Here is a 71,179-nt window from a genome sequence, read left to right as displayed (position 1 = left end):
TTCCACATTCATTACATTCAAAAGGTTTCTCTCCTGAGTGAATCCGATGATGTATGGTGAGATATGACATCTGAGAGAAGCATTTTCCACATTCATAACACTCGTAGGCTTTCTCTCCAGTGTGTGTTCTCTGATGCCTGTTGAGGGCTGAATTCTGGCAGAAGGTTTTCCCACACTCACTACATTCATAGGGTTTCTCTCCTGAGTGAATTCTATGATGTATCGTGAGGTATGACATCTGAGAGAAGAACTTCCCACATATGTAACATTCATAGGGCTTCTCACCTCTGTGTATTCTCCGGTGCCTACAAAGGGCTGAATTCTGATAGAAGGTTTTCCCACATTCACTACATTCATAGGGTTTCACTCCTGAATGAGTTCTATGATGTACAGTAAGGTATGACAATTGTGAGAATAACTTTCCACACACATTACATTCATATGGTTTCTCTCCGGTGTGTATTCGCTGGTGTCTCATTAGGGCTGAGTTCAGGTAGAAGGTTTTCCCACATTCTGTGCACACATAGGGTTTTTCTCCTGAATGGGTTCTGTAATGTACAGTGAGGTATGACAACCGAGAGAAGAACTTCCCGCATTCATTGCACTCATAGGGCTTCTCTCCTGTGTGTGTCCTCATGTGGGTTGTGAGAGTAGACTTGCGACAGAAGCATTTCCCACACTCACTGCATTTGTAGAGTTTCACGCCAGTGTGAATTTTCTGGTGATCATTGAGTGCTGACTTCTGGGAGAAGGTCTTTCCACAGTCATGACAAACATAGGGCCTCTCACCTGAATGCGTTCTCTGGTGCTGTGTGAGGTGTGTCTTCTGGCAAAAGGACTTTCCACAGTAACTACATTCATAAGGTTTCTCTCCTGAGTGAGTTCTCTGGTGCTGAATGAGGTGTAACTTCTGATAGAAGTTTTTCCCACATTCATTACATTCATAGGGCTTCTCCCCAGTGTGGGTTCTCTGATGTACAGTGAGGGTCCCCTTCTGGCAGAAGGACTTCCCACACTGGTTACACTTGTAAGGTTTCTCTCCTGTGTGAGTCCTCTGGTGGATAATGAACTTTGACTTTTTACAGAAAGATTTCCCACATTCATGGCATTCATAGGGCTTCATTTCCATGTGAGAACTCTGATGGACATTAAGGTCTGACATTTGGAGAAAGGCTATTTCAGACTCATTCCAGTTATAGGGCTTCTCTTCCAAATGATTAACAAAAGCAGTGTCCTTTGGGAAGGCTTTCTGGTGCTCAATGTACTCAAAAGGTTTCTCCAAAATATGAACTTTCTGGTAAGTGCTTACTTCATTCAGAGGATACATTTCTCTATTTTGACAAAATCCATAAGCATCGTCTCCTGGATGTGTTTTCTCAAGCTTAATGTGGAGGAGTGATTTCCCACATCCAGCACACTGATCAGGCTTCATTCTTGCATAGCTTCCATCACTACTAATAAATTCTGAAACACATGTCAGACTCTTTTCACATGAGTCACATTTAGAGGCTGTTTTTCTTGCAGGAACAAGTCTCGTTTCTACATTAATAGCTTTACTAGAAACATTGCTTCTCTTTTCAACCACACTTTTCCTCTTCAGTTTTGGCCTTGAATGTTTCCCTTCATTTCCCTGGACTCTTTCCATTGAGCCATCTGCTTGACAGATTTCATCTAAAAAGAGGCAAAAAGAACCAACTTTTATACATCTTCTTACACAAGACATGGACTAAGATGGATGGACAGCATCTGTGTGGCAGGTGCTGCTTCTTGGACAAACAGAATGCAAGTGTTTTCCCCCTTACTCTTGTTGGAACACAGACACCTTCACGGGTGTTGGGAAAGAAGGGTAAGCCAATAAAACACAGCACCTTTGATCTTGACTACTTTTAGTATTTTGTTCACAATTGTGCACAGGAGGCAAAATACAGACAGAGCAATGACTGGCAAACCCAGATGTTGGATGAAAGGCTGATAAGGAAGATATGAAAAGAATCACAGCAAATAGGGAGACCCATCAGGGTAGCTAGGAACTCCTGCTTAAGGAAGACAGGACAGCAGAGCAGGGCTCAACACAGCTGTGGTCAAGCACTACTAACTCCACATCATTTATAACCACACTGGAAAAGATGGATTATAATCTAAGGCTATACCAGCTATATTAAGATTTGTGTGGTAGCATTTTCACTGCTCTGCATCCTTTCATACTATTTTGCCTTTTTTCCATCCCACATAGTAGTGATAAGTAATTTTATACCTAAAGTTTCATGTTCAGAACCTTTCACTTTCCCTAGAATGATAGTTCTGGAACATCTGTGTCCAATAGGAGTATTAAATGGTGTACAAAGCACACACTACCCTTTCAAAAGTTTAGACTTCGTAAGTATTCTATGAAGCTGTGACTTAAGACTGAAGTTATTCTGACCATGCAATTGCTACTTCTCCTATTTGGATCTGAGTTGTATGAACTGGGGTGGCAATACAGGGAAAGTTATTGAAGACCTCTGTAACTGGTATCTCTGCCCATTGGCTGGAAATAATGGGATTTACTGCACAAGGTTGCTGTGGGCTTATAAGAGTCAGTGAAATGTTTGGAAGAGCATTTAGCACAAAACACATGTTGAAGTTTAGTTCAAGTTTTTTTTCCTCATTTTCAACCCAGCTGTGCCTAATATGTGGCCGTCACCTAATTCTGAATGTGAGGTTCATTTGCTTTAAGAGTCAGGTTCCTCAGCCTGTTCATGCAATAGAAGCTCTGTGTTTACTTATCTTAGAAATTATGGGATGAGCCTTCCTCATTTCTTGTCACTCCATTTTAAGTGAAACTGTATCCATATTATTCTCCTAAATTTACAGCTTCCCTGAATCCACAGCCATTCCCATAAACCAGGGGATAAAATAAGGATAAACATCCAACCAACAATACTTTTCAGCACCTGGACTCAATGACTCCAAGCCATGATGAGTCATAACTATGAATATTCTGTTCTGGGAAAAACAACTATTTGTTGAATGAGCAGAGTCTCAAGATCCACTCAGCCATTCAAACAGGACTTGTTCTAAGGTGTCCAGCATTTTAGACCACCTCATGGCATATCAGGTTAGCCGAGTCAGATCACAACAGAGGACGCCATCACCTGATGCTAAGATCTCTGAGGTACATGACACACCTAGTGCACTGGCACCACCAACTCTCCACTCTCATCACTTCGCCATTTGACTTCTTTCCTTCATCTACTCAAAGCCTACCTTAGTGGTTAGGGAAGGGCGAGACTGGAGCACTGATGAGTCAGGAAGGAAGAACTTTAGGGGGTAGAAAATGAGACCTCAAGCCAGGTGTGTTGGTGAACACTTTTAATCCCAGCATTGGGAGGCAGACGTAGGAGGACCACCATGAGTTCAAGGTCATCCTGAGACTACAGAGTGAATTCCAGAGCAGGCTTGGCTAGAGTGAGACCCTATGTTGAAGAATCAAAAAAAAAAAGTGACCTCAGACTTAAAGACCATATTATCAAGGGACACAGAGCCCACCTTGAAAGTAAAGTTGCAGGGATGGATAAACACTGAATGAAGTGAAAAGGGCAGGGCTGTATACCACATGAGTTTAGTAATCACTTTAGGAGATTACTTTTTGTAGGCAATGCAGGGCATACTGTAGTGATCCTTAAGGAAAAACAAAGTTCACCTCCCCTGGGAAGTCAGAGAGGATGGAGCAGGCTTATGTCATGAGACTAGAGTAAGATCAACGGGAGACTTCAGATGAACATGCCTTGCAAATCTAATTGGGACTCACAGCGATCCAGCACAGCGCTTGTTCATACAAAATCAAAGGGAACGGAGAATACACCTATGACAGATAGATGAAGACGTATCAAAAGGACAAAAAGCCAGTCACGCTGGAAAGATCCATAACCTGACCCTAACGAGAAGTGGAGATGCTCTGCTATCCAGTGGTGCTGGAGGGGCAGTGATGGGAAAACAGAGTAGTGCAGCTTGGTCATAAAGGAAAGGTGGAAAGGGCTTAGCAATCATAATTTGGAAGTGTTCATGATCCATTTTTGGACGTGATAAGAATGAGGGAATCAAGCACCGTCATTAGAGATAATAGAATGACATTGTGTATGGTGGTGGCAGAGATACCAAAAACAACAAAAGCTGATGGACTTGAGACTTGAGAAATCCACTGAGGAATAAAGCATGGAACCACACAGGTAGAAACAGATCTCCTAGATAATTGTGGAGGAGGAAGGACAAACACACCAAATGGCATTCATGTGTGTCATGCCTATGAGTACCTGCAAAGACAGAACAGTGCTCAAGGCCTTGGGACTAGCACAGTTCATAAGAGGCAAGATAGCTAAGAGTGCTTAGGAGAGGGAGACACAGTTACTGCTGTTCAGCACTGCCAAAGAAAGCATGGTGCTGGTGCCAACAAGGTATAGTGGGGACTTGCTGCTTTGGGTGCAGGATGGGGTCTTATAATCTCACTCAGAGAAGGAGAAATGAAGAGCCCAAAGCATTTCAGTGAGGAAAGGGACACAAAACAAATCAAGCAAGGTGTAAGAACCTCAGAACCAGAGTAAGTTGAATTTTGATAACTGAAAGGAATCTATGGTAATGGGTTAATGAAAATGCTACATGAGTGAGGAAGGAAAAAGGCTAAAAGGAAGAAGTGTGGTTCTGGCCAGTGACTCTGGTAGTGTACAGGAGCATACCATGTTTTCATAGGGAAGGAAGCATTGTTGAGAAGTGACTAACTACCTTCAGCCACCTCTAGTCTGGGAAGAACACTCCCGTTACCATCTATTCTCTCCTTCACTAACACACCTGGATAGCTCTGGGATGGGAATGCTCCTTCTACTATCCATGGCTCTTCTCCTTGCTCCAACTTGATGATAACATCCGGTTTGATAATGGGACACCCTGTTAATGAGAAATGAAAAAGAACTTGAGCCTGGCTGCATGGCTTCAGGGTCTCTGTCAAGTGGGGCAAGTGCCACTGTGCTAGCTGTTCAACATAAGTGCCCTAGCGCTATTTTAAACCAGAGCCTTTTCACAAGGAGATCACGACCAAATGCCCTGCCTGGTGCCCAGAGAAAATTGCTCACCAGCTGTCCTACAGAGTTTGAAGTTAGAGTCATTAAATTTGATAGAAATCCCTCAAATCTGAGCAGCTGAGAAAGCAGTCAGTCCTCACCCACGGAGACGAGGTTGCTGTAGGTCTCCAGCATCACGTCCCTGTATGTTGTCTTCTCCTCAGAGTCCAGCTGCTGCCACTCCTCCTGGGTGAAGGCCACGGCCACATCGTTGAATGACACTGGCCCCTGCAATGGCATGATGGTCATAACAGGGTGTCATGGAAAGGGAACATGGGCATAAAGTCTTTCCAAGCTTGCTGGGTACAGTAAACCATGAACAATATATACCTTATTTTTATATCACAGATTGTGAAAGGAAAACATTCTTATCAAAAATGTATTGTCTTGGGTTGGAGGGATGGCTTAGAGGTTAAGGAGTCTGCCTGCAAAGCCAAAGGACCCAGGTTTGATTACCCAGGACCCATGTTAGCCAGATGCACAAGGGGGTACATGTGTCTGGAGTTCATTTGCAGTGGCTGGAGGCCCTGATATGCCCATTCTTTCTCTCTCTCTTCCCCTCTTTCTCTGTCAAATAAATAAATAAAGTCTTGTCTTGCGAGCCAGGTGTGGTGGCACACGCCTTTAATCCCAGCACTTGGGAGGCAGAGGTAGGAGGATCGCTGTGAGTTCAAGCTCAGCCTGAGACTACATAGTGAATTCCAGGTCAGCTTGGGCTACAGTGAAACCCTCCCTTGGGAAAAAAAAAGTACTGTCTTGGGGCTCATTTTTATACTTTAAGAAAGAAAACACTGGACCTGCACTGCAAGCTAGAAACCATTCTGGATGCTGTGGACACAAAACCGTCAGGTATAGCACCTGCCCCCCAAACTCACATCTGAGGGACACATAGGCAAACCTAGGATGGGCTCTCCTCTTCCTAACACTCTTTATTTTGCCTTCAACACATAAAAAACCCTTGCCTTCCCTTACTTGCCTACCAATTTCTTGGTGTCCTCTCTACTAGCTCTTCTTTCCCCCACATTCCCCAAGTCTTTGGGTTTCTCCTTTGCTATCTACTCTTGTTGCTTAGATTCCAACTGAACTGCTCCTCTATATATCAACTCTACCCACATTTTCATCACTAGTCCAACCCTTTCTCCTCCAGTCTGTATTTATGCCAGTTCATCCCACATTTTTACAAAAGCAGTTTCCCAGTTTCTGTTTATTTCCAAGAAAAGAGAAAGAAAGAGAGTGAGAGAAAATGGGTGCACCAGGGCCTTTAGTCACTGCAAACAAACTCCAGATGCATGTGCCACCTTGTGCATCTGGCTTTACATGATTGGACCTGGGTCATCAGGCTTTGCAGGCAAGCACCTTAACTACTAAGCCATCTCTCCAGCACTCCTACATTTTCACCACTAGTCCAGCCCTCTCACCACCAGTCTCTATATATACCAACCCCTCTGACACTTTCATTACTACTCCAGCCCTCTCTCCTCCAGTCTGGACACATATGTCCCAGATTCTTCAATTCAACATGTCTGAAATTCAACTTCAATTCTTGCCCAAGGCTGTTCCTCTGTTAGCCACTCTGGAATAGTTGCTACAGGCATTCCAGGCAACACCACACTAGTTTTCTGTTTATTGCAGGGCAGGCTGCTTTCATTTACTGCAGTGGTGTCCCTGTTTGATCTGTCCTCCAGATATTGTCAATATTGTAACTATACAATAGGTAAAAATACACACAACCTTTAAACCACTCAGGGGATGAAGAAAAATGTGGAATCATTGATTCAAGAAAGAAATACAGATGATAGAGCATCTTATTAATAAAAATAGAGAAAGGTGGGCTGGAGGGATGATTTAATGGTTAAGGCGCTCACCTGCAAAGCCAAAGGACCCAGGCTCGATTCCCCAGGACCCACGTAAGCCAAATACACAAGGTGGTGTGTGCTTCTATAGTTTGTTTGCAGTGGCTAAAGGCCCTGGCATGCCCATTCTTTCTCTGTATATGCCTCTCTCTCACTCACTCGCTCCCTCTCAAATAAATAAAATAAAAATAAGAAAAATTTTAAAAATAGAGTAAGGTAAATTAAGACCATATAGACTTATGGCTACAGTAAATGTAAGGTGACTAACAAACTTATATGAAAACACCCAGGGACTGATTCTTTACCAAACATACTCAGAATAATTTGTAAATGAATAGATAACTGAATGATAAGGAATGTTAACTGAAGGGAAAAGTTATCTTGAGCTCAAAAAAAGTCAAAAGCATTCCCACTTTCTCTGCCTGTTTCTCTGTTAAATAAATAAAATAAAATTTTAAAGGAGGGGGGTCCTGGAGAGATGGCTTACCAGTTAAGGCACTTGCCTGCAAAGCTTAAGGACCCAGGTTTGATTCCCCATACCCATATAAGATAGATGCACAAGGTAGCACATGCATCTGGAGTTTATCTGCAGTGGGTAGAGGCCTTGGCACACCCATTCTCATTCACTATCAAATAAATAAATAGTTTTTTAAAAAGTCAAATGGAGTGGCTACACTCAGGAGGCAGAGGCAGGAGGATCACCATGAGTTCGAGGGCACCCTGAGACTATATAGTGAATCCCAGGTCAGCCTGATCTAGAGAGAGACCCTACCTCAAAAAACAAAACTAAAAGTCAAATGGGCCAGTCACTTAAAGTCTTGAATAGAACTGGAGAGATGGCTTAGAGGTTAAGGCACTTGCCCGCAAAGCCAAAGGAACCAGGTTCAATTCCCCAGTACTAACGTAAGCCAGATGCATATGGTGGTGCATTCATCTGGAGTTCATTTGCAGTGGCTGGATGTCCTTGCGTACCCATTCTCTATATCTGCTTCTTTCTCCCCTCTCTCAAATAAATAAAATAAATTTAAAACAAACTCTTAAATATTGAAGATCGTCACCAAAGCATGGTAGTACATGCCCTACAACACTTGGGAAGCAGAGACAGAAGGATGGTAAGTTCAAGGGCAGGGGTGGAGAAATGCTGGGGCTTGATGAAGGAAGAGGGAAGAACAGGGTTGAGGGAGAGATATCTGTCTCAAAGTATGTGGACAAGCAATAAAGAAGGGCACACAAACTTCTCTGGCCTCCACACATGCACATGCCACATCATCTGCTGAGCTCTTGCACATTCCAAAAAACAAAGGTTGATAGTTGTGGTAGTTTGAATAGATGGCCCCCAGTATATTCAGTGTTTTATTAGTTTGTAGTGTGCATCTACAGCCTCCTGACAGGAGGCAGTGTCACGAGGCAGATATTAAGGTGTGGTGGTGGGTTTGAAATCCCAATATAAAGGTATGCAAAGTATGCCTAGCTGGAATCCCTGAAGTGTGTTGTGCTATGTGGCTTTTGACTTTTAGGTTTGTGCTTCTCTCTCTCTGTGCTTGGTCCTGTGAAGGCAGGCCAGCTTTTTCTGCAATTATGGAACTTTCCTTGGATCAATATCAATATCCCTTCCTCCATAACTAAGCCTGGTCTGGAAGCTCATCTCAGCAAACCTGAAGCTGTCTGCTACAATAGTATTTCCTGAGGACCACCACCCAAGGTTGTCTTCTGGCCTCCATATTTATGTGCACATACACAACTATGCCAAGGATTTATCACTGCACCATCTGCTATGCAACTAGGATCTACCATTAGACCGGAATAAATCTGGACTCATTTAAGAATGAGAGGGCTCTTCTTCCTTTACATGGTCCAGGTTTGATGTCTCAATTGAGCAGTAAAGAAAACACCATCATGAGGCAGTAACTTTAGACACCAAGAACAACATGTTCCCAAGTTTTTCCAGGCATACACTTTCGGTTTACAAGAAGGACAAAGACATTATCAGTGTCCTCATTTAAGGATTGTCATTAGGAAAGTGAGTCACAATTACATTGAAGAAATCTTTAAAATCCCCACGAAAATGTGTTTCTACTCAAGGTCAAGAAATGGATAGAATATGGGTAGGCCAGGGTCTTATCTTTCTTTCTTTGGTACAAATGCAAAAATGAGGCAAACTTGTATTCTGGCCTTGAGGACTCTAAAGATCACACTACCTACACATATGAACATGACAAAATGCTGCTGCTTTGATCATATCTGTGGTGGTTTGAAAGCAAGATGTCCTCTATGGGCTGTTTGAATACTTGGTCCCCAGCGAGTGGCTTTTTTGGGAAGGCTTGTGGAACCTTAACCAAGTGCAGCCTTGCTGGAGGAAGGCCGTCACTGTGCCGTTCCTTCTCTGCTTCTTGTCTGCGGGCGTGATGATGTGAGGCCAGCAGCTTCCATGTGCCGTGATGGACTCTACCCTCTGAACTGTAAGCTGTTCCTTTCATAAGTTGCTTCCGGTCTGGTATTTGTTTACAGTAATGGGAAAGTAACTGCTACAGTGTCTTTTCTCCAGTTTTTTGGCATGTGTTCACGTGTGTGTGCAAGTGGGAAGTGAGTGTTGGTCCTTGCCTTCCACCTTGTTTGAGGTAGGGTCTCCTGTTGTTCATTGTTCACTGCTATGTCAGGCTAGTTATCCTGGGAAATTCTGCCTCCATCTTCCTTATAGGCATGTTGGGATTACAGATACTCTCCACAGTGTTGGGTTTTTACCTGGGTTCTGAGAATCCAAACTCAGGTACTAATGCTTGCACAGCAAGCATATTAACCACTGAGCCATCGCTCCAACCCCTACTTTTCCATTTTAAAGTTTAAGCTTCCTCCTTTTTAAAAATTTCCTGTTATAGGCTGGGCGTGGTGGCGCACGCCTTTAATCCCAGCACTCGGGAGGCAGAGGAAGGAGGATCACTGTAAATTCAAGGCCACCTTGAGACTACAGAGTGAATTCTAGGTCAGCCTGGGCTACAGTGAGACCCTACCTTGAAAAACAAAACAAAACAAAATTCCTGTTATGGTATATGACAAACCAAAAAACAGAATAGACTGGGCATAGTAGTGTTTGCCTTCAATGCCAACATGTGGGAAGCAGTGGTAGGAGGATCCTTGTGAGTTCAAGGCTATCCTGGGACTATAGAGTGAGTTCCAGATCAACTTGGGCTACATTGAGATACTACCTGGAAAATGACAAAAGAACAAAACTAAAATATAGGCGGGATGGAAAGATGGCTCATCTGTTAAAGGCTTATAAAGCCTGACTGCATTAGTTCAGTTCACCAGTACTCACGTAAGGCTGGCTGCACAAAGTGGTGCACACATCCAGAATTTGTTTGTAGTGCCAAGAGGCCCTGACATATTCTCTCTCTCCCCCTCCCCTTCTCTGCTTGCAAATAAATATTTTTAAAAATTATTTTATTATTGAGAGAGACAGAAGGGAGGGAGGGGAAGAGTGAGAGAAAATGAGAAAATGAGAATATGGGTAGGCCAGGGTCTTTCAGCAGCTGTGAACGAACTCCAGATGTGTGGGCTCCTTTTGTGTGCACTTGTGACACTGCACACTTGTGTCACTTTGCGTCTTGGTACATGGGACCTGGAGATTCAAACATGCATTCTTAGATTTCAGGCAAGCGCCTTAACCACTAAGTCATCTCTCCAGCCCTACAATATTTTTTTAAAAAAATTTTGTTTACTTTTATTTATTTATTTGAGGGCGACAGACAGGAGGAGGCAGAGAAAGAGAGAGAAAATGGGCACACCAGGACTTCCAGCCACTGCAAACGAACTCCAGACTAGTGTGCCCCCTTGTGCATCTGGCTAACGTGGCTCCTGGGTAATCAAGCCTCGAACTGGGGTCCTTAGGCTTCACAGGCAAGCGCTTAACCGCTAAGCCATCTCTCCAGCCCCCTACAATATATTTTTTTAAACTACCGGATAAGCATATGAAGGGAAAAAACTCACCAGAGATATATTCATTTTCTGCCGTTCTTGGCAGATGATGGAAGGAGTCTGAAAGCAGAGACAAGCCTAGGGAGGGAAAAGGGAAGCATTGTCATTGAGTGATCTGGCAACATCCCCAGAAGGAAACCTTACCAGTGGCTGTCATGCTGCCCTCAGAAAGGACTGGAGAATAATCAGAAACAGAAGTTACCAAGTGACTTGTTTCTTTGAAAACCCACACATAGACAGATACATGAATGTATGTAATTCTCGAGGAGAACGCACAGGTTACCTTCCTGATACAGTACACCCCTGTTAAATATAAGATCACACAGCAATCATTTGTTTTTTTTCTTTTACTATTAAACAAATGAAGATCATAAAATCCATAGAATTCACTGGAAAGAACAGTCAGCGCAGTTGGCACATTTGTATCCAGTTCAAAAGGATTTGTTTAAACTGTAATAAACTGTAATACAGTGGAAAGAACAATAGCCTGGGACATTGAGTCTTAACAGTAACAAACCTGCGACCTCGGTAAGACCCCCACCAGCACAGGCCCCAAACCTCCCTCCATCAGCGCATGAGGTAAGAGACTTTCCTGCCAGGCATGCAGGATGCTCCAGGAGGGCCCAGGGCTGAGAGGGGGAGGGGAGGAGGGCGTGTCGGGAGGAGGAGGAAGGAGGGCGTGTCGCGGAGGAGGAGGAGGCGAGCACAGACGCTCCCGCCCCGTTCCCTCCTCGCCGGGGACACCCCCGCGCACACCGCGCCCGCGAGCCCACGGCCTGCCCCGCCGCTCCCGCTCCGGACGGTCTGCGGCCGGCCCCAGGGACCAGCGAGGCCCCGCACCCCTCCCGGGACCCCCGCCAGCCCGCCCGCTTCGGACTCACCGGCCCCGGGGCCTCCGCCGCCGTCCGAGCTCGAGCCTCCCCCGGCCCGCGCGGACCACGGTCGGCTCGGCCGGACGCTCGGGCCTCGACCCGCAGACCCCGACGCTCGCCCGCCGCAGGCCAAAGCCGGGAGCGAGGCTGTGGCGACCCAAGAGCCACCGGAAGCCTGGGTAGTGCGGCGGACGGGCGCATGCGCGAGCACGCACACACGGCGAGGTGCGCAGGCGCGGCCAGTCCGCGTCCCACGGGTGGGCTCCCAGTGCTGGAGTCCTGGGGAGTCTATCTCCCAGAAGTCTAAGCGTGGCTAGGCCTAGGCACCGTCTCAAAAGTGTCTACCTCGCCTTAGGCGTTGCACTGAGAGCAATGGCCGCCCCAAGCCCCGCCCTCACGTTCGCATTTGTCACCATTCCCTTGTAGCATCCAGAAAAGGCCTTCAGTGTTATCCAAGTCTCAGTTGCACTGATTGAGACTCCCTAGGTTAGAAACTAGATTCCCATAAAGGAAGGGGCGGGGTGGGGGTGGGTGTCATGCCAACTTAACCAAAAAATTGGAAATATCCCTCAAATGTGTGATGAAAGAAATGCTCAGAGATGCTGTCCAAGGAAGTGAAACCAAAATGGTAGCTTTTCTACAATACACAACCAACACATGTGAACTCTTAAAAACATGATTAGAAAATACAGAAAGGACAAAACAGATGTCTATAATGGGAGGATGATGCTTTGGTTGAGATGACAGCATCAGTTTTTAAAATGAGACCAAAAATCAATGATTTGTCAGTTGTTTTCCTTTTTGTTTTATTTTAGAGAGAGAGAGTAAGACAATTAGAAAATTGGCGCCCCAGGGCTGCCTCCATAGCAATTGAACTCCAGACACTTGCGCCACCTAGTGAGCATGTGCGACCTTGTGCTTGCCTCACCTTTGTGCCTGGCTTATGTGGGATCTGGAGAGTTGAACATGGATCCTTGGGCTTCACAGGCAAGGACCTTAACTGCTAAGCCATCTCTCCAGCCCTGTTTTTTCCTTTTCTTAAAGCAAGGCAACAGTGTTCTTGCCTTGCTGGTTCTTAAAAGCCTATGGGATCAAAATTAGAAACAAAATCTGCCAACCCAGAAATTCGTCTGTAAAACTGCAGACAAAAAGTTTCATTATTGAAGAAGTATCCAGCTACCTGTGGTACCTGTTACCGGCCAGCCGCTGGAAGAACCTGCAAGAGAGAGAAGCTTCTCTGTCTAATAGCTCTGTAGTCACTACACCAGTGTGAGCATGGTCTCGGAGTAAAGGGTGACTCCCCTTGTAAGGACTGACTGTGCATTCTCACAGGCTCATCCTGAATTCATCTTATAATTGAGGTGGCTGTCTGAGCTGAGACATCCTCTATCCAAAGAAAAAGCAAAGCTTCCCAAGTCTCTGTGACAAGAAGCTGGTAGTTACAGCTCCCAGTAAGGTGTCCCAGGTACCTCCCAGAGCAAGAGGAGTACATGAGTACTCTCTTCCTTAAAGGTCACATTGCATAGAGATAACTTTTGGACCTTACAGGAAAACATTCTTGGCTTGTAACACATGACAAGACTTACATAGTTAAAAAGAAAACAAAACAAAAAACAATTATGTGTATGAAAGGGACAAAACAAGTGTTACCAAATGGCTAAGTTCCTTCTGCTCCATTTAGATAGGATTAGTGACTAGACAAGGGAAAGCTACCTAATGCTGGAAGTCCCAGGTTATTGTGGCCTAGGGGCTTGATTGACACAAAGTCCTTAGCTGTTGCAGTTATCGTTTTATTGTTGAGTAAACATCTGACCAGAAGCAGTTTATGGGAGGAAAGGGTTTATTTTAGCAGAAGCAGGAATCTGGCTCACGTCTTGTCACAGCAGTAGGGGTAAGAGGTAGTCTGCATAAGCTGGCTAACACCCAGTGGACAGGATTAAACCTCAAGGTCCATCCTAGTGACCAGCAAAGCTACACCTCCCAAAGACTCCATCAGCTGAGGATTGAGTATGAGGTTTAATCACAAACACATGAGATTATGGGAAACATCTGCATTCAGACCACCACATGAGCTAAGGGCCTATTGCTCCAGCCAGATAACTTATGGCTATAGATACTCAGGCTGGAGGTTGAGTGCTCTGGGCTTTAACCACCAGTGCCTTGGTACTTGGGAGCTTCTGTAGTCCTCAGCTGCCAGCAGCAGCAACAGGTGGCAATAGAAGCAGGCAGTGTAACTGTCCCACAAAGATCCTCAGGTACTGGGACCCACTGCTACTACAGCTATTCACAGTGTAGTTCTTGATACTATGGTATATTGACACTTCTGGCCTGTAAGGCTTGGCTGCTCCCTAGTTCCCTTCCAGTGTTGTTGTTGTTATTGTTCTTCTTTCTTCTCCTCCTCCTTCTCTCTCTCTCTCTCTCTCTCCCTCCCCCCCTCCTCTCTCTCGGTGTTTAGAGGTAGGGTCTCCCTCTAGCCCAGGCTGACCTGGAATTCACTATGTAGTCTCAGGGTGACCTTTAACTCATGGTGATCCTCCTACCTCTGCCTCCTGAGTGTTGGGATTAAAGGCGTGGGCCACCACACCCGGCTTTTCCTTCCATCTTCGTTCAGTCTCACTGCCTTCTCTACTTCTGCCATCCCTTCTCGTCAGTGCTTCTCCTTTACTCCACTGCATTTCTGCTGTCTCACCATCAGGTCACCAGTACTAATGATCAACAAAGGCAAGCAAAGGCCACTTAAGTGAAGCCTAACACTGTAGCATGTGGGGGTAAGCAGAATACAGAATACAGAATACAGCCTCCCAGCTGACCTGACAAGTGTAAGAACAGCCTGCATTTATAAAGCCAGAAAGGGGGTTGTAAATGAAGGACTGTTTGAACTAACAACAGAAAGGGGGTGCGCACTCAAAGGAGCGTATTTGCGCTAACCCATGTTTGCACTAATCTCAGAAAGGGGGCGTGTACACGAAGGACCATGTTTGCACTAATCTCAGGCCTTCTGTGAGCTCCAAGAGGAAGTGCTTCCCCTTTGGCACAGATGTAAATGACTGCCACAGTTCTCAAGGTTTGTGATGGCACAAGTATCCTGCAGAAAGCCAAGTGTGATGCACTGGAGAGGCTGATGCAGGAGGATTGCGAGTATGAGGCCATCCTAGGCTACATAATGATTGAAACATTGGTGGCCTTCGTAACAGGAGGTGTGCTGAGGCAGTAAACAGCCGAGGTTACTGTGTGGCTTCCTCAAGGGATCCATGGAGGGTTCAGAGCAGCCAGGATGCCTTGAAGACAGCTCTGGTTGCCATGAGGCAGTTCAAGTGTAGCTTCCTGGTGAAGAAGCACCTGCTGTGGGCACAAGAGAAGAGTCTAACAGAGGAAAATTAATGAATCAAACTGCCCCAGTGCCTTAGTTTATTTAAAGGAAAAATAAATATTAAAATGGGTGGTTAATGGGCGGGAGATATGGCTTAGTGGTTAAGGTGCTTGCCTGTGAAGACTAAAGTCCAAGGTTTAATTCCCCAGTACCCACATGAGCCACATGCACAAGGTGGCATCTGTGTCTGGAGTTTGTTTGCAGGGGCTAGATGCCCTGGCACACTCACTCACTCTCTCTATCTGCCTCTCCCTCTCTCTCTCTCTGAAATAAATAAATAATCTGGGTGTGGTGGCACACGTCTTTAATTCCAGCACTCTGGAGGGAGAGATAGGGGGATCACCATGAGTCCAAGGCTGCCCTGAGACTACATAGTGAATTCCAGGTCAGCCTGAGCTAGAGTGAGACCTTACCTCGAAAAAACTAACTAACTAAATAAATATATAAAATACAGAAAATGGGTGCTTAAAAATAAAAGCTTATTATTAACATTCCTAGCATTTTTACAGTATGTAACAGTGTCTTAGTATTTTTTTAAATTTATTTGTTTATTTATGAGAGAGAGAGAAAGAGGAAGATAGAAAGAACAGGTGTATCAGGGCTTAACCACTGCAAACGAACTGCAGATGCATGCACCACCTTGTGCATCTGGCTTACGTGGGCAGTGGGGAATCAAACCTAGTCCTTAGGCTTCGCAGGCAAGCGCCTTAACCGCTAAGCCACCTCTCCAGCTCCCAGTGCTCTATTCTTCATCCACTACCTTTGGAGAAATTTGGGGGACAATCCAAATGTCCAATTACAAATGAGTGGATAAACTCCATAAGACCTAACCATGCTTTCAACTACAATTCTATCACAAAAGAAGGAAATACAAAACCTTGAAGTTTTTTTTCCCCAAAGGAATAAGAGATAGTTTGTTCTGGAGCCAATCAATATGAGTGTCTATGGCCCAGGAACACAGATAGGTCACCTCAAATTCCATGTTCCAATGTGCTAACAGTTTCATGAAGGTTTCATAGTTACAGAACAAAAGAAAGTCATAAATCAAGGCACTTTTCAAACACATTGGCTGACCATCAGAAAGGCCATTACGGCAAGGTAGGGAAATCTCCACCATAGACTTCAGATGCTATCTGATGACGTTCTTAGCCCCTGGGTAGAATTCTGAAATTTATAGACACAGAAAATGGGAGAGAGAGTGTTTAAATTTTCTGTCAGGGTTGGTGACAAACTTTTGGTGATGGATGGAGTGAACATTGCACAGCACTATGCATGTGCTCGATGCTACAGAAACGTAGGCTTGAAAAGATAAATTGGTAAATTTTATGTTAAGCATATTTAACCACACTTTTTTTTTTTTTTAATCAAGATGGAATCTTGTTGTGTTAACCCAGACTGGACTCAAATAATGAAAAAGGAATGCTTCTGCCTCAGTCTCCTAAGTGCAGGATTTCAGGTACATGTCACCATGCATTCCTTGATTTTACCTTATTAATAAAAAAGAATGAAGGGAAAAGCAATGTCCAGGTGACCAGGAGGAAAGCAGAGGCCTGAGTAAGGAGGATCAGAAAAGATCCCTGTTTCCACAGGGAGCTGAGGGATGCCATCTTTCCTGTATCACATTCAAAGCACTTTTCAACAGCACGTAAAAAGCCAGAGATTTCCTCAGAGAACACATCTACCTGTTAGCTATGCATGATTACTTTCAAACTGTTGCCACATTGGAAGGCTGATGACATCACAGGATTCCACCCCTTCTGATTGGAGGGGCCACACTCCATGCTGGTAGTGAGTGTAGCAGATACCAACATCTTCTCAGAGCTGTCCTCCACTTCTTACTTTTCCCTAGGCCATAGAAGGGATATTGGAGATTCAGTTAGAATGCAGGAGGCTGGGAAGATCAAAATCTAGATTCTGTGGAAGTAAAGAAGGAGTTTAAGATAATCATGGTCCCTGGAATGGTCTGAGGACTAGAGTCATCAGCAAACCTCTATGCCCTCTCTTGATAAGGAGTTAGATGAGGAGATGCCAGGACTATCAGGTGATGGGACAAGGGTGTCATGTGAGAGGACATCATTAGGAAGAAGGGCTACAGAAGGACAAAGGAGCAGTCAGAAAGACAGGTTTAGTAGAATGACAGAGATTTGGGATGTGGATGTCACATGGACAGAAAATCCAACGAGCCAGGAAAGAGACAGGAGACATGACCCAAGACAGGAATGAGAAGAGAAGAGCAAGATGTTTTATTCTTCTCTCAGTGGACACACACTGGAGTCTACAAAGAAAGAACTTTGAGAAACAGGGAGAGGAAACGGTAGCAAGAAAAAGGGGTTGAGTGGATAGCAGTACAATGGAACAATGGTAGTGAGAAGACAATAGCTGAAAAGATGATTGAACTGGGGATGGGGTGAGATGAGCAAAGGGTGAATTATAAAGAAACCATCTTCTTTCCTCAGACCTGAGGGTGGAGCCAAGAGCTCATCCTCCCTCTTGTAACCTCAAGAGGGACAGAGACTGGTCATCATCGGGTTCTGAGGACGATGACCTGGTGGAGATGCTGATCTCTGAGCGGAAGCCTGTCTGGGCAGTGGAGAGACTGCACGGGCTCAAGATGAAGTTGAAAAAGAGGCGCGTGTCGTCGGTGCTTCCCGAGCACCATAAGGCCTTCACAAACCTTCTGGGTAGGAGACACCATGCTCGGCCTTCACGTCCATCTCTACAGATAAGGAGGGAATAGCCTCATTCAGCTTCCAGCGACGTGTGACTCCATCTAGAACACTCTGCGGGGACACAGGGACACAGGGATGAGAAAGACTTGACCAAGGGCCACACTGGGGATAGGAAGCCTGGTTGTCACCATTCCTTCTGTACCTTGGCTGAATGTCAGTGCTGTAGCTGACAGAATGATGGCGGCAGAGCCAGGTTAACTCCCTGAGGTGACACCTGACCTGAGAAGTGGTGCCGTGGCTGCAGTGAGGGGACCTCACAGTGTGTTCTAGCATCTTAACCCTGGGCTGGAAATCTGTCTCAATGGCAGAGTGCTTGTGTAGTGCATCACAGACAGTGGTCAATGCCCAGTGCCTCAGAAAAAGCATGTGAATATATTCCTCTGGTAACCCTGACACCACTCAGTCCCTCCTCCTTGGAAGTATCTCAGAAAAGGCCACTGCTCCTATAAGGGGCATCTTCGGTTCTCCTTGGTCTCACCTTAGTCACAGTCACAAACCTTCTTCACAAGACTCAGGGGCCCCTTCTTGCTCTCTCACCCCTAAACTGTACCACTCAGACTCTGCGTTCTGTTCACAGAGAATCCTGTGGTGAAAAGATTCCTGGCCTGGGACAGAGACCTGTTGGTGTCTGACAAGGTGAGGTGTTCTGTGCCGAGTTGGAATCCACTTCTATCCTGCTGGGGAGCGGTCTCCCTAATTCACATTCCTGTCCCTCCAAGGCTCAACCTAAACAACACAGTCTGGGCCACCTTCAAGCCAGGATAACACCTGTGGCTGCTGCCTGCTCGATTTCAGACTCCTCTTCTCTCAGATCCCTTGCTCCCTTGGTTCTAGCTGCTCAAATACCCCCACCCCATGCCTGCTGCCGAAGCCCCCCTTTAGGAGCAGCCTAAAGCCGGCCATGCTGGGACAAGGGCAGCCTCCATTCACTTTGACCTTGCATTCATCCTTCCTCAGCCCCTCCCCCACATCAGCATGCCACCCAACCCCCGGGCGCCTCTCTGGGCCACATCAGACTCCAGCTCCTTCCTGGCCAAGGTGTGACCTCTCCTTTGCTGTGTGCTCTCTCCATCAGTACTTGCTGGCTATGGTCATAGCCTACTTCAGCCGGTCTGGCCTCTCCGCCTTGCAGTACAGGCCCATCCACTTCTTCCTGGCTCTGTGAGTATTTTCCTCCTGCTTGTGCTCAAGGTTCCTCTTTCTTCTTGGGAGGGGGTCCCTTGAAGTGGGCTTCTGACTTGTCTTTCATTTCCAAGACCTCTCTGCATTGTTTGCAGAATATATAAAACTGCCAGGTATTTTACTATAGTGTTCTTATGTGACCCTTGTCAAACACACAAGCCACCAATACAAGAGGAAACAGAGAGCTTTCTTAAGGTCAGAGAGAGAAGGGAGTGACACAATCCCATCCCCATCACTGACAGACATGCAGACATGGTCCTCTCCTGGAACCCCTCTCCCCATCATCAACACACCACGTCATCCTCTTCCGTCCTCTGAATACCACAACAGGAGTCAACGCGGGCTTCCCACCAGACATGAATCAGCTATGAATGCCCCCTGGTGGTGTGGTTCACATGTCTCCAAACCAGCAGCCTCCGTGTGTGCTGCCTGGGATCAGGGCCAACCACGTCCCTGGTGTCCCAAGCCGACCTTCGGGCTCACTTTGCACATGAGGCTGCAGTTGCCAATGTGGACTCGGCCCTCTCCAAGCGCCCTCTAACCAAGCTCACCACCACACAGATCTCTGCCTTCCTTCCTGGGGTCCCTGTCCATGCCCACCCTCTATTTTATCTTGTGTTTTCTGTTCATATGTCCCACCCATGTGTGTGGAGACTCACATAACCTCAGTGATAACTCAAACTCTGATAAGAAGCTGTGCTAGGTGGAGCCCCTTGTAGCCCAGTTCTTCAGGGGGCTGAGGGAGGAGGACTCAGTTACATAGAGGAAGAGGAGGGGATGAAGTCAGCTCGTGCAGAGAGGGACAAGGACAGTCTAGGGCCCTTAACTGGGCTTGTCTAATTAGCACTGAGTGAGATACACCTTCAGTTGTCATGTCCACAAGGCTCTCTCAGGAAGTCCAGTCCCCCACCTCACTGAAGGGGCATTGTAAGGGTCCGAGAATCACTGAAGGAAGACCCTGGACTCAAATAGTATGTAAAAGCAAAGAGCGTTTAATCTGCAGAATCAGCCAGCATGCAGGGTCAACCATTCATACAAAATGGTGACCCAGAGAGGAGCATGCAGGCCTTTTTTAGTACAGCTAGGGGAAATTTAGGAGGGTTAGGTTATCTAATGCGATTTGTTAAGCAAGCAGTGGTTACATTTATACACCTTTGACTGGCTGTGGCCCAGATGTTACCATCTTTGGACATGTTTAGACACGTTTTAGAGACTTCACAAGAAGTGACTCAGACCCCTGGGCGGCTATCTTCCCCAGCCACATGTCAGGGTCGCTGTTGATTAACAGCCCTTTGTTCATGGCTTTGCCATGAACAGAAATCTTGTCTGCCTCTCTGGGAAACTGAAACTTAGGCCTAGCTGTAAACTGGGGCAAACTTGATCTTCTCATTCCCTCCTTTGAGATAGGTTCCATCTCAAATCCTTGAGAGGAGTCTAGGAGTTGATATTGGGACTTTAATAGCATAAGGTGAACAGTAGATGGTAGCAGTTTTGGAGTTCAGCGTAGGTATTCCAATCCCCTTCAGTCAATGTGCACAAGTCAAATGTTATGTCAGGGAACCAAGTTCCAATAGGGGCTGAGTGGGACATCCCTGTAGCCGTGTTAGTAACCACCCATGTGAGGTTATATGGCTCATGAGGGTTAGATCCAGTGAGGGTCAAACCCATAGCAGAGATCAGGATCAGGATTTGTAAAGTCTTAGCTTTAGTGGGTCCAGTGGGTGGGGCTGAGTCTTCCATCCTTCTGGAGTCTAGTCGTCAGGAGGCTTCTCCCGTTGTTGGTGTTGAAACTGTTGAGTGGTCTCTCATCTCGCAGGTGTGACATGGGAGTGATGTATCCATGTTCTGACTCCTTCAACCTTCACGGCTGTGGGCGTGGTCAGGATTACCGTGTGAGGGCCTTCCCAGCATGGCTTGAGAGTCTTGTGATTGTGACTCTTAATCCAGACTTCATCACCTGGTTCAGAGCAGTGGGGGTTATGAGGGAGAGCTGACTCCTAGATTTTGCATATATCCAGCCAAATCTGTTTTTGGACCTTATGGAGCACTTGTAGGGATTCCAGGAACTTCTGATGGTCAAATTCTGCAAGGATCTCAGGTTGAAGGTTAGGCCGAAGGGGAGGGGGCCTCCCATATAGTATCTCAAAGGGAGTTAGGCCTAGGCCCCAGGGGGTGTTTCTAGCCTTGTACAGTAAGGAAGGATGGCTACCCATTCACTGCCAGTTTTTAGGGTTAATTTAGTTAAGGTCTCTTTAAGGTCTGATTTATTCTCTCTACCTGGCCTGAACTCTCGGGATGGTAGGCACAATGAAGTTTCCAATCTGTCCCCACAATCTTAACATGTGACTGTGTTACCTGAGATATGAAGGCAGGTTTGTTATCAGATCCCAACAATGAAGGCAAACCATACCTGGGGATAATTTCTTCTAGCAGCTTCTTAGCCACTATGGCAGTGGTCTCTTTCTTGATGGGTTATGCCTCCACCCAGCCTGCAAAGGTGTCTACAAGAAGTAAAAGGTACTTGTATCCATATAAACCCGGTTTGACTTTAGTATAATCTATTTCCCAGTTTGCGCCTGGTCTCTGTCTGTGTAGCCAGTTTCCCGGGGCCTTTTGTTCTGTCATCAAGGGATTTACTGCCTTACAGGTAGGGCAGTGGGAAATTGTGGGTTCCTGTATCCACCGGGGCCCAGCCATGGTCCCCCCCCAATGTGCCTAGGCAATTGGGGTGGGTGAGCACATGACGAGAGAAACACTTCCAGGAGATATTTAAACAGCTCTCTCAGTTTTTTGTCAGTGAAATGGGTTTATAAGCATCTGAGGGTGGAGGGGAGGACTCTAAGGGGATTGGATGTACCAAGTTCATTTTTGATGCCTAATTAGCATATGGGGACATTTATTCTAGCACATAGGCAATGGTGGGGGTGAGGGTCAGGTGATCTAGGGTCTCAGGAGGATGGGCTGTGTGAAGGCTGATAAAGAATTTCCTAGGCAACCGGCCAAATGTTATAGGGCAATGGGCAGAGCCTAAATTCAGGTGTGCTGGGCTTGGAGAGGGTGTGGCCTCCTGTAGCCTGGAGTCCTTAGCCATGCCTGGAAGTTCAGGCCCCTTTCCTGAAGGCTCCAGCCTGTGCCTGGCAGTGCCTGACAACTCCCCCTTTGTTTTTATAATGAGGACAGTGCCATCCCAAATGCGTTTTTTATAATTTACCATGGGTCCAGATAGAGTTAGTTATTTGTTATCTGAGAAATTTGATGAGACAGGGGGCTACAAGCAATAGGGCTTCTATAGTAAGGAAGGGGCTAAGAAAAAGCCAAGTAACTAAAGGGTTAGAGAACCAGGTGGTGGGGTCCTCATGCCTGTAGCAGTCAAGCAGCTTAACAACGTTTGATTCATTAAAAAGTAAACAATATTCTTGTCCCAAGACCATACATGCCCCAAGTTCAGCAGTAATGAAGTCTAAGGCTAGATGGTTTTGAAGTACCACACCTGTGAGGAAGTTCATTGTCTCTGGAGAGATTGAGGCTGTTGGTCACCGGAGGCACCCAGGGACAGTGTCAGGCCGATGCCCACCAGCACAGGGATGAAGATCTTTCAGTTGGCACTGAAGATTGGTGCAGATTTTTGAAGCAATCAAGACTGGGGAACAATAAGTGGGAGAGGAAATATTTATGTATGGGGTGGTTACTCCTTTTGTACCAAAGGAGAGCTGGTGTCTTGACACAGCTGGTCCTGATTCTGGAAATATTGAGCAGGCATTCGGCTCTGGCCAGTGTAGAGCTGGACAGGCAGATCAGCATAACCTGACCTGCATCAAAGAGGGCGAGGCCTGTCCTTTGTAGAGACAGGGACTCAGAGCACACATGGAGAAACAGTTCTTTGGAACTGGGCAAGAGATAAGAAAAATTTTCTTGTCCTTTTTACCTTCAGGGGCCCAGTCACCCTAATTCTATCACTCTTTATTTCTCCCTCTCATGAGAAGACACTTTAACTGCTTTTAGGGGACAAAAGTCGAAGACATCAGATCATTTACTTTTTCTTGCTGAATGGGACACGACGTGGGGACTTGTGCAGTTAGACAGTCTCTCCCAGAGAGGGGAACTATTCTAATGGACCCCAGGGTATAGGAAGATAGTCTTGGAAGAGAACACTGGGGAGAAAGCATAAAGTAAGGAGTTAATAAGAAGTGAGCACACAGCAAACTGGTCCTATTTGAGGTTGAGGGAATGCAGGTAAACAGGATTGTATTGTCTCAGGATCATTTGAGGGTGAACTGGCTGAGATTTTCTTCCAGAACTGTTTATTAAATGACACAGTAGTATTCGACATGGCTTGTAAAACAGATGAGATATTAGTAGAGTTATCAGAAACATATACATAACATTTAACCTTGATAATAGAGAGCCATTGGGTGTCATTAAAAGCTGTAGATACGGTTTTTTTTTTTTTTTTTTGTTTCAGAACTTATTTGTATATTTTAGATTTGGAAATAACCCTTTTGACATCTATAGTTGTTTTTATTTATTATAGAATTAGAACTATGGGAAAAGATATTTTAATGTTTGTTTTCCCTCTTGGAAAGCTCTTATTGTATTACTTAATAGGCCATTTATATATTTAAGGTATTCTTATCTTTGGTTATACATTTCTCTCTGAGTGTTTAAGTAGTTTTCCCTTCTTTGGGAAGTCAGGAGGACTGATTGCTCCTCAATTGTGACACTCCTGTTTTAGACTATACACCAGTTTTGTTTGGGTCTTCATATCCTCCCTGCTCAGTGGCCTCATGATCTGGGAGCACAGGCCAAAATATTGGCACCTTTTGCTGTGATGACTCCAATTGGCTTTGGCGTCTATGTAGGTAATTAACACACTTAGAATTGATTTTATTAGGAGTAACTAAGGCAGATTTTGTTGCTATCTTAAGGCAGGCTGGCCTAGAAGTCAGGTCAGTTGCCTCCTCCTTTTAAATAGCAGGACATTACAATCTTTTTTTTTTCTTCTAAATTTTAAAGTACCTGACAAATTAAAAGTTACCATTTCAGAGAGAATTCTGTTGTTTTCAGTAATCTTCTATGTAAGTTGAAGTTGACCTAGAACATAAACTCAGTAATTATATTTATGATATCATGTAACAAACTATGGCATTCTTTACATAAAACTTCAGTTCACCATAGGCTTTAGTTAAATGTGACCTTTTTTTTTTTTTTCCTTTCTTGCCACTTCTTGGTGCTTGCACAGCGGTGGCTGGGCAGGGCTTGCATACACCTTAGATCAGCCATGCCTAGCTTCAGCCCCACCCTATTCCCGGGCACTCACCTGGGGTCTGGTCTAGTACATGTGGAGGTAATGGCCAAGACTGGCCAAGGCAACTGCCAGAGTCCAAGTCCAGATACCTGAAGGGGAAAGATGGGAGGGGGCCCTTTAACTTTAACTTTCAGAAGAGCCCGTAATCTACGAATCTGTGATTCCTTTTAGTGGGACACAATGGTAAAGTAAAGGAGGAAAAGGAGAAAAATAGCTTCCGACTGATGGAGGAAAGAGAAATAGATAGAGGGTTTTTGCTGGGCTGTTGGGGTCCAGGCAGAGGATGGCTGGCCTTCATTTAATACCGAAGAGTGACCTCAGCCAAGAAACTTCAGTTGCCAGTTTGTCATGTATGGTCCCATGCGATGGTGCAAACTGAAAATAAAGGAGGAAAAAGAGAAACCTACCAGCCCTCAAAAACGTGGAGGCAAGGTCACATGGGCCGATGTCTCCCAGTCCCTCTGGGAGAGCACTCACCCACCCTGTTTGTCTCATAGGGTCCCTTTTTGGGCGCCAGTTGTGGGATCCTATGTCCTCCAGGGCCCAGCCATGGTCCCCCGAAAGGCACCCAGGCAACCGGTGTGGGTGAGTGCATGACTAGAGAAACTCTCCTAGGAGATAGTTGAACAGCTCTCTCAGTTTATTGTCAGTAAAATGGGTTTATAAGCATTTGAGGGTGGAGGGGAGGACCCTAAGGGGATTGGACGTACCAAGTTCATTTGTGATACCTAATTAGCATATGTGGACATTCACTTTAGCATGTAGGCAATTGTGGGGGTCAGGGGGATTAGGTGATCTAGGGTCTCAGGAGGATGGGCTATGTTAAGGCTGATAAGGAATTTCCTAGGCAACTGGCCAAAGGTTACAGGGCTATGGGCAGGGCCTAAGTTCAGGTGTGCTGGGCTTGGAGAGGGAGTGGCCTCTTGTAGCCTGGGGGTCCTTAGCCAGGCCTGGAAGCTCAAGCCCCTTTCCTGAAGGCTCCAGCCTGTGCCTGGCTGTGCCCAACAGGAAATGGTCTCATTCACTAAGGGCCCTAGGTGAAAAATTTTGTAGTTAGTAATTCTCAGCAGTTCCTTAAGTTTTCTAAGAACCAGATGGGTATTTTAATGAATCTGATGAATGAACTGTTTAGCAAATTCTGAAGGGAGATTTCTTTGGCCTTCAGCTGTATAGACCCATCCTTTTTTTTTTTTTTCCTAAAGAGTCCTTGGCATTTGGTTAGATCCTCCTTATCTTTTGAGCTGTAATGGGGGGCTTGGAGGGAGCCCTGGTGGAACCATGGCCACCAAGGCCATGGCTGTGGAGTCTAATGCAGCCTCTTTTGTGGCTTTATCGGCCAGTCTGGTTTTCTTTGCCCTTTTGATGGGCTGGGCAATGGACGATGGCTATCTTTTTTTTTTTTTTAATTTATTTTTATTTTTTATTAACAACTTCCATGATTATAAACAATATTCATGGTAATGTTCTCCCTCCCCCCACTTTCCCCTTTGAAACTCTATTCTCCATCATATCCCTTCTCCCTCTCAATCAGTCTCTCTTATTTTGATGTCATGATCTTTTCCTTCTATTATGATGGTATTTTGTAGGTAGTGTCATTCACTGTGAGGTCATGGATGTCCAGGCCATTTTGTGTCTGGAGGAGCATTTTGTAAGGAGTCCTACCCTTCCTTTGGTCTTACATTCTTTCCGCCACCTCTTCCACAATAGATAGACCCTGAGCCTTGGAAGGTGTGATAGACATATTGTAGTGCTGAGCACTCCTCTGTCACTTCTGCCCAGCACCATAGTGCCTTCTGAGTCATGATGGCTATCTTGAGGGGCAGCTCTATCATCTCTAATAGGGTTAGGATCTCATCTTTATTTTTGATGGTTTTTCCTTCTGCCATGAGCAGCCCTCTTTCCTTATAGATGAGCCCATGGACATGAGCCATGGCAAAGGTGTATTGGCGGTCCGTGAAGATGTTTGCAGTTTTGTCTTTGGCCATTTTAAGGGCCTGAGCAGGGCAATTAGTTCAGCCCTCTGGGCCAGTGTCCCAGGTGGTAGGGCAGAGGCCCATACCACAGAGTTAAGAGTTACTACCGCAGCGCCCACATAACTGACTCCATTGTGCACGTAACTGCTCCTGTCTGTGAAGTAGTCTGCCTCTGCATTCATCCAGGGAATGTCTGTCAGATATGGCCTCATGTTTTGGACTTGGTTCAACACTATTGAGAAGTCATATGTAATGTCCTGGTCTGGGTCTGGCAGTAAAGTGGCCAGATTGAGGGCTGAGGTAGGGTGGTATTGGATGTGGGGCGGGTTCAGAAGCAGAGACTGGTGATGCACCAGTCAGTTATTAGAGATCCATCGATCTAGGGGATTCTTGAGAATCCTTTTGATGGCATGTGGGGTAATTATGATCAATTCCTGTCCCGTTGTAATCTTATCTGCATCCTTAACCAACAGCACAGTGGCCACCACATTGCACAGGCAGGTTGGCCATCTTTGCACTACTGGGTTTAGCTTTTTGGACAGATGGGCTACTGGTCTTTTCCAAGGGCCTAGAGTTTGAGTCAGCAACCCTTAGCTATGCCTTTGTTCTCATCCACATACAGGTGGAAAGGCTCGTAGATGTCTGGTAGGGCCAGTGCTGGCCCTTAAGGAGTACCTCCTTGAGCTGGTGGAAGGTTCTGTCAATCTCTGGAGTCTAGTCGAAGGCATTCCCCTGCCCTGTTTTGGCCTCACAGAGAGGCTTAGCAATTTCCGTGAACCCTGGCACCCAGAGTCTACAGAATCCTGCCAAGCCCAAGAACTCACGAACTTGTTGAGTTTTGGGAGTGGGGATACTGAGGATCGTCTCTTTCCAGGCCTGAGACAGCAGGCGTTGGCCCCTCTTGAGTATGTACCCTAGGTACGTTACCTCTCTTTGGCAGAGCTGTGCCTTATTCACAAACACTCAATATCCCATACAAGGTGCCAGTCGCCAAACAGCAGGTTTCTTCATCTGGGGCAGCTATAAGGAGGTCATGAACATACTGCAGGAGGGTTATTTGGGGGTGTGCCTGCTGGCACTCACCCAAGTCTTCATGGAGTGCCTCGTCAAAGCTGGTGGGCGAGTTCTTAAACCCTTGTGGTAGCCTAGTCCAGGTCAGCTGACCATTGAAACCACGCTCCGGGTCGCTCCATTCAAAGGCTAACAAGGGTTGGCTGGCTGGAGCCAGTGGCAGGCTGAAGAATGCGTCCTTAAGATCCAACACTGCACAGACATCCCGCGCAGGCAGCGAGCTGCTCAGCAGGGTGTATGGATTGGGCACTGTGGGGTAAATGTCTTCTATTCTTCTATTAACTTCCCTTAAGTCCTACACAAGTTGGTAGTGGTTGGAGTGGGGTTTTCTTACCGACAGAAGGGGGGTGGTCCAGGCAGACTGGCAAGGAATTAATATCTCTTGTTCCCAGAGTTGGTTTATGTGAGGTATTATCCCCACTTTTGCTTCCCGAGACATGGAGTGCTGGCAGACTCGGGCTGAACTAGCATCAGCTTTTAGTTGTATCAAAATTGGGACCTGATGTTTAGCTAGCCCCATCTGATTTCTTTCTGCCCATACTCCTGGAATTGCCTCCCATAATTTTTCCAAGTATGGTTCCTTGTTGGCAGTCAGAGGGGGCTGGGCATAGAGTTTGTGTGCTTCCTCTACAGACACAGTCAGAACGTGTATGGAGCCATTTTTATTAAAGACCTGTGCTCCCTTGGAGCTAAAATGGATTTGTGCCCCCATCTTGGTCAGGATGTCTCATCCCAGGAGTGGGTATCGGCACCCAGGGATGACCATAAATGAATGGGTTACCCATCCCATTCCCAAGTCCACCTTTCCTTGGGTAGTCTATGGATATTTGTTAGTTCCAGTGGTCCCCTGGACCCATTTTGTTTTAGGATGGGGCGTTGTGCCTCTGTGTCAACTAGGAACTCCACTGTTTTCCCCCCACCTTTAGGGTTACCCAGGGCTCATGGAGGGTATTATGTGAGCCCTGATGCGCTCAGTCACTCAGTTCTTCTATCTCCAAAACTTTTGGTCCTTTCTCCCTCTGCTTTTTGGGGCAGTCATTCTTCCAGTGTCTTATTTCTTAGCAGTAAGTGCACTGGTCTTTTTGGAGACGGGGTCGTCCCTCCTTTTTTTGAGGGGTTTGTTTGTCTTTCCCCCTTCCATAGGCTGTATCTATTAATTCTCGGGAATCAGATCTCTCTCTCCCTGTAGCCGCCAGTAGTACTCTGGCGAGTCCTTTTGTTTGTCTATCTTCTGGAGTCTCCCTATTGTTGTAAACCTCTTCTGCTGTGGCTATGAGCTCTGCCATCTGCTTACCCGCAAATCTATCTAGTCGTTGGAGCTTTCTGATGATGTCTGGCACCACCTGCTTGACAAAAACCATGTTCACAGCAGACTGATTTTCCTTTGCTTAAGGATCGAGGGGTGTGTAAGTCCAATAGGTCTCCAACAGTTGCTCTAGGAAGGCCCCCAGGCTGTCCTCTTTACCTTGTAGGACCTGGCCTATTTTAGACAAATCTGTAGGCCTTCTGGTGGCCTCCTGGAGACCACTCATTAGAATCTGGTGTAAGACATTCAGCCTCTCCTTACCTGCAGGGTTGTTGGGGTCCCAGTTAGGGGGAATCAAGGGAAAAGCTGCATCAATGTTGGTCTGGACTGCCATGGGCTGGCCATTTGGCCCTGGAACTGACTTTCGGGCTGTGGCTAGCACCCGCTCTTTCATCAGTCATGAAGAGCACCTGTAAAAACTTTAGCGTGGTAAATGGTGAGAATGTGGAAGGTGCCTCCCTCTGGCCATCCTGCGTTGAAAGTTGGTCATTCATTCCTGCAAAAGATGGTTGGTTTTCTCAGCTGTACTGTTAAACCCAGATTGTCCGGCAGGTGTCGGAAATCCTTGAAGTGTGACTGGACTAGGTTTAGTGTGGTGGAACTCGCCACTTGTCCCATGGTGTCTCACAAGAAAGTAAAAACAGGATGAACAAGACACAAACACACAGACACAGAAACCTCCCGGGGATGAAAAAGAAACCAAAATGATGCTGATGGTGGCCTATCCCATAAACAGGCTCCGCCAGATGGGCGTGATCTGTCAGTATCTATCAAAACCAGAGTCAGAGAGGTCTGGAGCATCCTCAGAACCCCCTGGCCCAGATGTAATAATTGGTGCGTCTGCCTGACCTTCGTGGGCCTCCAGATTGTGTACGGACACCAGATCTACTGGAAAAACAAGGAACAGAACAGAACAAAGACACACAGTACAGAGGGGCACCCCATCTTACCAATTGACAGAGAACCAGTTGCTCCCCAAGAAATGCTCCACTATTGAGTCTGGGGGGATCTCAGCGATCGTGGATGAGCCCCCAAATGTAAGGGTCCGAGAATCACTGAAGAAAGACCCTGGACTCAAATAGTGTGTAAAAGCAGAGTGTTTGATTCTGCAAAATCGGCCAACATGCAGGGGTCAACCATTCATACAAAACTGTGACCCTGAGAGGAGCACACAGGCCGCTTTTAAGCACATCTAGGGGAATTCTAGGAAGGTTAGTGTCGCAAGCACTCTCAAAGATGATTGGTTGAGAGGATTCTGCCCACGAAGGTCAATGATACGGAGACACTGGTGTACTTGCAAAGGAGTTTACTGGGATGAAAGTCACACACAAGCAAGTCCAAACTATCACAACTAATATTATAGCTAGTATAATATATAACCAAATTATATTCATCACTACTAACACAAGAATATTTCTAACAAGTCTAACATGTATACAACCTGATAACGTGAGACTTGGGCTGCAGTAACGCGAGACTTGGGCTGCGACGTCTCGGACGCTTTACGACCTGGCAACGCGGAGTCCGTGCTATGACTTTTTTCTCTCGGTTCGCGGTGTTTCCTCGGTTCGCGGTGTTTCAAGCCGAGTCTTGATCGTTCGGACAGCGTGTCGGGCAGGGCAGATGAATTCGGATTGGTGATGCGTCTCGCGGAGGTCTCGGTCCGGACTGCTGAGCAACCTTTCAGTCACTCATAGTGTCGGGAAGACTGAGACAACGGTTGCTGAGCAGCTGGGGTTTTTATACTTTCCACTACTTATCTAGAGTCCCACACACACACCTGCTAATCTCCACTATGTCTCCGCACACAGCTTAGTCTTAGTTTTTGCTTACAAGGTTTCAATTTGCATTTTTACTCTCACAAAAAAAAACTTATTTATCTAAACTGGCCCTGGACCATATGCTGGTCCTTACATGCTCATAACAGTTAGGTCATCTTCTAATGTGATTGGTTAAACAAGCAGCAGTTACATTTGTATACCTTTGATTTGCTGTGGCCCAGATTTTACCATCCGTTGACATGTTTAGACATATTTTAGAGACTTTGCAGCAACTGACTCAACCTGTGGGTGGCTATCTTCCCAGGCCACATGTCAGGGTCACTATTGATTAAGAGCCCTTTGTGGTTTTTTTCCAGAAGTCTTGCCTGCCTCTCTGGGAAACTGAAACCTAGTCCTAGCTGTAAACCAGAGCAAATTTGACCCTCTCAGCATGACATCATCCTGTGCTGAGGGGGTCCACCATGGCTGCTTCCTGGGAGCTTCTTGGTAGAGATCATGACATCACGGATTTCCTCCTCAGATACCTGGCCAGTGACATGGAGGAGGACATGGAGGACGCTAAACAGGACATTTTTAAGTTCCTCTACGGGGAGACCAATGCCTCGCACCGCACGTTCCACAAACTGCGGTTCCAGTTATTTCACTCCATGGGCTACAGGGCTTGGGTGTCCCGGAAGGAGTGTGAAGAGGTGGGTGTGCGGGGGACGTGCGAGATGTGGGGGGGGGCATGGGTGGACTGCAGAGAGGACAATGGGCATGTGAGAACTGGGGGGCCAGGGTGGACTTCTGAGAGACAGTGGACATGGGAGATGTGGGGGACAGCTTGGACTGCTGAGAGACAGTGGGCATGGGAGATATGGGGGACAGAGTGGACCACTGGAAGGCAGTGGGCATGGGAGATATGGGGGACAGGTGGACTGCTGAGAGGCAGTGGGTATGGGAGATATGGGGGGACAGGTGGACTGCTGAGAGGCAGTGGACATGGGAGATATGGGGGGCCAGGTGGACTGCTGAGAGGCAGTGGACATGGGAGATATGGGGGGACAGGTGGACTGCTGAGAGGTAGTGGGCATGGGAGATATGGGGGACAGGTGGACTGCTGAGAGGCAGTGGTCATGGGAGATATGGGGGACAGGGTGGACTGCTGAGAGGTAGTGGACATGGGAGATATGGGGGACAGGGTGGACTGCTGAGAGGCAGTGGACATGGGAGATATGGGGGACAGGTGGACTGCTGAGAGACAGTGGGCATGGGAGATATTGGGGGACAGGTTGGACTGCTGAGAGACAGTGGGCATGGGAGATATTGGGGGACAGGTTGGACTGCTGAGACGCAGTGGGCATGGGAGATATGGGGGGACAGGTGGACTGCTGAGAGGCAGTGGGCATGGGAGATATGGGGGACAGGTGGACTGCTGAGAGGCAGTGGGCATGGGAGATATGGGAGACAGGTGGACTGCTGAGAGGCAGTGGACATGGGAGATATGGGGGACAGGTGGACTGCTGAGAGGCAGTGGACATGGGAGATATGGGGGGACAGGTGGACTGCTGAGAGACAGTGGACATGGGAGATATGTGGGACAGGTGGACTGCTGAGAGGCAGTGGGCATGGGAGATATTGGGGGACAGGGTGGACTGCTGAGAGGCAGTGGGCATGGGAGATATGGGGGACAGGTGGACTGCTGAGAGGCAGTGGGCATGGGAGATATGGAGGTGGACTGCTGAGAGGCAGTGGGCATGGGAGATATTGGGGGACAGGTTGGACTGCTGAGAGACAGTGGGCATGGGAGATATGGGGGACAGGTGGACTGCTGAGAGGCAGTGGGCATGGGGCTGTATGTGGGATTTAAGGGCTGGACAGAAGTAGAGGCTGCAGGCGTGGGGCTGGGTCTGCACAGGGCGCCAGCGCTTGTTCAGGGAGCTGTTTTTCGTTCCAGATCCAGTCTTATAACCCTGACCTCTGGGTGTGGAAGCGAGATCGTAGCACTCTGTCTCAAAACTTCAGCGCCAAGGATGCCTGTGGTAACTGGCGTGAGAGAGGTACTTTTCTGTCCTCTGGGGTAGGAACACAGTCTCTGCTCTAGTAAGGAATGTCACAAAACCCACGTGAATGACTACTCTTGTCACACGCCCCCTGTACACGCACAGGCCACCCACACTCACATCTGGACCCGCCCCAGCCCTTTGTGGACACAACAACCTGAGAGACTGGGCCTTGCAGGGACGGGCTGGGTGCCCTGTGGCCACTCAGAAAATCCTCAGAAGCATGTCTGTGTCACAGAGGACAATCTCGGTACAGGTTCTTTCAGACCGACAACTGTGTCCAGATGATTTTGGTGACAGGTGGATTTCTATCATCGTGAATCATCTCTAACTGTAGATTTCTATATCCCCCTAAATTGTGTCTTGTTTCTCTTTTTCATTGATTCGTTGATTTCATCCCTTAAAAGGTACTAATTCAGGGTGGCAAAGATGGCTCTGTGTGAGACCCTGTTTAAACATGATAGAAAGAGATAACCAACACCCCTAACACTCATCCACACACCACACCACAGCTGTCCTTTCACGTCCTCCACATGTGGACCATCGCACACACACCCTCCCATGCATACACATACGTCAACACACAAAATAAAGTATCATCAACTAAGGATCACATATGGAGGAAAATAAGGGTTAAAGATAAATCAGATTTGGAAATTGTTCTCAACTCGAGTCAGTGTTGACTTTAGAGACATTCCCTCTTCGTGCTTAGAGAGTTATGAAAAGGAAGTGTGACATGTGTCCCTCTTTCTTCCAGATCACTGCCTCTGGAGGAAACACATGGGCCAAAGGAAGTCTAAGCTGACGCTGAGGATTCTCAAGAAAGGAGAGAGGAGCGGCTTGTACAGGAAACCTAGAAGAACCAAGACTCTCCTGGAAGCAGTGCGATAAGAGTCCTCACGTCGCCCTCCTGGGAGCTGGGGATTCACCTAGGAGTCTGTGGAGGGCGACGAGAACCAGGGCTTCCACTTCAACCCCAGCGACCCATCCTTTCCTGAGGCTCCACCAGCACAGCAGACCACTTCCCCTCCACCCACTCTCTCCTGAGACAGTAATCGGAGGTCGTCCCTGTGCTTTTATATATCTGATTGCCATAGCCTACGACCATTTGAACATAATGTCTATGGCTCACATATTTAGGGACCTACTTGAAAACACAAAATTTGAGGCCTATCGTTGCATTTGATAGCTTTACTATTTCAGAAAATTTACTGGAATTTAAAAGTAAATATTATAGAGTTACTACTATTTTTCATGATTTATTACTATATTTCTATTAATGTTTTTGAAAACATGTATTTGTTACTGTTGGTGATGATTTTTTAAGTAAATAGTTTTTGCTCTCAAAAGATTTAATCTATTATACTTACAAATTATATTTATACATGGTATATTACCCAAACTTTATGTAAATATAAATATTTATTTAATGTTTAGTATTATTTCATGATTGTGAGTGTTGTGAAACTATATGACCTGCCTTAACACATTCATTATTGCCTTCAGAGGAACATGTATTTGGGAAGAACACGTATACTTTTTTAAAAAACCATCTTATTCCTTCGCCAGTATGCTGCTCTCACATCTCTCTGTGAACTTGATTATGGATTTTAAGCATGTCTGTGCATCTGCTTTCCCATGTGTAATGTGTAAAGTCACCATGCAATACCTCCCTTAGGGTATAAAGATGAATGCTTTCCCCATGTTATCTATGTTTCTGAATTGCTTCTTTGTTCTTAAATCTTATTTAAAGAATGGTGGACATTTAACTAAATACCTTTTTTTTTTTTTTTTGCCTCTGGCATGGTTGGTGTGTGATGTGGTGTGTGTGCAGATGCTGTGGTGTGGCGTGGCGTGTGAGTGGTGTGTGTGTGTGGTGTCTGTGTGCAGGCACTGTGGTGTGGTATGTGGGTGGGGTGGGGTGGGGTGTGCAGGCAGTGTATACACCTAAGGACCCTTTCAGTGCTCCATGCGCTCCCTGCGGAAGGCTGTTAGCCCGTGGTGCTCAGGGTAGGACACAGGCGTTCAGCTCCCATCACTCTTCCATCCATTCTTGTTTGAGCCATTCTTACTTATCCCAGAGCTTCAGGTTGTTCCTCAAGATCCTGCAATTCTTGGATTATGGAACCCAGCTGCGTATGTGCGTCCAGAGAATCAAGTCTGTCTCCTCTTTCCTCAGGTTTGTGCAGGAAGTGCTCTTAACAGTTGAGCTATCTCTCACGTCCCTGAATTTCTTTGTTTGGGTACTGGTGGTGAAGGAAACTGCTGGAAGCAAAGTGTAAGACACAAAACAAAACTCAGAATAAGCTCTAAAAAAGAGAGCCATTGACCAGATATGAATAAAATTAATGAAAGAAGTGTGAACACTTTTAAGGTCTGGATAGTGCTGAATTCAAGAACGAGTATAAAGACTGAAAGTTGTGTTAGATAGGGTGGTGGTTGAAGGGCTGGTGCATCTGAAGAGATTAAACTTCCTGTTAAAGCAGTAGCCATTGAAGACAAGTGCCCCACCACATGATTCTGATGCTACCAACCTGAGATGAGAGGTCACAGGTTATGGCCATGGTCCACCCACACTGTAGACAGTCTTCAAGACACCTGCTTTAAGCTGGGGATTCCCAGGTGTGTCATCTGGGAATCCTGGGAAGAACAAAAGTAACAGTATGGATACAGAATTATGAGTGGGGATTTGTCAAACCAGTTTAACACAACTGGAGGATGTATAGTCCAACATTGCCCATGGGCAGGCTGGAGTCTCAGAGATCCCAACAATAGTTCACACAAAAACCAGGAAGTCTCAGGAATACAAGGCCCCAGTGACGCAGCCCCAGTCTGAGTCTGCAGGTCGGGAACATTCCTGCAGGGTCTCATGTCCACTGGTGATGTCGTCAATAGGTGAACTTGTTCTAGGAGTGTGGAGCTTGGTGGCTTCATCTTTTCTACTTTGATTCCATCCAGTTCCTCAGGCTCTAGTGTGGATCCTGACACACAGTCCCCCACATAGAATGTGGCCTTCACGACCCCACAGTGAATACCAACTGTAAGGTTTGGGAGTAACCAAAACCATGGAAACCACTCTGAGGTAAAGATGAAAGCTTTTATTGAGGAAAGGCACAAGCTGCCAGGACTGACTCTCAAGAGCGGAGCACAGCCAACTTGAAATTCCAAATAATGCACTTTATAGGGCTTCTTCAGTTAAGGGAAGGCGAGGAAGAGAAAAGGACTCTTTTGTTCTTTACATTAGCCATTTCAAATAGCTAGGGTGTGAGACCAGTGTTATGCCCAGTTCTTGGCACCCCCAGTGACCACCAAGGAGAACCAAACATGTATGCAAGGGCAAGGAGCTTTTATTTCGGGCTTAAGCTTGGTCTCTTGACTTCACCAATGCAGAGGATCCATACAAGAGCCCCAAGCAGCAGCAGGGGAACAGGTTTTTTTTATAGGGATTTGAACATAGAAGAAGGGAATGGGCACATGATTGGTTGATTTCTTAGGACACTGGTGGCAAGGTAGGCGGGCAGGAGCTAGGTTAACTAAGCAACAAGCAGCAATAACATTTGTACGTATTTCGATTGGCCAACACAGGGAGGTAGGAGGGGCAAGTCTTCGGTAAGTCTCAGGTGTCCTGGGCAGGGGGCAGGCCCCTTTGTTTCTTTTTTTTTTTTATTATTCTTTTTTTTTTTAATTTTTATTAACATTTTCCATGATTATAAAATATATCCCATGGTAATTCCCTCCCTCCCCACCCCCACACTTTCCCATTTGAAATTCCATTCTCCATCATATTACCTCCCCATCCCTTTGTTTCTTTGTTTAAGCTGAAACGTGTAATTTAGGCCTAACCAGGGCAGCGCTCTACTGAAGCCTGTCATGGCATCGTTTACTTTCTTCAACCAGAACAGTGAGCAGGTGACTTACAAGATAAGGGGGCAGGAAACCATGACCTGGGGCATTGTTAGGCAAGGAAGGCATAATGGCTGGACAGTTTCTTGAGGAATGTGGATAATCCACTTCCTTATGTCTCTGTCTCCACATGGTGACTCCATTTTGGGGGGCCTGTCCTGACCTAACATTCCATCCTTTAAAAAATATTTTATTTTTAGAGCTGGAGAGATGGCTTAGTGGTTAAGCGCTTGCCTATGAAGCCTAAGGACCCCGGTTCGAGGCTCGGTTCCCCAGGTTCCATGTTAGCCAGATGCACAAGGGGGCGCACGCATCTGGAGTTCTTTTGCAGAGGCTGGAAGCCCTGGCGCGCCCATTCTCTCTCTCTCCCTCTATCTGTCTTTCTCTCTGTGTCTGTTGCTCTCAAATAAATAAATTAATTAATTAAAAAATATTTTTATTTATTTATTTATTTATTTGACAAAGGATGGGGGGGAGAGAGAAGGAGAGAGAGAGAGAGAGAGAGAGAGAGAGAGCGCGCGAGAGAGAGAGAGAGCGCGAGGATGGGCATGCCAGGGCTTCCAGCCACTGCAAACAAACTCCAGATGCTTGTGCCCCCTTGTGCATCTGGCCAACATGGGTCCTGGGGAATCAAACCTGGGCCCTTTGGCTTTGCAGGCAAATGCCTTAACTGATAAGCCAGACATCCAGCCTCAGCCTTATTTTAATTTTATTTTTAGTTTTGCTTTTTCAAAGTAGGGTCTCATTGTAGCTCAGGCTGACCTGGAAATCACTCTGTAGTCTCAGGGTGGCCTCAAATTCATGGCAGTCCTCCTGCCTCTGCCTCACGAGTGTTGGGATTAAAGGCATGTGCCACCACACCCAGCTCAGCCTTTTTAAAATAAGAGATGAAGGTTAATTTTTTCATGCTGACCATAAGGGTGATGAGTTCTTATGGGAGAGGCTGTTAATGCAGTCGATGAGTCTCCCTTCAGGGTAGGTAATGAGGAGGTAGTTTCATGTTGGCTAGAGGTGGCAGAGTGGTGAGATAGTGCCAGTGTAGCATGTTGTTACTTGGTCCTGAGCAAAGCAGAGTCTTCTCTCATACCATCCCTGTATTGAGCTGGCTTCAGAGCCGTCACTAGGAGACACCTGTCATAGAGAAGATGAGGGAGATGGGTGGTGTGCACCTCGTGAGAAGACAGAAGGGAGAATAAAGGAGCTTGGTTCTCTTGTCAACAGCTATGACATCAAAACACCAGGCATAATGGGAGATGAGCATTCAGAGGCAAGGGATAGAGGGCTTGGGGCAAGAAAGGAGGCAGAGGAGAATTTTGGGATCAGAGGCAGAGTAGGAACACAAGAGAGTTTAAGTTTGAGAGTACCTGTTAGGGTGGCAGTGTACTTATCCCTGGATGAGATAGGGTTAGGGCTAAGGAAGGGGTGGGGATAGCTCTGATTCTGGTTAAGGCAAGTAGAAGGAGCTGGGGTCAGGGCAGGTGAAGTTAGTCAGAGATAAGCAGAGGCAGAAGGGGTGAGTTAATGTTAGAGTTTAGTATTGTAAGTCAGCATCAGACAGGGCAGTCTGTTAGTCTCAATCATTGTTTATATTGTAGTTATATTTTTCTCATTGGATGATTAAAATCATGTAGGCTGCCACAATTTATTGTATATTTTGGAGGTCAATAATGGCCCTGTAGGGGAGACTTTTAGGGACCTGTGAGGAGTTCTATGGCTCTCAGCATTGTCATCTGCTAGGATAAGTCAAGGCCATGCTGACCAGGTGGCTCTCCCTCTTTGGGAAGCCTGGAGGGCTAATTTTCCTCTGATGTGACTATCCTCTTGCAGATACACTGACTTGGAATTCATTTCTGGGTCTCCACATCCTCTCTGATCAATAAGACAGAGGCTAGAAGTTCAAGTGTCCCATCATCTCCTGTGGCCTTTTGACCTGGGAGCAGGAACCAAAATATTGGTTATCCTTTTAACTCTAATTGATTTTGGCTTCCACATACAGTTATTAATCATGAGAGAGGCTGTATATATCTGATTAGCAAAACAGATTAGTTAAAAAGGGTGCAGAGCATACCTCGATAGCAAATCTGGTTAGAGAATGACAAAAGAAGAGTTTACATATTTAAGGCATATGAGATGAGGCTATGAGAGTGAACTGTGAACAAAAGATCTGCTGATAGAATTAAAAATAAACAAGAAATCTATATTATGTAGTAACATTTTTGGATCAAATATGAAGACATGAAAATTGTTCATTAGACACGGGGTACTTTTATACAATATATACATATGATTTTTTTTAAATGAGGAGATTTAGCACTTTTAAAAGCTTAATAAGATGTCCATCCAATCTACAAGTTAGTTTCTGAAATTAATTTAGGTATACTTAACATACCCAAAGAATAGAGGAACTGGACTGAACTGCCGTGATCTACTGAAAAAAGGAGACAAGTCTCATGGAAAAGAGAAGGAATGAGCATGTCAAGGCCACTTGCCTCTGCAAACAAATTTCAAATGCATGCTCCACTATGTGCATCTGGCTTTGCAAATAAGCACCTTTAATTGCTGAGCCAAAAAGAAATATTTTTAATCTCTTCCAAATCACTTTTATAGAACTATATTAAATTCCAAACATACACAAAATGTTATGACACAATCTATAATTATTCAAACCTTAATCAACTCTATAATTCTGCCTGTGATACTTTGGTAAACTTGTTCAGAAATGTCATAAGTTAAATCTAAAGTATTAAGACTGATTGTTGGGGGAATTGAGGAATTACATCTTAAATCACAACATAACTTTGTTTAGAATTTTTTAAATTGTTTGTCATGAAGTAAATAGTTTTTAAGTGTGTGACAGATAAATACTGTTTAATGTTTTGTTTCAAATGTGGCCTATTTACCTTGTAAAATAAGAAAAAAAAAGAGTAAATAATTTCTCTGTGAGATTTTTTTTGAAACAGAGTTTTAGATATAATAACCTTAGCAGAGAATTAAAGATTAATGAGACAATTTTAGCCTTAAGATTTAGTTAAAAGGTTGACAAATAGAATAGCCTAGTTAACTTGGTTGGGTACTCTAAATTCAGTCTTTCATGACCATAATTATGACCAGATTAACATCAACGAGTTAAGTTTACAACCTGAATACCACAGCAACCTGCTACCAGCCAGGGCCATACTTTGTAAATCTGATGTAAACCCTGGGCTAATAGTCATTTTATATCTCAAGAAGTCTGTAATCTGATCAAGTACTTTTGTCTTTAACCTTTTGCTTAGGCTTACTCATGCCTTCATCTACATAATTTACTTATACATTCATCTACATAATCTTACTCTACAATCTATGTAACCACTCTATAACAATCTTTTTCATCAAACATTTAAAGTTTCTTCTCCAGTTTAGTTTCTTTTTTTTTAAATTTTAGTTTTGTTTATTTTGGTGTATTTATTTGAGAATGACAGACAGAGAAAGAGGGAGAGAGAAAGAGAGAGAGAATGGGTGCATCAGGGCCTCCAGCCACTGCAAACGAACTCCAGATGCAAGTGGCCCCTTGTGCATCTGGCTTATGTGGATACTGGAGAATTGAGCCTCAAACCGGGGTCCTTAGGCTTCACAGGCAAGCGCTTAACTGCTAAGCCATCTCTCCAGTATCTTCTTTAGTCAGTTCATCTCATAACTACCAACAAAAACTTTTATTGTCCTTACCATATGACTTTTAATATGACCATTTAAGTTTTTGGTTTATTTTTCCTCAAAAGCCTTTTTTTTTTTTTTCTTTTTTGAGGTAGGGTCTCACTCTGGCCCAGGCTGACCTGGAACTCACTATGGAGTCTCAAGGTGGCCTTGAACTCACAGAGATCCCCCTACCTCTGCCTTCTGAGTGCTGGTATTAAAGGCATGTGTCTCCATGCCCGGCTTCAAAAGGCTTTTTAAAATAACTTTTTTGAAAGAGTAGACCATAGTTAACTTATACTATTCACCCAGAATAAACATATAGATTTTATCATTTATTGATTTTGGAACTTTGTTTCTTATAACTTTCCTGAAACACATTTTTTAAACAGGAAAGCAGATTTAAACATTATTAGAAATTTTAGAAATTTTTTTACAAACTCAGTATAGAGTACTTCTAAATTTAAATATAAATCTTGAGGCTGTTGTTGTTAGTAGTTCCATAGAAGCATCAGAAGATAGAGTAAATGCAAAACAGTTACAAATTTCTTTTTTTAAATTTAATTTTATTTTTTCTCAATTTTTATTGAAATTTTCCATGATTATAAAAAATATCCCATGGTAATACCCCCCAACACACACTGTCCTCTTTGAAATTCCATTCTCCATCATATCTCCTCCCCATCTCAATCAGTCTCTCTTTTATTTTGATGCCATGGTCTTTTCCTCCTCTTATGATGATCTTGTGTAGGTAGTGTCAGGCACTATGAGGTCATGGATATGCAGGCCATTTTATGTCTGGAGGGAGCACGTTGTAAGGAGTCCTACCCTTCCTTTGGCTCTTACATTCTTTCCACCACCTCTTCCACATTAGACCCTGAGCCTTGGAAGGTGTGATCAAGATGTTACTCAGTACTCCAGTCCTTTCTTTCCAGCACTATGATGCCTTCTGAGTCATCCTAAGGTCCCTGCCATCTGAAAAGAGAAGATTCTCTACCCAAGATGAGAGTAGCGTAAATATAAGGGTATAAGTATTAAAAGAAGTGCTTACTGGGCAGTTTGTTAAGCATAGTATATACATTTAGCCAGACATCATCAGATGTTACACCCCTAGGGTTCATGACTACCCCTGTTTTAAGTTTTCAGTATCAGGGATGTGTTCCCCCCTATGGAGCTGGCTGCAAATTTCTTATAAGCTGTCCCCATCTGTTCACAGCGACTTGGCATTCACTCATCATCATGCTGGGGCCAGGATCCTGAGATTCCCTGCAGCTCCCTGGCTTTGCAAAGCAGGGAAGCTAAGAAAGAACCTTTTTTTTTTTTTCTTCCTAAATTCCAGGGAGAGTTTTGGACTTCCCTCAGGGCTACAAGTCATCTTTCTGCTCTTGCCATTTTACAACTCTTTTAAGAGTAGGAGAATCTTGCTCCCCCCCCCCCCATGATCTTAATTACTTTTAGTGTTCCTTCTGGGGGACACTCAACAGTAAAAATTGGCTATGCTGTCTAGTACAGTGGGCTTGGTGGAGAACATCCCCCACGATGAAATGGCACTGCTCAGAGCAGAAATACATATTCATTCAAGCGCACTTTTCACATAGACTCCAGACAACCATTTCCCCTTCACAATTCATTCATTCATTTATTCAGAAGTTATGCATTCCCATTTTAAGTTTCTTATTCTATTTACAACTCCAGAGACTATAATCCAATCTTGTTACCATACAGGGATTCAGGAGAGGCTGAAGGAGCTGGAGGAAGCAGAGGAGCTGTTGTGTCAAGGTCCTGTATGGTGTCAGGGTCAAAAGCAGAGGGTGAGGATGAGTATGGGGGAGGGGTTGAGTGAGAGCGCATTCCTGAGACCTTGGCTAGAAGGACTTGGTGAGAAGAGCAGGTACAGCAGAGAGAAGGCTGAGCACGCAGAGTGAAAAATAAGGTATTTCAGACCATTTGCCTGTATGTTGGCAGAAGTTTTTTTTTTTTTTTTTTTTTTTTAATCAGTGAGAATTTGGAAATCAAAAGTACCATTCTCAGGACATTGTCCAATTTATACTGTGATCAGGCAGAGTTGCAGAGAAAGATAAGATGTCGTAGACGCCTTAAGTTCTTAAGGAGATAGGGAAAGAGCAAAACATGGGTGAGAGAAAAGGAACAAAGGCTTAAGCTGGGTTTGCACAGAACACCAATATGACTCTCTGACCCATTCGGGACCTTCTACATGGGCAGAGGTCGTACAGATTGCAACTGTTGGCTTTTTAGCTTGTTAGTGGGCAAGGTGGGCAACTGTGTTCCTGATGGCGAAAGTGGCTGGCAGTGGAAGAGGAAATCTCAGGAGGGAAAGAAAGTGTCCTCAGATGGTACAACTGAACCAAAAGGTGCTTCTTAGGGTACGGTAGACCAGAGAGCAAGAGACCCAAGGTATTGACCCCAACCTGGGGTTGGGGCCTAAAAACGATCAAGGGGTATAGCCTGGTATGCCGGCATGGCTTCCACAAGGAGAGATTAAACCTGGGAGCAGACCAACCTGAGAGACACACTTACCAAGAAGGAAGAAGGAGAAGGAGAAGGGAAGAAGAGCAAGGCTGAATTGTAGTGGGTGAAAGCTGGTACCAGACACAGATGGTCTGGAGCCTTCCGAGAGTCAGATGGCCACTCGGTGGTCTGGTCAGGGGAAAAGGATGTCTGGCCACCCAAGAAGGTACCTTGAAGCCTCATCTGAGTCATGACACCAGATGTAAACTTCAGAAGTGACCAAGACCATGCAAACCACTCTAAGGCAAAGATGGAAACTTTTTTCTTTTTTAAAAACATTTTATTTATTTATTTATTTGAGAGAGAGAGAGAGAAGAAGAAGTACTGGTGGGTGAGAAGGACCATCAGGTGAGGGCACCACATTGAAATCTACGAGGGTGACATGAACTAGAAGGCCACAGATGTGGAGAAGGAGGGGCCAGAATGCCAGGGTTGGAATTGGAAGGGACAGTTGGGACATGGATAGGTAAACCTACCGAGTTAGGAGATGAGACCCTAAGATAGGAAAGGACCGAGGGGAGAGAGAGGAGGCTGTTTTCTTCCTCAGTGGACACCAGGAGGCTGTAAAGAAGAAGAGTTTTGAGGGGACAGGGGACAGTGACGAGGGGAAAGGGGGCAGATGGATGTCAGTACAGATGTTGTTTGTGGGTGGTTTGGAGATGAGCTGAGATGAACAAAGGCTGAACAGCAGAGACCAGTGTGACACTGGGGTGGGCTCCTTTCCTCAGGATGGAGGGTGGATCCCAGCTGCTCACCTCTGTCACCTAGCGTGAAGAGGACGAGGAACGGGTCATCAGATTCTGAGGACGAAGACCTGATGGAGTTGCGGATCCCAGAGCGGGAGCCTGTCTGGATGGTGGAAAGGATGTGCGGGCTCAAGATGTTGAAGGGGCAGCGCGTATTGTCGGCGCTCTCCGAGCCCCGTGACGCCTCCACCAAGCCAGCCAGTGGGCAAGACAGATCCACAGACTGCCTTGTCCCATTCTTTTTTTTTTTTTTTTTTTTTTGTTTTTCAAGGTAGGGTCTCACTCTGGTCCAGGCTGACCTGGAATTAACTCTGTAGTCTCAGGGTGGCCTCGAACTCATGGCGATCCTCCTACCTCTGCCTCTCAAGTGCTGGGATTAAAGGCGTGCGCCACCACGCCCGGCTACCTTGTCCCATTCTTGAGAAAGAGAAGCAACTTCCAACCACCCTACTTCTTAATGGAAAAGACACCCTGGTGTTCCTGAGAGTCCATGCCTGGAGTACTCAGGGATACCTAGGTGACAGGAGCTGACACAGGGTTTCATAAAGAAGGCAGTGTGTCTTCGTGTCTACCAAGTACTCTAAATTACCAAGTACTCTAAATTATCTCTTTTCTTCCATTGCTGAATCTGCATGTTTTAACCCACAGATGGTGACAGTCATGTTCACACCATGAAGGGTCATTAAGTGAGAAAATCAGTAAAACCACTTTCTGATTGTGAGTGGTGCATTTGGGTATGATCAGGAGATCTCATGGTTTGTACATACATTGCAACCCTAGACTGGGGATATATCTCCGTGACGCAGTGCTGGATCAATCCTTGGAACCACATAACTCTACATATATTCCACAGATTCTCTCAACCTCACATAGCCTCCCTCCTGGGAGTATCATGTGGGGTCAGTGTCCCTGCCTGGCAAGTCTTCTCTGCTCTTCTGGACCTAATCTTTTCCAGCCAGTCTTGAACTTTCTTCTTCCAGGGAGGCAGGGACACCTCTTTGATCTCTCATCGATATGGTCTTCAGTCCCAGTCTAACACACCTGCTGTGTTTACAAAGGATCCTGTGGTGAAAAGATTCCTGGCCTGGGATGAGACACTGAGAGTGTCTAACAAGGTGAGCTCTTCTGCGTTGAATAACCAGATCCCTCCTGGACTAGGGAAGGCTTACTCTATCCTATAGTCCCCTGGCCTTCTGCGGCTCACCACACAGTTCTGGCCCCGGATGACCTGCCAGCATCTCCCTGTGAGGCCCCTTTTTGTGTTTCAGAGTGTTTGGGTGGCCCCTGCCTCTGATGGGGTCCTTGGAGGTCTGAGCTCAAGACCACTACCCCCAGCGAATTGCCTCTTTGGCTGTTGCCTCCTGAGCGTTGAGGCCCATCTCTTTTCCTCTCAGATCACATACACCCCACTGTCCTGACTGTCCAAACACTCCCTCATGAGCATCCTAGAACAGACTTTACTGGGGCAACAAGGGTCCCCACTCCCTGACCTGGCTCCCTTGCAGCTGTCCAGCCCACGCCTTGTCCACGCCAGCAGGTCACCCAACACCCGGGGCTTTCGTGTGCACTACATTCCATCCCCGTGACTGCCACCCTAGACTCTTCGTCCTTCTTTACTCTCTTCCCCCTCTCCCTCACTACCTCCTGGCTATGGTCATAGCGTACTTCAGCCGTGCTGGGCTCTGCTCCTGGCAATACAGGCCCATCCACTTCGCCCTGGATCTGTGAGCACTTTCCTCCTCCCATTGGTCACTACTCCTGGCCCCAGGTGGGGGTGGCCTCCATGAGAAGTGGGCCTCTGACCTGTCATCCATTTGTTTGCAGGTCTTTCTACTGTTAGGTGAGTGTGTCCAAATTATACCCTGGTGTTCTTTTTTTTTTTTAATTATTTATTTATTTATTTGAGAGCAACAGACACAGAGAGAAAGACAGATAGAGGGAGAGAGAGAATGGGAGCGCCAGGGCCTCCAGCCTCTGCAAACGAACTCCAGACGCGTGCGCCCCCTTGTGCATCTGGCTAACGTGGGACCTGGGGAACCGAGCCTCGAACCGGGGTCCTTAGGCTTCACAGGCAAGCGCTTAACCGCTAAGCCATCTCTCCAGCCCACCCTGGTGTTCTTGTAGAGTTCCTTATGAAAACAAACAAGCTAATGTCAGCTGAAAACTGAACAGTGCTAGGAAGATGGCTCCATGGTTAAAGGTGCTTGCTTGCAAAGCCTGTTAGCCCAGGTTCAATCACCAGTACCAATGGGAAACAAGTGCATGAAGCAGAAAATGCATGCAGAGTTCCTGTGGCTGGAGGCCCTGGCATGATCATTCTCTCTTTCGCTCTGCCTCTTCCTCTGGCTCTTTCTCAAATAAATAAATATAAAAATATTTTAAGAAAACAGCTTAAAAATAATTTTCAAACAAACTGAACAATAGAGAAGGAAACATAGAGTCTTCCTAAGATGAGAGACACATGGAATGACACACCGGAACCCAGTCACTGACTCACAGGCAGCCATGTCCCTCTCCTTGACCCTCCTTCCATGACAAGATGAGGTGACATACCTCATCCCCACCACTGACACACAGGCAGCCATGCCCCTCTCCTTGACTCTCCTTTCATGATCTGCACTTCATGTTCCATCCTTTGTTCTCTGGATCCATGTCAGACCTCATTAAAATTCTCTGTCCTGGTGTTACTCACCTGTCTCCAACCCAGTGGCCTCTTTAGGTGTGTGCTGTCTAAAAATAGGATCAACTCTGTCCCAGACCCCTGGAGAAGCTGCACTGCAAATCATTTTCCACAGTGAGGTGGGAGGTGCCAGACTGCACTCAGCTCTCTGCCACCACCGAGATCTTCTCTTTCTTCCTTTCATGGCTTCTTCCCAACACCCTGCCTCTCTGGTTTGGCTTGTGTTTCTGCCCTGGTACTCCTGTATGTGGTAGACTCAGCTGTCAGCTGTCAGTTCAGACTCTGAGAGGAAATTGACATGGAGCCCAGGTAGCCTAGCTCTCAGCACACTGAGGCAGGAGGATCCCTTCAGCTGGTGAGGGCAATACCATGTGCTCAAACCCAAGAAGACTGCCCTACACCGCCCTCCTCTCTTCCTTGATAATGGGTTTCTGCCTTCCAGAAGCACTTGAGAGAGAAGTCCTGTTGTAATGGAATACTAGGGACTGGGGAGGTTGGTTTCCCCTTGACTTTCCCCTTCCCCACACCTTGGATGCCTGCTGAAAACAGGTCCTTGTAAATGGTGACTCATTCTTCAAACACTCCTGCAGATCTTATTTGTTTGCATACTGTTGGTGAATTCATATTTGGTATGACACTTCTCTTGTATTGGTTCACTCACTCATTCATCATTCATCAACAAGACCCCCTGTTTTTTTTCTTTTGTAAAAACATTTTATTTGGTTGGAAAGATGGCTGAGTGGCTAAGGCACTTGCCTGTGAAGCCTGAGAATGCATGATCATATCTCTAGGTTCCACATAGCCAGATGCAAAGTGATGCAAGCATGCAACGTTGCACATGCACACGAAGGGGCACTTGCATCTGGAGTTTGTTCAGAGCAACTGAAAGGCCCTGGCGCATCCATGCTCTCTCTCTCTCCCTTTCCCTCTCTTTCTCTCACAAAATAAAATAATAATAAAAGTATTTCATTTATTTATTTTCAAGCAGAGAGAGAGAATGGGCATGACAGGACCTCCAGCCACTGCAAACAAACTCAGACACATGCACCACTTTTGTGCATCCATTTTTTGGGGGTACTAGGGAATTGAACCTGGCTTTATGGGCAAGCACCTTAACTGTAGAGCCATCTCTCCAGCCCCCAACAAAACCTTTCAAACTGTATCCTCTGTGTCAGAGCACATGAGTGATGTGAAGAGAGATCTCAGAAGCGCTAGTTGAGTTAATGTGCCACACTAAACTAGCCTTTTATCAGCCATTGAGAGGAGAAGAGGAGGGGAGAGGAAGTCCTGACCATGAGGTGGCCCATAGAAATGTGCCATAGTTCCTGTGAAGGGAAGGGGGAAGGTGGAGACACGGGATCCATGAGGTCACATCATGGTGAGAGCGGCAAGGGCAGCCCAGGGCTCCCAGAACGGGCTCTGTCATCAGCACCCTGCAACAGGTGCTTTCAGGTGGTATCCCATGTTTCACAAACTGGCTCCATTTCATCAGGTCAGTGGGCTGGAGGACTTGGGTGTCCTGGAGGAGTGTGAAAAGGTGAGTGTGCTGTCAGCTCATGAGATGAGAGGGGCAGAGCGTGAAAGGAGAAAGAAGGAAGTAGAGTAAGGAGATGGAGAGGACTGGAGGCTGGGGAGACAAGTTTGGGGTCTTCCCTTCGGGCCAGCATCTGCTGAGCGTGGTGTTTTTCTCCCCAGATCCAGGCCTACTACCCAGAGCACTGGGTGTGGAAATGAGATGGAGCCACCCTGTCCCAGGACCCTGTCACCACGGAGGCCTAAGGTCAGTGGCCTGATAAAGTAAATTTCTGTACTCTGGGGTATGGACATTGTGGTGGTTTGATTGAGGGGTCCCCCATAAACTTAGGTGTTCTGAATGCTGGGTTCTCAGCTGATAGAGATTTGAGAATTAATGCCTCCTGGAGGAAGTGTATTGTTAGAAGTGGACTTAAGGGTGTTATGGCAAGTTTCCCCTTGCCAGTGTTTGGCACAGTCTCCTGTTGGTACGGTCCACCTTATGTTGGCCAGGGGGTGATGTCCACCCTCTGCTCATGCCATCGTTTTCCCTGTCACGGTGGAGCTTCCCCTCGAGCCTGTAAGCCAAAATAAACCTCTTTTCCCCCTCAAGCCTGTTGTTTGTTGGGTGATTTCTACCAGCAATGCAAACCTGATTGCAACAGACATCATCTATGATCTAGTGAGGAAAGATATTGAACTCACTGTCTTCCTACGTCTATCTCCACATGTCCAACAGTCCAGCCTTACTGATGGCTGGACATTCCCCATCACTGCACACATATAGATGTGACAACAGATAGACAAGACTGTCAACAGAGGCTGAGTACTTCAAAACAGTCCACCTCCACCTCAATTGCTTACATTTTTCACACAGAAATGAATTGGGTAGAGATGATTACACCCCAAGTATTAGTTCAAACAACTTTGAGAAAATGCTGATTTCTGTCAACAGAGAATCTTCTCTCTAGCTGTCAATTTCTATTTCCCCATAAAATGTGTTTCCACTATCTCATTTATTTCATTTTTCTCTCTAATAGCTTATGGGGTAACAACTCTCATGAAGTGAATATTTAGGAATATTTAGGATTTGCCTGTTAGATGTGACAGTCTGTATATTCAATGATGATTATAAATGCCTCTTAATTGTATCTTTCTTTGTTTTCACCCAAATCTCTCTTAGTCAGAATTCACTCATGAATTTCTCTAACTTGCCACTGTTGATCTAAATTTTCCACTTGGACAGTGTACACATTGTGACCGATATTTATGATAAAGGACGTTGTCAGTACCGTAAAAATATAACAAATACTATCTCCTAGTGGCTACTTCTTATCCACACTTTACAGCTATGGGTCTAGAAAGAGGATTAAACAAAGATCTGGTTTAACACTGGGCAAGTGATGCAGTTCTGGAGTGAGCATTATTGTGGCCCTGATGACCCTTAGCTGTCAGGATTAGGATCTGGTCTCATGGTTCAAGGTCTTGACATGTTAGTGATGTTTATAGTGTGGTTAAACGTTTGGGTTTTGTTTTGTTTTGTTTTTACTGGGGATGTAGCTCAGTTGGCAGAGTTCTTACCTAGCATTCATGAAGCCCTGACGTCGATGCCCAGCACCACAAAAACCAGGTGTGGTGGAGCATGAGTTGTTTGGTGGGGACAGGAGGAGCAAAGTCATCCTCCACTACATTGGTTGTTCAAGACCAGACTGAACCAAACTCTCTGGCTTAAATATATAAATGAATACATAATTAAATGAGTTACTTTCTTTCTGTCTCCCTCCCTCCCTTCCTTTCTTTCTTTCTTCCTTCTTTCCTTCCCCCTCCCTTCACCCTCCCTCCCTCTCTTTCTTTCTATTGTGATATTTTGGTGGGTTTCACTCTAGCCCAGGCTGACCTGGAACTCACTATATACTCTCAGGGTGGCTTTGAACTCATGGTGATACTCCTACCTCTGCCTCCTAAATCCTGGGATTAAAGGTGTGTGCCACCATATGCAGCTATAAATAAGTTGTTTAATTAACTAAAAAGAAAAGAAAATTCTTATTTTAAGCAACTGGAGGCCAAAGATGGGAATTAGTCCAAAGCCACATTCTGAAAATTTGTCCCACTCCATAAGTAGAACCACTTTAGGTCCTTGCTCTAAAGCAGCTTGCCTTGGCAGAACAGGTAGTTGTGAAAGCCAAGGTCTCATAACACAAGAAGTGCAAATGCAAAGTGATGCTTCAGGGCTCAGAGTGACGAGTCACAGGTCAAGAACGAGGGGACCCTCTGAGGTAGAACATCATCTAGTCTGTATGAGGCTGAGGTTTGATTGCCCAGCACCGGGAAACAAAGAAATAAAAGCGAATGATTAGAAATGGGTGGGATTTGTAAACTGTTCTAAACCAGTCAGTATTAACTTTAGAGACAATTCCTCTCCATGCTTACAGAAGCAAACAGGAAGTGTGACATTGTCTCCCTCTTCCTTCCAGATCACTGAGCCTGGAAGAGACTCGCGTCCTGCAGGAAATATGTGTCAACACTAAGGACTGTCATGAGGAAAGGAAAGAGGAGCACTGTGTAAAGAAAATGTAGAAGAAACTTGACTCTTTTGGAAGCAGTGCAATCGTCATCTTATCGCCTTCCTGGGAGCTGCGGAGCCTTCTCGGGGTCTTGGAAGGCAATGAGAAGCCAGGGGTCCTCCTGGGTCATTCTTCCCTGAGGATCCACCCACACCTTACACCACATTTTCCGTATCCAAATTTCCCCCAAGGTAGCAGTAAGAGGTCCCACTGTTATGTATTGGTCTCCAAGATGTAGGACCATTTAAACATGATGTGTACAGTCTCATATGTTTGTTTAGGGACTTACTTGTAAAACTTGAGCCATATAGTTGTTATACATAGCCCCAAATATGTGTATATGTATATGTATATGTATATGTATGTATATATATATATATATGTGTATGTATGTATTATCATACACTTTATTATATTATTCCAAATATTTTGATGATAGAATTATATTCAAATATATACAGATATGCATAAGTTTTATTGTATTATTCCAAATATGTTGATGTAATTATTATATTCATATTTAATAGTTTCAACATTGTTATGATTTTTAAAAATTATTTTTATTTATTTGAAAGAGAGAGAAGCAGAGACAGAGAGAGAGAATGGGCCTCCAGCCACTGCAAACAAACTCCAGAAACACCTGCCGCCTTGTGCATCTGGCTTTAGTGAGTCCTGGGGAATTGAACCTAGGTCCTTTGGCTTTGCAGGCAAACCCCTTAACTGCTAGGCCATTTACCCAGCGCTGATTATTATAATTTTAAATTTTTCCTTTATCTTGTGTTGGTTCTTATAAATTTTATAAATACAGAAATATTTTCACTTTCAAGAGAGGATTTTATTTTTAATCTATGATACTTATATATTTGTCAGTCTTGTATCTAGGTGGTCGTACCCCCAAATCTTATAATTTTTTATAGATATTTAATCAACATTTTTGAATATAAACTTTGAGCTGTAATTCTTTAACTTGATTGGATTTTTTTGTTTGTTTTTTGAGGTAGGGTTTCAATCTAGCTCAGGCTGACCTATATAGTCTCAGGGTGGCCTTGAACTCGTGGCAATCCTTCTACCTGTGCCTCCCAAGTGCTGGGATTAAGGTGTGCGGCACCACGCGGGCTAGGATATGATTTTTTTGTTGTTCTTGTGGTTGCTGTTTCCTTAAAGAGGAAATGTCTTTGAAACAGCCCACGTGTTACGTGTTTTTAAAGATGACCATGGAGTGCTTTCCTTGAGGAAAAATAAAGAAGAAATGTTATTTCATGCTCTTCATATGTGTGCTACTCTGATTTCTCAGATTCTTTATTATTATTATTATTATTATTATTATTATTATTATTGCTATATTCATGTATAGGCACACACATGCCATGGTGCATCTGGGAGAAATTCTTTGGGTTTGGGCCTTCTTTTCCACTCCATTAGAGGCAGGACTTCTTGTTCACCTGTGTGTTCCCTAGACCAGCTGGCCCATGAAATTTCTCCCATCTTGCTGTACATGCACTGGGATTACAGATAACAATGCCACAACCCTTGGTTTTACACGGGTGCTGGGGATCTGAAGTCAGGTACTCAGACTCATGTGGTGAACACTCTATCCACTGATCATCTCCCCAGCCATTTTTTGTGTATCTTTTTACATTTGTTATTTATTTGCAAAGAGAAATGGGGGGCAGAGACAGAGAGAATGGGTACACTAGGGCCTCTTGCCATTGCAAGCAAACTCCAGATGTATGTGCCCCTTTGTGCATCTGGCTTTATGTGTGTAATTGATCCTGGGCCACCAGGCCTTGCTATCAAGTGTCTTTAACCGCTAAGCCACTTCTCCAGCTCCTTTGTGCATCTTTTGCATTAACCAATCATATTCCATAATCACTACCATTAATGTAGAAAGAGTATACAGATTTAGTTTTCCTCCAAGGGAAGAAAAAAAAAAGAAATTAAAAAAAATTTTAATTAAAAAAAATAACTTCGTCAATGTATAAATATGTTTAAAAGGGCTTAGTGGTTAAGGCGCTTGCCTGCGAAGCCTAAGGATCCAGGTTCAAGTCTTCAGGTCCCATGTGAGCCAGATGCATACGGTGGTACATGCATCTGGAATTCGTTTGCAGTGGCTAGAGGCTCTGGTGCGCTCATTCTCTCTCTCACTCTCTCTGTCCCTTTCTCTACGCCAATAAATAAATAAAAATAAGTCAGAATTTTTTTTTTAATTTTTTTTGTTCATTTTTTACTTATTTATTTGAGAGCGACAGACATAGAAAGACAGATAGAGGGAGAGAGAGAGAATGGGCGCGCCAGGGCTTCCAGCCTCTGCGAACGAACTCCAGACGCGTGCGCCCCCTTGTGCATCTGGCTAACGTGGGTCCTGGGGAACCGAGCCTCGAACCGGGGTCCTTAGGCTTCACAGGCAAGCGCTTAACCGCTAAGCCATCTCTCCAGCCCAAGTCAGAATTTTTTTAATTTAACAAAAAATTAACTTCAGATGTATGTTTTGATAACTATTGGAAAACGTACATTTCTATTTCTAATAGACATACTTGTGAGAGCCAGGCGTGGTGGCACACGCATTTAATCCCAGCACTTGGGAGGCGGAGGTAGGAGGATCTCCGTGAGTTTGAGGTCACCCTGAGACTACAGCCTGGATGAGAGTAAGACCTTACCTTGAAAAACCTAACAAAGAATAATAAAAATTAAAAAAAAAATTGTGCAATACATTTAATGGTTCAACTCTTCCCCAATAGTCTTTGCTCAGGGGAGAGCGCCTTTGGTAGAAAAATTAGCCACGCCCCAGCCCGGCTCTCCTGCCGCCCACAGGAGACCTTGGTGGAGCCTGAGCTGCCACCCGCTCCTGATTGGCCGGCGGAGGTCACGTGGGGCCTCCGAGTTGGGCGGTGCTACTGGTCCCGCTCCTAGAGGAGCAACCAAATGCGCGTGCGTGGAACAACTCGCGCATGCGCACACAACCAGCTCGCCCTCCCACGCCTCCTCGCCGGGCCTCCGCCCTCCTCGCGGCTTCCTCTCCCGGCGGCTCAGCGTTCCCAGCGCTCCTGACGGGGGTTCGAGGCCCAGCTGCCCGCTGCTGACGCCCGGGGAGCGTCTGCTCAGGTGACCCGGGTCCGTGCCGAGCCCCACGAGCAACTGGACGTCGGGTGGGTTGCTGAATCGCTCGTCGTCAGCCTCTGCGAGGCGTCTCCTAACATGTCCCAAGAGGACATCAGCGAGAGGAAAGGAGCGCGGGCACGCTGGGGAGGGTGGACACTGGGCGTCCTGTGGAGCACGAGGACAAGCCGGCCACGGCTCACGCTGCCCAGGTGAGGCTGTCCACGGAAAGGCTGGAGCTGACTGCCCAGCGGCCCTTGGAAGCCATTCTGTCGTCAGAGGTGCACCCTGACTGCCAGCAGGGCCAGCGAGAATCGGTGGGAGAAAGCCGCGAGGACGGACAGCCTCTCAGCTCAGCTCTCCCCTCCAGAGTGCTTGCAAGGGGCTCCAGGGAGAAACAGCGGAAGTCAGGAGACAAGTGCACCCGGTCACTGGTCACAAACAGCTCCTGGATGTGAAGCTAGCCGTGGACATGGACATGAGCGATTACCGGAAAGGAGCAGAGGTGAACCATTCCTCCCAGCCCTCCTTCCTGCGTGACCGTGTCCTGAGCCTCGTCCGGGAGCAGAGGAAGGGAACTAGAGTCAAAGTGGAAGACTCAGAGGAGAGCAGCGGCGTTAGCGTGTCCCATTCTGCTGAGGCACTGCGAAAGTGTCCACGGAGGAGCTGGATGTTAATGGGAGATTTATTCATTTGACAGACACTTCTGAACAGGATCAGCCAATAGCCAGCAGAGTGGTGGTCAGAAATGTGGCAAGGTATTTGTCAGTTAGAGATAACACCTCACAGTACGTGCTGAAGGCAGGCTACTGGCACGATGTGGGCTGTGAATGGCTGGATGTCACAGACAGTCCTTCTGCTGACTTAGACTCTTGATACTGGTGCGCACTGGTGGAGATGTGAAGGCCGCATTGGGAAGTTCTCAGAGAGAACAGGTTGTGTGAGGAAATGCAGTCTTTAACACAATCGTACGTGCAGAGGAGGAAGAAAAGCCAGCTGGAGTGGTTCTTAAGGAGGAACTTCAGGGAGCGTTCCCAGAAAAGCTGTGCCATTATGTAAAATCCCCAACACAAAGAACTGCGGTAATCATTACAGTGCAGAGCCTGCTCAGAGGCACGGAATGTTTTCATATTTCCTTTATGTAAATCTTGAAGCTGTGAATCAATGGCCTTACTTTGCCTTTTTTGTCTCCTCAAATTGTGGAAGAGAAGTCATATACTATGTTGCAAAATGTGATTTCTTGACATAGTACTGTTTGAAAGGGCCGCTCAGTTTTGTGGGAGAGCAATACTGTTAAATCACAGTGAATGTTAATAAGCTTTTAGTATGAGCAGCCGTGAGACTGACCAATTTTTTCCTTTAAGTAAACGTAAGATATTGGGTCATTTGGCTTCCTAATTGAGAGCTGTTAGGCTTTCGCCTGGTTCCCTGAGCAGAGGACTATAAGCCAAGTACAACTTCAAGGCAGCCCATGCGGAGTGCGGAACACTCCAGAGAACCGAGGGGATCTCACACAATTACGGCTACTTGCTGCTGAACCCACATTTCCTGTTTTGAAAGTTTGAGAGAAATACTAATGATAACATACTTTCCAGGGTTTGGTGAGTTTTTCCAGAGAATTATCAAAACCAAGGGAGTCATAGAAGACCTGAAATCTAGAGCCATCTGGTCAGAACTCTCTCTGGCCAAGTGTGATGGTTAATCTTGACTGTCAATTTGATTGGATTGAAATATGCCCAGGAGGTTATAAATCTATACTTCTGGGTGTCTGTGGGTCCATTTCAAGAAGGGATTGATTAGCAGGTAAGTGGGAAAAAAAAAAAAGAAAAAGAAGGGATTGATTGGTAGAACAGCAACTGTTTCAGTCAGGTTGGCACTGGTACAAATCACATAACCAGGAGCAGCTTGTTGGAAAAGAGGTTTATTTTGGCTTACAGGCCCAAGGAAGCTTCACCATGGTGGGGTAAAACGATGTCATGAGCAGAGGGTGGTTATCAACCCTGGCACACATAAGGTGTACAACAGGCACAGGAGAGTGTGCCAAACACTGGCAAAGGGAAGTTGGTTGTATCACTCATAATCCTGCCTCCAACAATACATTGCCTCCTGGAGGTGATAATTTCCAAATCTCCATCATGCTGTGAACCTAGCATTCCCCTAAGTTTATGGGAGACCCCTAAATCAAACCACCACAGCAACTGATTGGGAAAGACTCAGGCTGAATATAGTTGGCACCCCAGTAGAGTCCAGGGGACTGGATGGAATAAAAGTAGAAAAGTCTGGTATGGTGACAGATGCCTTTAATCCCCGCGCTCGAGAGGCAAAGGTAGGAGGATTGCTGTGAGATCGAGGCCAGCCTGAGACTACATAGTGAATTCCAGGTCAGTCTGGACTAGAGTGAGCTCCTACCTCAAAAAAAGAAAAGAAAAAAGAAAAAACCAAAAACCTGGAAAACAGGAAGACACCAAGCTCCATTCTCGTAGAATAACTCTCCAGGGATGTTCCAGGCTTGGACTCACAGACTGGGCCTGCAACTCTGCAAGTTTCATTTCTGACCCTTCCAGATTTTGGTGTGAACTTCAGTTGAGTGTTCTGAGACTCCAGTGTGCAGGTGGCTAGTGTTGGACGGTGCATCCTCTGCTTCTGAAAAATTCTGTTATAATTGTGTATTTATACTATTGGTTTTATTCCTGTAAGGAAACGTACCTACATCTGGGAATCATCAGTTTAAAGCTGGCATCTTGAGGGCAGTCTGGTGTGGGTAGACTGTTACCATAAACTGTGTGACCTCTGATTTCAAGTTGGTATCACCAGAATCACATAGTGCAGTGCCTGTCTTCAATGGCTACTGCCTTAACAGGAAGTTTAACCTCTTTAGATAACCCAGACTCTCAACCACCACCCTATCTAACGCAGCTGTCACTCCTTAAGCATTCTCTGTAATCCAGCTCTGCCAAAACCTTAAAACTTCTGTTTTTCCTGAATCTCACTGACATGGGTAGCTCTTATTCTCACAGCTTAATTCTGTATTGTTGCTTCTGTTTAGTTTCATTTTGCTTGTGGTTGAGACTTTATTTCTAGCTGTTCTTTTTTCATTGGCACCTAAACAACAAGAAGAAAAGACAGAAAAAGAAAATAAAGAAGGAAGGGAAGAAAGAAAGAAAAGGCCAGTTGTGGTGGCACACACCTTTAATCCTAGCACTCAAGGAGGCACAGGTAGGAGGATCACCATGAGTTTGAGGCCAGCCTGAGGCTACATAGTGAATTGCAGGTCAGCCTGGGCTAGAATGAGACCCTACCTCCAAAAACCAAAAATAAAAAAAAAGATAAATTCGGGGGCTTGAGAGGTGGCTCAGCTGTCGAGAGCACTTCCTGTGCAAGCATGAGGGCCTCAGGAGGCTTGTGAGATTACTTGATTTTCCCCTCAGGACCCACACATAAACTGGGCATGGCCATGTGCCTCTGTAACCCCAATTCTCACAGGAAAGGGGAAACTGGAGAATCCCTGGAGGATCTGAAGAAGCAGCATGTTCTGAGATTGGTAAGGTTCTCCAGCTCCAGTAAGAATGGGCCGAAGAGAGATGGAGACGGACACCTGACAGTCCTCCTGGCCCATCACATTGGAGTGCGTGTGCCAAACCGTGGAAAACACACCTCATTACACACACCCAAACACCAAAGAAAGATTTAGTCAAATGGCCACAATTCTTATAAATAGCAATAAGATTTAGCAGCAAAAAACACTCAGAAGCACAGAAAACATGGGGAAAATATTTTTATTGTATGCCCCAAGGAAGATGTTCCATGGTGTCTGTAAGTGACAAAACAAGGGAAAGCTGTGAATACATAAGTGGATGAACAAGGAAACCCAGGCTCCACAGAGAGATGAGAGCAGGCTGTTGGAATAAGATACATATTTCTAAAATTGTTATGTAGTGCTCTTTCAAAGTACATATTCTCATTAAAATATATCCCAAATGTGTCCAGCAAGGTTTAATTTCCTATAATCATGTGCAGTATATTCAAATAAAACTTATATTTACATAAGCTTGACATAAATACCCAATTGTAACAGATTTGAAAGCATAATATGTATAAAACAAAATATATGAGTGGAAACTATTTCAATATAGAAAAGCAAAAACACACATTTTAACTCTATAAATCACACATTTTCAGAACTACAACCTAGCAAAACTATTTAAAATAAGTATGATAAAAAGTTGTACATTATTAACTATGACAAACATTTTAAAACTCAAGTAAAATTTGTGAAATACTAAAGCTATTATAATGGTAAGACTCATATTTTGCAATTAAAAAGCAGGTCCTTTTCTATACACATGAGCCCAAACATATCACGTTCAAATGGTCCTAGGCTATGGCAACCAAATATATAAAAGCACAGGGACGACCTCCGACTACTGTCTCAGGAGAGAGTGGGTGGAGGGGAAGTGGTCTGCTGTGCTGGTGGAGCCTCAGGAAAGGATGGGTCGCTGGGGTTGAAGTGGAAGCCCTGGTTCTCGTCGCCCTCCACAGACTCCTAGGTGAATCCCCAGCTCCCAGGAGGGTGACGTGAGGACTCTTATCGCACTGCTTCCAGGAGAGTCTTGGTTCTTCTAGGTTTCCTGTACAAGCCGCTCCTCTCTCCTTTCTTGAGAATCCTCAGCGTCAGCTTAGACTTCCTTTGGCCCATGTGTTTCCTCCACAGGCAGTGATCTGGAAGAAAGAGGGACATGTGTCACACTTCCTTTTCATAACTCTCTAAGCACGAAGAGGGATTGTCTCTAAAGTCAACACTGATTTGGGTGTTTGGCTCACATTACAATGATGGTGATACACATAGTTCTGACAGCTTTCTTAATTGTACATTTGAGTAAAGATAATTGTCCAAGACCAGCAGTGGCCACTTTGGATACGGCAAGAACACACATGAGAATTATGGCCAAAGGAACTTGGTTCTAAATACAGATAAAAATAGTCATATTTATGACCATAACTGAATGTATTGACTGACTGTGGCATCTGAAGGCTAACTACTAAATACTGCTTTGGTTAAAGCAAGTCAATAGAATGAATTTCTTTTTTCATTTCTGGTTCATGTGTACATGTGCACATGAAATGGGCACATTGTACATACGTGCGTTGGCCAAAGGAATATGTTGAGTGTCTGCCTCTGGCTCTTCTGCCTTAATACCTTGAGACACAATCTTACTCAACCTGGAGCCCACTCTTGGTTATTGGCTGGCCCCGAGCCCCAGGTCTCCTGTGCCTCAGCCCCCTTCAGCATAGGGTCACAGGTAAGGCAGCCATGCCACACTTCACAGGAGAATGTTGGAGATTGAACTCAGACCTTCATGTTGGTCCAGCAAGAAGTCTACACACTGAGCCATCTTTCCTGCCCTGAGTTAATATCACTTAAGGGATGAAATCCAAGAATCAATTAAAAAGAGAATCAAAACCACAATGTAGGGCAGTGGAGAAATCTACGGCTAGAGATGATTCACGATGATGGAAATCCACATGTCACCGAAGTCATTTGGACACAGTTGTCTGGTCTGAAAGAACCTGTACCCAGATTGTCCTCTGTGACACAGACATGCTTCTAAGGATTTTCTGAGTGGCCTCTTGGGCACCCAGCCCGTCCCTGCAAGGCCCAGTCTCTCTGGTTGTCGTGTTTGTGTCTACAAAGGGCTGGGGTGGGTCCAGATGTGAGTGTGGGTGTACTGTGCGTGGTGTCAAGGTGGGCGTGTGACAAGAGTGGTCATTCACGTGGGTTTTGTGACTCCTTACTAGAGCAGAGACTGTGTTCCTACCCCAGAAGACAGAAAAGTACCTCTCTCACGCCAGTTACCACAGGCCTCCTTGGCGCTGGGGTTTTGAGACAGGGTGCTACGGTCTCGCTTCCAAACCCAGAGGTCGGGGTTATAAGCCTGGATCTGGAAAGAAAAGCAGCTCCCTGAACAAGCGCTGGCTCCCTGTGCAGACCCAGCCCCACGCCTGCAGCCTCTACTTCTGTCCAGCCTTAAATCCCACATACAGCCCCATGCCCACTGCCTTTCAGCAGTCCACCCTGTCCCCCATATCTCCCATGCCCACTGCCTTTCAGCAGTCCACCTGTCCCCCATATCTCCCATGCCCACTGCCTCTCAGCAGTCCACCTGTCCCCCATATCTCCCATGCCCACTGCCTCTCAGCAGTCCACCTGTCCCCCAATATCTCCCATGCCCACTGCCTCTCAGCAGTCCACCCTGTCCCCCATATCTCCCATGCCCACTGCCTCTCAGCAGTCCACCTGTCCCCCATATCTCCCATGCCCACTGCCTCTCAGCAGTCCATCTGTCCCCCCATATCTCCCATGCCCACTGCCTCTCAGCAGTCCACCTGTCCCCCACATCTCCCATGCCCACTGCCTCTCAGCAGTCCACCTGTCCCCCAATATCTCCCATGCCCACTGCCTCTCAGCAGTCCACATGTCCCCCCCATATCTCCCATGCCCACTGCCTCTCAGCAGTCCATCTGTCCCCCCATATCTCCCATGCCCACTGCCTCTCAGCAGTCCACCTGTCCCCCATATCTCCCAGTTCCACTGCCTCTCAGCAGTCCACCTGTCCCCCATATCTCCCATGCCCACTGCCTCTCAGCAGTCCACCTGTCCCCCAATATCTCCCATGCCCACTGCCCTCTCAGCAGTCCACCTGTCCCCCATATCTCCCATGTCCACTGTCTCTCAGCAGTCCACCTGTCCCCCACATCTCCCATGCCCACTGCCTCTCGGCAGTCCACCCTGTCCCCCATATCTCCCATGTCCACTGTCCTCTCAGCAATCCACCTGTCCCCCACATCTCCCATGCCCACTGCCTCTCAGCAGTCCAAGCTGTCCCCCACATCTCCCATGTCCACTGTCTCTCAGCAGTCCACCCTGCCCCCCCCAGTTCTCACATGCCCACTGTCCTCTCAGCAGTCCACCCTGTGTCCCCCCCCCCCCCACATCTCGCATGTCCCCCGCACACCCACCTCTTCACACTCCTCCCGGGACACCCAAGCCCTGTAGCCCATGGAGCGGAATAACTGGAACCGCAGTTTGTGGAACGTGCGGTGCGGGGCATTGGTCTCCCCGTAGAGGAACTTAAAAATGTCCTGTTTAGCGTCCTCCATGTCCTCCTCCATGTCACTGGCCAGGTATCTGAGGAGGAAATCCGTGATGTCATGATCTCTATCAAGAAGCACCCAGGAAGCAGCCAGGGTGGACCCCCTCAGCACAGGATGATGTCATGCCTCCTCAGTGAGGTGATGGACTCGACTTCCTGAGAGAGCCTTGTGGACATGACAACTGAAGGTGTCTCTCACTCAGTGCTGGTTAGACACGCCCAGTTATGGAACCCTAGACTGTCCTTGTCCCTCTCTGCACAAGCTGACTTCATTCCCTCCTCTTTCTTTATGTAAATGAATCTTGCCTCTCCTCAATCCCCTGAGAAACTGGGCGATAAGGGGCTCTACCTAGCACAGCTTCTTATCAGAGTTTGAGTTATCACTGAGGTTATGTGAGTCTCCACACACATGGGTGGGACATCTGGACAGAAAACACAAGATAAAATAGAGGGTGGGCATGGACAGGGACCCCAGGAAGGAAGGCAGAGATCTGTGGGGTGGTGAGCTTGGTTAGAGGGCGCTTGGAGAGGGCCGAGTCCACATTGGCAACTGCAGCCTCATGTGCAAAGTGAGCCCGAAGGTCTGCTTGGGACACCAGGGACGTGGTTGGCCCTGATCCCAGGCAGCACACACGGAGGCTGCTGGTTTGGAGACATGTGAACCACACCACCAGGGGGCATTCATAGCTGATTCATGTCTGGTGGGAAGCCCGCGTTGACTCCTGTTGTGGTATTCAGAGGACGGAAGAGGATGACGTGGTGTGTTGATGATGGGGGGAGGGGTTCCAGGAGAGGACCATGTCTGCATGTCTGTCGGTGATGGGGATGGGATTGTGTCACTCTTAGAAAGATTCTCTGTTTCCTTTTGTTTTGGTGGCTTGTGTGTTTGATAAAGTGCCTGGGCATGGTGGTGCACACCTTTAATTCCAGCACTCAGGAGGCCGAGGATCTCCATGTGTTCGAGGCCACCCTGAGACTACATAGTGAATTCCAGGTCAGCCTGAGGTAGAGTGAGACCCTACCTCGAAAAAAAAAAATAATGAACGATATAAGAACACTGTAGTCAAATAGCTGTCACTTCTATATTTGCAGCAAACAATGCAGAGAGGCTTGGCAATGAATGAGAGAGGGCTGGAGAGATGGCTAACAGTTAATGCGCTTGCCTGCAAACCCTAAGAACTCACGTTTGAACCTGCAAGTCCACATAAGCGAGAGGCACAGCAATGCAAGTGCACAATGTAGCCCATGTGCACCAGGGGCACACACACCTGGAGCTTATTTGCAGTGGCTGAAAGCACTGGCCTGCCCATTCTCCCTCTCTCTATTAACTTAATAAAATTAATTTAAAATGAAACATAGGGCTGGGCACGGTGGCACATGCTTTTAATTCCAGCATTCAGGAAGCAGAGGTAGGAGGATCGCCATGAGTTCAAGGCCACCCTGAGACTACATAGTGAATTCCAGATCAGACTGAGCTAGTGAGATCCTACCTCGAAAGATCAAAAAAAAAAAAAAAAAAAAAAGTCAGAAGCCCACTTCAAGGGACCCCCTCCCAAGAAGAAAGAGGAACCTTGAGCAAAAGCAGGAGGAAAATACTCACAGAGCCAGGAAGAAGTGGATGGGCCTGTACTGCAAGGCGGAGAGGCCGGACCGGCTGAAGTAGGCTATGACCATAGCCAGCAGGTACTGATGGAGAGAGCACACAGCAAAGGAGAGGTCACACCTTGGCCAGGAAGGAGCTGGAGTCTGATGTGGCCCAGAGAGGCGCCCTGGGGTTGGGTGGCCTGCTGATGTGGGGGAGGGGCTGAGGAAGGATGAATGCAAGGTCAAAGTGAATGGAGGCTGCCCTTGTCCCAGCATGGCCGGCTTTAGGCTGCTCCTGAAGGGGGGCTTGGGCAGCAGGCATGGGGTGGGGGTATTGGAGCAGCTAGAACCAAGGGAGCAAGGGATCTGAGAGAAGAGGAGTCTGAAATCGAGCAGGCAGCAGCCACAGGTGTTATCCTGGCTTGAAGGTGGCCCAGACTGTGTTGTTTAGGTTGAGCCTTGGAGGGACAGGAATGTGAATTAGGGAGACCGCTCCCCAGCAGGATAGAAGTGGATTCCAACTCGGCACAGAACACCTCACCTTGTCAGACACCAACAGGTCTCTGTCCCAGGCCAGGAATCTTTTCACCACAGGGTTCTCTGTGAACACAACAGAGTGTTAGAGTCTCAGTGGAATGGTTTGGGAGTGAGAGAGAAAGAAGGGGCCCCTGAGTCTTGTGAAGAAGGTTTGTGACTGTGGCTAAGGTGAGGCCCAGGAGAACCGAAGATGCCTCTTATAGGAGCAGTGTCCTTTTCTGAGATACTTCCAAGGAGGAGGGACTGAATGGTGATAGGATTACCAGAGGAATATATTCACATGCTTTTTCTGAGGCACTGGGCATTGACCACTATCTGGGATGCACTACACAAGCACTCTGCCATTGAGACAGATTTCCAGCCCAGGGTTAAGATGCTAGAACACACTGTGAGGTCCCCTCACTGCAGCCACGGCACCACTTCTCAGGTCAGGTGTCACCTCAGGGAGTTAACCTGGCTCTGCCGCCATCATTCTGTCAGCTACAGCACTGACATTCAGCCAAGGTACAGAAGGAATGGTGACAACTAGACTTCCTATCCCCAGTGTGGCCCTCGGTCAAGTCTTTCTCATCCCTTGTGCCCCTGTGTCCCCGCAGACTGTTCTAGATGGAGTCACACACACACACGTCGCTGGAAGCTGAATCAGGCTATTCCCTCCTTATCTGTAGAGATGGACGTGAAGACCAAGCGTGGTGTCTCCTACCCAGAAGGTTTGTGAAGGCCTTATGGTGCTCGGGAAGCACCGACGACACGCGCCTCTTTTTCAACTTCATCTTGAGCCCGTGCAGTCTCTCCACTGCCCAGACAGGCTTCCGCTCGGAGATCAGCATCTCCACCAGGTCATCGTCCTCAGAACCCGATGATGACCAGTCTCTGTCCCTCTTGAGGTTACGAGAGGGAGGGTGAGCTCCTGGCTCCACCCTCAGGTCTGAGGAAAGAAACCACTCGGGTATACGGCTGGTGTCTTTCTAACTGAGCTTCTCTTACCTCAGCCCATCCCACTGCATAGGCTCAGTGACAAAAGTCCCCCATAGCCTCATGTCTTTGTGACTGACCCCCAGCTCTGAGAGCCTTTGCGAGGCAGAGCTTTCTTGAAGGAGGGGTGTCACGTGGGTGGGTATGGGGGGGCTATAGCCCAGCTGTCTACCCAACTCTGGGAGCTCTACTTCTGCTCTTGTGGAGATGTGACGCCCCTCTGCCTAGCTTTCTGTGCCATAATGAAGCTTCTCCTACAAGCTGTAAGGCAGAAATGTACCCTTTTCATTCATGCACTCCTTCTGGTTGGGTGTTTTGTGGCAGCGACACGAAGGTAATTGCTGCACCATTTCACCCTGAAGCTACTCCACACATGTTCAACTGTTGACTTTTTGCAGACCTTGTGCCATTTTCCATTTCTAACAAGGTCCATCTGCTCCCTTCACCTTTCTGCTGTCTGATGTCCCTGCTCCTCAAAACTTCCTTGTTACATACACCTTGTCTCCACTTAGCGAGAAAGAAAGCATCTTCTGGCTCACCCTTTCCTTTCCTGCATTGTAGTCTCATCCTCACACTGACCCGACCTGCAGGTACCAGCATCATAACATTTGTGTTCCAGCTATCTTTCCCTCCTGACTCCTTTTTGTGGCCCTCCTCCTTCTCATCACCTCTCACATCTCACTTTTGTGTGGACCTCATACTTCACATCACCTCTCACATCTCACTCAGGTCTCCTCACCTGATGGTCTTGGCTGCTTCTCATCTATGACAACCTTAGCTGAGGTTTGAGCAGCACCAGGCTGATGATTCCAGTATTCAGACCATGCCATTGGTTGACCTGTGGCCATGATTCACTCAACCCTTAGTTCTCTTTCACAGAACTTAGATTCTGATATGTCCCAGCCTATTGGACTCTGGCTGAGTACTCAGTGTTCCTTCTATAGCGAAGGGAGAAGTCAGGAGTAGAGAACAGCTCCGAGAAGATGCTGTTACCTGCTTCTCTGACTACCACTGCGGAGTGTGTCCCCTCCAATCGGGAGGGCTGGAATCCTGTGATGTCATCAGTCTTCCAACTTGGTAACCAGTTTAAAAGTAAACATGCACAACTGACAGGTAGATGTGTCTACTGATGAGTCTTTGGTTCCCAGAAATTGGCCTTTGTCTTTATTAAAGTATTTATTTCAGAGACAGAAAGAGGCAGAGAGAGACACACACACAGAGCACACACCAGAACTCCAGATGCATGTACCACCCTGTGTATCTGGCTTACATGGGTCCTGGGGAATGAACCAGGGTCCTTTTAAAAAAAATTGTTTATTTTTATTTATTTATTTGAGAGCGACAGACAGAGAGAAAGAGGCAGAGAGAGAGAGAGAGAGAGAGAGAGAGAGAGAGAGAGAGAGAGAGGAGAGTGGGTGCACCAGGGCTTCTAGCCACTGCAAACGAACTCCAGACACGTGCGCCACCTTGTGCATCTGGCTAACGTGGGTCCTGAGGAACCAAGCCTCGAACCGGGGTCTTTAGGCTTCACAGGCAAGCGCTTAACCGCTGAGCCATCTCTCCAGCCCGAACAAGGGTCCTTTGCCTTTGCAGGCAAGCACCTTAAACACTAAGCCGTCTCTCCAAGCCAGGGCTTGGCGCTTTGCATGCAGTTGAGAAGTGCAGTGACTCAGGAAAGACAACCTCTGTCTCAGCACCAGTGGAAACAGCTTTTCAGAACCATGTAACTTGGCCTCAGCTTGCCACCTGGGCTCGTGGAGGTTGCTTTTTTTCCCCTTTCTTTCTTTAAGGAAGTGTGGTAAAGTGAAGCCATGCATGAGGACATACACTTATAATCCTGCACTCATGAGTCTCGGGCGGAAGGATCCCTTATTTCATGACTTGAGTCCAGAACGGGCAACATACCTACGCCCAATTCAATTAAAAAAATGTGGTAAAATAGGCGTAATATAAAGTCTCATTTCAATCATTTTACACTGTACATTTCTGTGGTATTAAGAATGAGTATCTTGCTATAGAAGTTTCAACATTATCTATCACCAATATTTTTCTCATCCCTGACAGGAAGCTTAAGCACTCCACATTCTCTGTCCGTGACTACACCATCCCTAGCCCCGTCCCAGACCTCACGTGTCCTGTGTGCCTCTGTGCACTGCTGTCCTTCACTGTCTCTGGCTTCACTCAACACTGCCATCCTTACGTTCTACATTGCTACCGGATGCTCCGAGTCTTCTTTGTAGGGGAGAATAACAGTCCCATGTATGGGTAGATCCTGTGGAGTTCATCCTTTCATTTGACACTGACCTTTGGCTTCTGACAATCCTCACTTAAAAAAAATTATTTTGAGCCGGGCGTGGTGGCACACATCTTTAATCCCAGCGCTCGGGAGGCAGAGGTAGGAGGATAGCAATAAGTTTGAGGCCACCCTGAGACTACATAGTGAATTCCAAGTCAACCTGAGCTAGAGTGAGATCCTACCTTGGAAAACAAAACAATTTATTTTTATTTTGTTTATTATTTATTGATTAATTTATTTTGGGTTTTGGAGGTAGTATCTCGCTAGCCCAGGCTGACCTGGAATTCACTTTATAGTCTCAGGGTGGCCTTGCACTCACAGTGACCCTCCTATCTCTGCCTCCTGAGTGCTGGGATTAAAGGCATGCACCATGACACCTGTTGTTTTTTTTTTTTTAATTTCAGTCCTCATTTTTAAAAAAAATATTTATATTTATTTATGAGACCGAAAGGAAGGGAGACAGAGGGAATGGGCACACCAAGGCCTCCTGCCACTGCAAGCAAACTCAACATATGCACCACCATGTGCACCTGGCTCACGTGGGTACTGGAGAATTAAACTTGGGTCCTTAGGCTTTGCAGGCAAATGCCTTAACTACTAAGCCATCTCTCCAACCCAGCAGTCTTGATTTTGGTCCATGGTCGGAACTTACTGACAAACATGCACCTGTTATTCTGGATGCTCCAAAATTTCATTTTGTATTTAGCGCTCATAGATTATTTTTCAGTTTTGTTGGTGTTAGCACATGTTTACATTCAGATGCATGTGCACACACATGTCCCTGTGTGTCCAGGCCATAGGATGAACTTGGGTCCTGCTCTTCAGGAGCCAACCTTCTCTTTCACTAAGTAGGCTAGATTTGTTGGTTTATCAGCCTCAGGGATTCATTTACATCTATCCCTGCCATGCTGGGATTGCAGTCATGTACCAGCATGCATAATTTTAAAATAATTTTTAATGAGAGAGAGAGAGAGAGAGAGAGAGAGAGAGAGAGAGAGAGAGAATTTGTGTGCCAGGGCCTCCTGCCACTACAACTGACTTCCAGACACATGTGCCACCTTGCAATGCTTGCATCACCTTGTGCATCTGGCTTATGTGGGACCTGCAGAGTCAAACATGAGTCCTTAGATTTTTCAGGCAAGTGTCTTAACTGCTAAGTTATCTCTCTAGTCTGCATAATATATATATATTTTTTTGGTTTTTTGAGGTAGGGTCTCACTCTAGCCCAGGCTGACCTGGAATTCACTATGGAGTCTCGGGGTGGCCTCAAATTTACGGCAGTCCTCCTACCTCTGCCTCCTGAGTGCTGGGATTAAAGTCATGCACCACCACAGCTGGCCCTGCATACTTTTTTTTAATGGGTTTAGGGGATCAGTCCCGTGCTTACAAGGAAGTCACTTTATTTACTGAGTCATCACCCCATCCTTTCTGCATATTTCTTTTTTTAATTTTTATTTATTTATTTGAGAAAGATAGAAAGAGAATGGGTACACCAGAAGGAACTCCAGAAGGGTGCACCATCTTGTGTGCATGTGCAACCTTGTGCTTGCGTCACCTTGTGTTTCTGGGTTATGTTGAATCTGGAGAGCTGAACATGGGTCTTTAGGCTTCGCAGACAAATGTCTTAACTGCTACGCCATCTCTCCAGCCCATCAGGATTTTTTTTAAGTTAAGATTTTGTTTTGTTTTTTGAGGTAGTGTCTCACTCTGTCCCAGGCTGACCTGGCATTCACTATGGAGTCTCAGGGTGGCCTTGAACTCACAGCGATCCTTCTATCTCTGCCTCCCGAGTGCTGGGATTAAAGGCGTGCACCACTATGCTCAGCTCTTAAAGTTAAGAAATTTGTTCAGGACTGGAGCGATAGCTCAGCTGTTAATTTTTTGCAAAGCCTGCCAGCCCAGGTTTAAATCCCCAGTACCCATATGAAACCAGATGCACAGAGTGGTGCATGCATCTGGAATTTGCTTGCAATGGCAAGAGACTCTGGCATGCTCATGCCCATTCTCCCTCTCCCTCTCTCTCTTTCTCTCTCTCTCTCCTGTTTGCAAATAAAAATATTTTTAAAAAGTTGTTCAAATACCAAGGTTGGAGAAGTAGCTCAATGGGTAAAGTGCTTGTGGTATAAGCACGAGGAACTGGGTTGGATCCACAGCTCCCACATAAGTAGGGTGTGAAGGCACACACCTTTAATCCCAGCACTCAGGAGGCAGAGGTAGGAGGATCATATGAGTTCGAGGCCACCCTGAGACTACATAGTGAATTTCAGGTCAGCCTGGACTAGAGTAAGACCCTACCTCAAAAAAAAAAAAAAATAGTGTCAGTACAGTGATTGTTATGGGGAGGTAATATGATGGAGAATGGAATTTCAAAGGAGAAAGTGTGGGGGGAGGGAATTAACATGGGATTTTTTTATAATCATAGAAAATGCTAATAAAAATTAAAAAAATAGTGTCATAGGAGAAGAGATGTAAGTTCAAATTCCAGCTTCCCCATGCGTGCACACACATGCGCACCCTTCCCCACACATATGAACCCACAGCCACACGCTACACACACAATAGCAAACGAAATTTGGCCAAGTGGGTACAATTCTGTTGAATAATATTATTTAGCAACAAGCAAGCAATTCAAATGCATAGAAAACAAGAGAACTGTTCATCTTTATTGAATGCCCCAAGGAAGGTATTGCATGCTATTTTTAAGAAAAAAACACATCACACTTGGGAAAGCAGTGAGAAAGGCCATGGTTAAAGCTAATCAATAAAAGAGCAATCGCAGGCTCCATAGAAGGATGACAGAAAAACTACTGACAAGGAATAAAAACTAATTATGTGTGCTCTTTCAACATACATGTCCCCTTTAAGATAATATATAATAAATGTGTCAAGGCTGGTTAAATAATTACATATCGATGTTCACAATTCATTAATACTAAACATGAAATAAAAATTTATAGTTTTTGTAATCTGGAGGTAATGTCCCAAGTATAGTTGATATGTAATTATGGTAGATAAAAAAACAAAACCTACTAAAAAATGAAAAGACACTCATCACTATTAGAACATGTGTTAAAAGACACAATTTATCAAAATCATTCAAGATAAATATGTAATAAAGATAAAACCCTTGCAGTAATAAATGCTATGATGTTTTCAAATTCAAGTAAAATTTATAATATATATTTAAAATTATTCCAATGGTTAGCTCAATTTTTACTTTTAAAAGTAGATTGCTCCCTACGTGATCCTGTATATGCCACTTTCAAATAGTCCTAGATGGTGGCAACCAAATGTACATGACCTCTGACTGCTTCCTCCGGGGAGACTAGATGAAGGGAAGGTGCTCTGTAATGTTGGCAGAGCCTCAGGAAAGAACGGACCAGGAGGAGCCCTGGCTTCTCATTGCTCTCCACGATTCCTAGATGAATCCCCAGCTCCCAGGAGGGTGATGTGAGGACTCTTATCTTGTTGCTCCAGAAGAATCTGGGTTCTTCTAGATCCCCTGTACAAGCTGTTTCTCTCTCCTTTCTTCCTGACACCCTTAGGGGTTAGCCTCAATTTCCTTTGGCATGTGTGTCTCCCCCAGGTACTATGATCTAGAAAGAAGAGGAGAACGGTGTCACACTTCCTATTTGCCATTCTCTAAGCATGAAGAGGAATTTCTTAAAGCAATATTCACTAGCATTTAGAACAGTTTACAAGTCTGATGTATCTCTAAGCTTTGTGTTTTTTTTTTTTTTTTCATGTGTTCCTTGTGGCTAGGGATCAAACCCTGAACCTTGTGCATGCTGGACAAATGCTCTGTGACAGAGGTGCCCCTCTTTGATCCGTTGATTTATGTATTCATCCACTTAGTCAGTCATGTTTATTCATTCATTTATTTGGGTTACATTTTGATACTGGGCCTTGCTATGGAGCTCAGATTGGCCTCAAAATTTCAGGAATCCTCTGGCCTCAGCCTCATAGTGTTGGGATGACAGGCATGCACTGCCATGCTGTGATAACCTTGAAAACTAGAGGTAATACCCCAAGTATAGTAGATGTACCCCAAGGTGATTCCCTGTTTCTCTAGCCTCTGCATGTATGATCACAGGGCACGCCCATCTGCACACACATGTGCACATCCCACACACACTCAGGCTGAAGGATCATTTTCAGCTGTGATTTTCAGACATTGGTGCCCTTGGCTCCCAAAGTCAACTAATCTGCCCAGGGCCCGGCACAGTTCTCTGTTCTATAGCAAGGACATAAGGGCACTCTGCTCATTGAGGGGATCAGATTTTCAGAGCATGGCTTTGGACTAATTCAAACCCTGGTCCTTTCCAGTTACTTTTTACTATGGGGAATTGAATCATAGACTCTTATTTATTTATTTATTTGTTTATGAGAGAGAATGGGCACATCAGGGCCTCCAGCCACTGCAGACAAACTCCAGATGCATGCACCACCTTGTGCATCTGGCTTATATGGGCACTGGAGAATTGAACCTGGGTCCTCAGGCTTTGTAGGCAAGTGCCTCAACCACTAAGCCATTTCTCCAGCCCCAATTCATAGATTCTCTTATGCTAGACAAGTGCTCTATTACTATATCACCCAACACAATGTTTTTCTTTTTATTCCCCTTAATTTTTTGTCCCTCTCCATTTACTTAAATTCTGAACTTTTAATGATGCAGGAAATATGATTGATATGTCAACATCAAGAACCATAAGACTATAGACTGGAGAGCTGGCTTAGTGGTTAAGGCGCTTGCCTGTGAAGCCTAAGGACCCAGGTTTAATCCTCCAGTACCCACATAAAGCCAGATGCACAAGGTGGCGCATGCGTCTGGAGTTCATTTGCAGTGGCTAGAGACTCTGGCATTCCCATTCTATCTCTATCTCTATCTCTATCTCTATCTCTATCTCTATCTCTATCTCTATCTCTATTCTATTCTATCTCTATCTGACTCTTTCTCTTTCTCACATAAATAAATAAAATAAGAACCATAAAACCAGATGGCTAATCTCTAATCCTGACCTCTAAATGTCACCTTAGTCCTTCCCCTGCACATGACTACTTACCCACAACTAAACCACACCTTTGCTTCTAATCCTGTGCCACAAACCAAAACCCTAAGGTGCGGGTTACAAGTAGCGGCCCCAAGCTCACATCCCCTAGCCTTTGAAGATGAATCAGAAATGCCCCACAGCTATGTTGGAAGCCTTCTTCCTGAGGGTGGTGTTGCTTTTGGAGGTAGAGGAACTTTGAGGAGGGGCCTGGCTGGCTGAAGCAGATCACTCAGGTTAGGCCTCTGAAGGCTACACCCCAACTGGCTCCAGCAGATCCCTGCTTTCTGATCCGCTTCCAGGTGACTAGCCATACTCTTCCCACTGCAGGGATCCA

General features: G+C 46.1%; 2 protein-coding genes across 5 annotated transcripts in view; both read right to left on the bottom strand.

Annotated features, from left to right (window-relative positions):
* Znf12 (zinc finger protein 12) overlaps positions 1 to 11,854 on the bottom strand; it is a 12,712-nt gene extending 858 nt beyond the window's left edge. The window contains exons 1-5 of one of the 4 annotated variants that reach the window (XM_004666360.2): positions 11,800 to 11,854; positions 10,931 to 10,996; positions 5,195 to 5,321; positions 4,825 to 4,920; positions 1 to 1,671 (exon numbers count right to left, since the gene is read on the bottom strand). The exon at positions 1 to 1,671 is cut by the window's left edge and continues 858 nt beyond it. In XM_004666360.2, the coding sequence (XP_004666417.1) occupies positions 1 to 1,671; positions 4,825 to 4,920; positions 5,195 to 5,321; positions 10,931 to 10,945 (1,909 nt within the window). In that variant the 5' untranslated portion in view covers positions 10,946 to 10,996; positions 11,800 to 11,854. Of the gene's footprint in view, positions 1,672 to 4,824; positions 4,921 to 5,194; positions 5,343 to 10,930; positions 10,997 to 11,435; positions 11,525 to 11,799 lie in introns of those variants that run through there. The other 3 variants (XM_045142608.1, XM_045142610.1, XM_045142609.1) reach the window with 3 other exon arrangements.
* Positions 11,855 to 57,680: 45,826 nt separating this feature from the next.
* LOC123458578 (speedy protein E4-like) lies at positions 57,681 to 63,848 on the bottom strand. The gene is made up of 8 exons (XM_045142806.1): positions 63,779 to 63,848; positions 63,227 to 63,451; positions 62,528 to 62,586; positions 62,003 to 62,088; positions 60,269 to 60,437; positions 59,088 to 59,190; positions 57,846 to 57,970; positions 57,681 to 57,794 (listed from the first exon to the last, which is right to left on the bottom strand). The coding sequence occupies exons 1-8, from the start codon at positions 63,846 to 63,848 to the stop codon at positions 57,681 to 57,683; spliced, it is 951 nt and encodes a 316-aa protein (XP_044998741.1).
* Between the last annotated feature and the right edge of the window lie 7,331 nt (positions 63,849 to 71,179).

Source organism: Jaculus jaculus, chromosome 2 (genome assembly GCF_020740685.1).
Source record: "Jaculus jaculus isolate mJacJac1 chromosome 2, mJacJac1.mat.Y.cur, whole genome shotgun sequence".
In the NCBI taxonomy this organism is placed as follows: domain Eukaryota; kingdom Metazoa; phylum Chordata; class Mammalia; order Rodentia; family Dipodidae; genus Jaculus; species Jaculus jaculus.
The sequence above is the reverse complement of the archived record's forward strand: the minus strand, read 5'-3'. Positions and strand labels throughout refer to the sequence as shown.

What these genes read in the sequence shown, in the direction of transcription:
- LOC123458578 (XM_045142806.1), bottom strand. Translation starts at nt 63,848, where the DNA reads ATGGTGCAGCAATTACCTTCGTGTCGCTGCCACAAAACACCCAACCAG. An exon ending in CCCGGGAGGAGTGTGAAGAG is followed by an intron (nt 59,191 to 60,268) that starts GTGGGTGTGCGG and finishes TTTTCTTTCCAG; the next exon opens with ATCCAGGCTTATAACCCCGA. An exon ending in TGGTAACTGGCGTGAGAGAG is followed by an intron (nt 57,971 to 59,087) that starts GTACTTTTCTGT and finishes TCTTTCTTCCAG; the next exon opens with ATCACTGCCTGTGGAGGAAA.